Raw genomic sequence first — 72,089 nt, 5'->3', positions numbered from 1 at the left:
CACGTTTCGTCGGTAAGTTGTTTCAGAAACAAGTTTCTTTCTTTTCAGAATCAGAATCAGAATCAGATTTACTGGCCAAGTCTGTTAACACACACAAGGAATTGGGTTCTGGCCATTAGTGACTCTCTAGCAATGGAGGCAACATACAGAAAATGTACATATTATTTACAAACAATACACTATACACAAGCAATATGCAGATTATACTAAAGACAACAATATACATGATATACATACAGTGTGTGTGGTAGTGCAAAACAATAGTAATGTGTATCACATGTATGTGACTACATGAGTATTTGTACAGTACAGTTTGTAGATGTGAAGCAGGCTGTAATAACTGTCTGGAGAAACAGGAGTAGCTCTGGCATAACAGATGATACTAGTCAGCTATTTTTCATAACTTCAGTTGGTCAGTTTGATTTTGTATACATATTTTGTATATAAAACTTTCCCCTCTGAAGACTGAGAAAGAGACTATATAAAACAGCTTACAATAAACAGACCAGAGATTCAATTACCCAGATGACATTTGAATGACATGTCTGACTGCTCACTGAACACTAAGGTTCGTGTGTATTTAGCCCTGTTTAATTGGTCATTTACAGTGAGAGGTCAGACTTGTGGAACCTCAAGGTCAAATCCACCTTCCTCTCCCTTCCCCCTCATTCTCTGCACTCTCTCTCTCTCCTTCTCTCTCACATACACTAATTCACACGGCTAAACAAACTTCATGATTCAGCCTCACACAGGGCTGGACTTTGTGTTTTTAATTTAATTCAAAATGGAGATAAAATACAGTTTGATTTTGACACTAGAGCAGATTATGAGCTCGATGCGTTCTTTTAAAAATGTAACTTATGGATGAAAATGAGTAGTGACACAATCAGGACTTAGTAAATAGCAATAATAGTAATAATAATAATATAATACTAGATTTCTCCATGTACACGGGGAAGATACATGAATGCAATTATTATTGTGTGGCAAATGCACATGACCTTTTTCAGAAAGGTTATCTTGTGAATAAGATTTGCTGGGGACACTACTGTCTGATCATTAGGAGAGATTCACATCTCAGTCTACGAACGTGAGTTCTGTCTGTGATTGGCTGATGAATGTGAAAACATGTTGTAGTGGCAGAAACAAGCCCAGGACTTCACTGTAGTGAAGTTCAAAAGCAGCCAGTCTGAAACTCAGGAGCTTCCAATGGCCCCAGAGACATTAGCATCCTGCATAGGTGCATGTGTGTATGTGTGTGTGTATGTGTGTGTATGTGTGTGTGTGTGTGTGTGTGTGTGTGTGTGTGTATTTGTGTGTGTGTGTGGGTGTGTACGTGTGTATGTGTGTGTGTGAGTGTATGTGTGTGTATGTGTGTATGTGTGTGTGTATGTGTGTATGTGTGTGTGGGTGTGTATGTGTGTGTATGTGTGTGTGTGTGTGTGTGTGTATGTGTGTGTGTATGTGTGTGTATGTGTGTGTGTGTGTGTGTGTGTGTGTATGTGTGTGTGTTCAGCTACTGTAACAGGTGTGTTTGCATATGTCTCTTTGAATGACAATTCTCTTATGAATTTGCCTGTCATTGAACATTATCTGTCATTATTTCTCATAAATCCTGATTATGTCTAACTGGCCTTCGTAACACTGATAAAACATGACCTCATTTCCAAATACTTCCTGACGAAAAGTCAGTCCATTCAGATTTCACTCTGAGTCTGGAACTAAAGAAGAGATGGCACATGGAGGTTTACGTTGTATTCTTCCTTTCTTTATGATATTTTGAAAGAGAGAGTGAGATGGACAGTTCTCCTCCTGTGTTTCTAACTGTTGTTGAATACCAGAGCATCGGCTCAGAGAGCAGAGATCACAATGTCCCACTGTGTGTGTGTGTGAGAGTGTGTGTGTGTGTGTGTGTATGTGTATGAGAGATAGAGTGAGAGAGAAACAGAGAGAGAGAGAGAGAGACAGAGTGAGAGAGAAACAGAGAGAGAGAGAGAGAGAGACAGAGTGAGAGAGAAACAGAGAGAAAGAGAGTGAGAGAGTGAGAGAGCGAGCGAGAGAGAGAGAGAGAGAGAGAGAGAGAGACAGAGAGAGAGAGAGAGACAGAGAGAGAGAGAGACACAGAGAGAGAGAGAGAGAGAGAGAGAGAGACAGAGAGAGAGAGAGAGAGAGAGACACAGAGAGAGAGAGAGAGAGAGAGAGAGAGAGAGAGAGAGCAAATCTTAAGACTGAAAAGTGGAGTATCCTCATTACACTGTCAGTGTTTGAGTCAAAGTGTTTTCATGGTTAAAAACTTAATCTTCTACCTCCACCTGCTCTCAAGGCTTTGGCAAAGGTGGATAGGGGTGTATGGCTTTCATTAAAACCATGTCAGGTTCAGCTAGTTTCAACAGTTTCTTAATATCTCAGCCTGACACTGAAATGGGATACACTGAAATCATGTATCATGACATTTGAAAAGTAGTCAACCAACAGCATATGATGGATAAGTCACCCCTGTTAAGAGGACGGATTGTTTCACTGAACTGAAGTGAAATAATCAGGATGCTTTGTGTGATTTTGTTGTGTGTGTTCTTCAGTTTGTCCAGCAGTCTTGATACATAATGGAAGTAAGGCTGTTCACAAGCATCATTTATTAGAGAGTAATGCTTCATAGAGATACGCATAAAAGAAATAAACATCTAATGATAGACCATTAACACCGCATGACATCATTAAGGGCTTTGGATCAATTTCATATGAATTCCTTGACTCTACGGCTTTTTTTCCCCTTTAATTCCATTTGTGTTTTAGGGCTGGTCAGCATTTTCCAGTGAACCATGGACTTAATACTTGAAAAGAAGACGACCTTAATTGACATCCTGTCTACTGACACAGACTTTGTCCTTCAACACGTGCATGAGAAAAAGCTCATAAGTGATCGTGACTATAAGAAGCTCAAAAGCCTACCTCAAAACACTGATCAGATGTCTACTGAATTACTGGATGAACTGATGAACAATGGGGACGACATCTGTGAGCAATTCACTGATCTGCTGAAAGAGAAGAGCATGTTGGAAGAATATCCAAGGCTAAGAGAAATTTTCCCACTTTTCACATCTTCAGACTCAGTGCCAGGTACGGACATTAACACAAACCTTCTTTTCTCATAGAGTGATATAAACACAACCTTAGATTTGTGATATAAAGATATAAACACAACCTTAGATGGTCCACGCCCTGCGTTTTGGGCTATTTAATGTCTGGGAACCGAAAGGGAATTGAGCCAAGGATCCCACGATCCCCTATGTTCTGCATTAGTTTTTCCAAACCATTTGACCAGTGCAGACTCCTCACTGAGAGCTTTTTTTTAAATTTACCCGTGCAGCCCAAACAAAAGCCATGGTGACTGGCGCATGGCAAATATTCCTTAAGTTAGTGATATTTTTGTAATTAATTATGTAATTAATCTATGAAGTCCCATGACTGGGCATATGCAGCAGGACTATTGTTTTAATTAAATTTAAAAAAAAAAGGCTGTGTTAAGTTTGTTGTAATGTAGAGTTAATGGTCAGTTAAAAGGTTGTACTCAGTGAGAAGTTTTGGCAGAATCAAACTGTCAATCTATTATAAGAACCAACACAATGAATCAGCTTCTCCATAAGGTAATGTGCATGATTTCAATCTGATAAGACAGCGATGTAATGGCTTCTGAAGCAGCATCACAGAGTCAGATTATTCGCTAAAATAACACATCTGTTAAGAATAATGATCCACTGACTGACTGAATATAACTGCTTCTGGCCACACACTGAGCTGCAAACAGTACTGCGTTTTCAGCAAACCATGTGTCCAAAAATCCCCAGAACTTCTTACTGCTCTGGCCTCAGTGTTTATGTGAGGTTCCACTTTACAGAGCGCGCTCAGCGTGAACCCTGTGCATAACTAATTCTCTAGTTTGTTCGTGAACGTGTTAGACTGTAACACATTGAACTGCTTTACTTACTACATATTACTTCAAGAATATTCCATTGCATACACACATTTTAATGTGTATTTACAGAAGATGTTTGACCTGCTGTACATTCACCTGATTGTCTTATTGTTATTCCTCTTTGCTCCACCATCACAATTACAGATCCACGGGAATGCAGAGCCAAAGAAAACCTAAGAGAAAATCTGAAGTTGAAATACGGCACGATACATGAAGGCACCCTTATGAAAAGTGCCTGCAAGCGCCTCAATGACATCTACACAGATGTGTACGTACTGAAAGGTGCCTCAGGAGGCATCTACAGTGAAACTGAGGTGGATGGAAAAACATCAAAGAGAACAGATGAAAAAGACGTTCAAATCAAGATGGGTGACATCTTTAAAGACCCACAAGGTTACATCAGAAGAGTCCTGACACTTGGGATTGCAGGTGTGGGAAAATCCGTCTTAGTGCAGAAGTTCATTCTAGACTGGGCAGATAAGGAGGACTATAAGGATATAGATTTCATCTTCCCCCTTGCATTTCGTGATTTGAACTTAATGAATAAACAAAAATACAGTCTAACCAAACTGCTTCATCAGCGTTTTCAAGGCTTAGCATGTATGAGGACTTTCCATGAGAGGAAAATCATGTTCATCTTTGACGGCCTTGACGAGAGCCAACTCCCACTCAATTTTTCAGAAAACGAAATAGTGACTGACATCACAAAAGAAACCTCAGTGGATGTTCTGATAACCAACCTCATTAGGGGGGAAATGCTCCCTCGTGCTTTCATCTGGATAACCTCCCGACCTGAAGAAGCAGATAAGGTTCCTCTTAAGCACATCCACCAGGTAACAGAAGTGCAAGGGTTCCTGGACATACAAGAGTACTTCAGGAAGAGAATAAGTGATCAGGATCAAGCCAACAGTATCATCGCACATATTAAGAGATCAAGAAGCCTCCACACTCTGTGTCGCATACCTGCCTTCTGTGAGATCACAGCAACTCTGCTCGATGAAAATTACTGCAGGGAATTACCGCAAACTTTAACTGAAATGTACATACATTTCCTTCACCTAAGACTCATGGAAAAGAAACCTCAAAAGGCAGCACCAGATGTAGTGAAACTTGGAAAACTGGCATTTGAGCGGATGATAAAACACGATCTGATTTTCTATGAGAAGGATCTCAAAGACTGCGGCATAGATGTTAAACAAGATATTGGAGTTTTCAGAAAAGAGGACCATGCTTTCAGCTTTCTACATTTGAGCATCCAGGAATGTCTTGCAGCTGTGTATGTGTTTGTCACGTTCATTACCAAGAACAGCAATCCACTTCTAAAAGGTGTTGAAAAGGCACTAAATTTGGTCAAGAGGAAAATATTTGATCTCCACCAGATGGCGATCGATAAGGCCTTGCAGAGTGAAAATGGACACATGGACCTTTTCCTCCGCTTCCTCCTTGGCCTCTCCTTGGAATCCAATCAAAAACACCTGAAGAAACTACTGCCAGTACAAAAAGAGATCAAAACACCAGTCAGACCAGAGGAAACAGTCAACTACATTAAGGAGAAACTCAATAAAAACATGTCATCAGAAAAAAGCATCAATCTTCTCTACTGTCTGAGTGAGCTGAAAGATGACTCACTCTTTACTGAAATCCAGAGTCGTCTAAGCACAGGAAGTCTCTCGGATGAGAAACTCTCATCCGCCCAGTGGTCAGCTCTGGTCTTTGTGTTGCAGATGTCAGAGGAGGCTCAGGAAAAGTTTGAGCTGAGAAAGTACAGAGCCTCAGATGAAGGGCTGAAGAGACTGCTGCCGGTCATGAAAAACACCAGGCGAGCTTTGTAGGTATTCCAGTAGAACAGTGAAGTGTTTTTTACAACAACCTGTCCATCCAAAGATACCAACATAAGGTCTCACAGACACATACAGATGCATTCTCATATTCTGACTTAACTATCTTAATCACCATTATTTATATGTAAACATTTGTTACGCATTCCTGAGTCCCCAAAACGAACGCCCATTTCTGCTAAAACAGCAGTAAATCCCATGAAATGGATACTATTACTTATGACAGCGCAAGGTAACAAAGAATTTTCCCTGCATCAGTTGTTCCATAATACGGTTGTTTACACGCTCTAATTAATACCTATTATGCACTGCACACTTAAGAGCACAATAACAAACAGAAAACAATGCAGCACAATACATGCTGTAGAAACACTGGAATGAGCAGAGCTCTTTCTGACATGCACCACAGCTGTGTGTAAATAATTGCGTGTTGTCCTACAACTGTAATTCCGTTTACCTTGCCCAGTAATAAATAGCTTACTGTGCTGTGTTGATGTTCGGTGTTGTTCTACATAAAGTGTTCTGTTTAGCACTGCCTTTGTAAAGGCCATAGTAGCGACAAACTCCGCTGTTCCCATCTCTTACTGAGTCACGAACACGAATGATGCTATAATACAATAGTTAATAGGTCAGCATTTCATATGATTCAGGAAATTAAAATTGGTTTGTCAATCATATTCAGTTGCTGTGGAAGTTGCTATGAAGCCCAAATTGGTCCTCATAGGGAAAAAAAAACCCTATGAGCTAAAGTGGGGGTATTTGAAACTACTCATGACATTGAATACCCAAAGGGGCAGTACCATATAGTCACTTCAAAAATCATCTATATTAGCCGTGTCGTTTGAGTGATCACAAAAATAACTCTCTGAAGGATTATGACGGTGTGTAACTGTTAACAAACTGTCACTGTAGCATTTACTGGGTTGGATAGCAATTGTTTGAAACTTATCGACTCATTAAAAAATTACTGTGACCAAGCATAACTAACTAACTAAAGTCAGCACATTTATAGCATGTAGGACTTTTGGACATGTTAATTCTTCCCATAACATATCTAAATAAATAAACAAATAAATAACAATCTGAGCTAAGGCCAATCTTTCATTGCTCGAAAAACTCTCACTATTTCTTTGCAGACTCACTGGCTGTGAACTGACTGAACAGTCCTGGGAAACTGTAGCCTCAGTTCTACAAGCAGAAAACTGCCCTCTGATAGAGCTTGACCTGAGTTACAATGACCTTCAGGATTCAGGACTGAAGCTGCTCTTTGCTGAACTGGAGAAGACACACTGTAAACTGGAGATACTGAGGTCAGTACTGTCCAGCACCTGAAAATATAACACTTATAATGGGCTTGATCTAAACTGGCAACTGTTTCACTCAACTGTTCAGCATCTGCGAAAACTTCACAAACAGTAAGAGCATCTCTTGAGATGAGACTGAAGCAGGAACCAAGGGGTTCACAGTGGAAGTAAATATGTTTTATCGGCACCACAACCTTAGAGGGAGTCGTGTTGAAGACAGAAAAGACATGATGATCATGAGCACTTCATTTCTGAGTGTTTCAAACACATCAGTTTTTGGATCCCTCTCTCTCTCTCTCTCTCTCTCTCTCTCTCTCTGTAGCTTATCTGGCTGTTTAGTGACAGAGGAGGGCTGTTCTTCTCTGGCCTCAGCTCTGAGTTCAAACCTCTCACACCTAAGAGAACTGGATCTGAGCTACAATCCTATAGGAGACTCAGGAATGAAGCTGCTCTCTGCTAAACTGGGGGATCCCAGCTGCAAATTAGTAATACTAAAGTAAGTGAAAAATGGTTTCCAAGTATTTTTGTATGTGTATATTTTTGCTAATGTACATACTGCATGTTCACAAAAAAACCCCTGGGCTGAAGTGTTTACCATACCCAGTGCGCTGAACTACTTCACATACTGTGTCAAGGCCATTATGAGAAAGTGTAGTCGTAGCTGGTGATATTACGCTGTGCGTTATAGTATGTTTATATGAGGTATAGGAGGATTTTTTTTTAAAACCATTTTTTGCCATCCTAATTTGGAGGGTTTGTTTGATAAGATGACTGTTTCTTTTCATTCTGTCTCTCTCTCCAGACTTGCTGGTTCTAAACTCACTGAACAGTCCTGTAAAGATGTAGCCTCAGTTCTACAAGCAGAAAACTGCCCTCTGATAGAGATTGACCTGAGTTACAATGACCTTCAGGATTCAGGAGTGAAGCTGCTCTTTGCTGAACCGCATAAGACACACTGTAAACTAGAGATACTGAGGTCAGTGTTAGTCACAAACAGTACCTATACAGTAATAAAAATGTGCTTCATCAAAACTTGTACCTGATCTGCTGTTCTCTTCAGCCACTGTCCAAACTGGACATTTTCACAAACATCAGGAGCATCTCCTCTGTGGAGACTACAATGGGACCAGAACGGGTTTCCAATACCAGAACACTCAATATGTTTTATCGACATGCAGTAATCTGACAGTATTAATTAGGGGAGGAAGACTTTACGACTCTTAACAGATGTGATCGTCAGGACCCTGTCTGCCATGAAATACACGTATATTTCATTTTGTTTTAAAACCTGACAGAGCTCATGCTCTTTGCTGATTGTTTCCTGATGTAAGTTTCACACCTTCTATGTTCATCTTTGAATTGTTATACTGGGGATTTCCTCTCATTCATTCATAATTACCAATATTCTTTAGTCTTTTATTTTAAAATGCCCATTGTAGCTTCCACCATTCACGGTTCTAAGCGTGAAAAAATATTGTTTAGACTAGTTATTTATTAACATTTTATTAACTTGTTTGAAATGATTAATTTAGACTTTCCACTGCACACATACTTATAAAGTAAAATAGTTTCTTTGAGTAGCTCAGTTGAACCAGTGTCTTCTCCCCTCTTCATCTCCCCCTAGTGCCTACTGATGTTACTACACCCCAGTCCCAGGCTCACTGTGCTTTTCCCGTCCTTATCTTCATTTCTGGATTCATTTCTTTATTTTATTTTGGTTCTTTTGGTTTGTTTGAATTGTGCTTTTTAGACCATGAATTGTTTTGGCTGATCCAGGTCTAGGCAGGTGCCCCTTGTAAGTGCCCCAGTAAAAATGTTCACACTGATCACCAGCATGATACACACTAGGAAAGGCATCTATACTGCAGGACTGCAGGTTGTGAAAAACACAGTGGGAAACTAATGCATACTGAGAGATATGTTGTGTTTTTCTTGATGCCATTTTACTGGTTAGAGAAATCATTTTATAGAAAAATCACAAAATATTGTATTTTTGCACCTTATACTCCAGTGTACACTTGGTACTCTAACTGTTGTTCTTTTGGAAACTCCTTATTCTCCAACACAGTGGGTTTCATAGATACCCTTTGACCTTCTACTGGTCACACAAGAGCCTGGTCTCATAGGAAAAAGACCCTTGAGTTAAGGTTAACTGGGATAAAACAATATGGTCATCACTCTGAACTGGGATATGGTGGACAAGACAATGACAGTCAACAATGTGCAATTTAAAACTTAGAATTAAAAACAAATCAATTAATTGTCTGTTCTTCATCTGTAGACTTGCTGGTTGCAAACTCACTGAACAGTCCTGTGAAGCTGTAGCCTCAGTTCTACAGTCAGTAAACTGTCCCCTGAGAGAACTGGACCTGAGTCACAATGATCTTCAGGATTCAGGAGTGAAGTTGCTCTATGTGGGATTGGTGAATCCACACTGTAAACTGGAGATACTGAGGTCAGTATTGGATGAGCAAATAATGTGGAATGTTCTGTTCCAAAAGAAATCTGCAAGTACACCTTTTTATGATGCATAAACCATCTACCATTCTTTTTAAACTTCCACACTGAAGATACTGAGGTCAGAATTAGTTAAATAATGATGTGGAATGCTCTGTTCCAACACACGCTAACCTGACAAAGTTTCCAATTGTGTCATAACCTGAGTACCATCTTATATTAGCTTTTGGACCTCTCTCTCTCTCTCTCTCTCTCTCTCTGTAGACTATCTGGCTGTTTAGTGACAGAGGAAGGCTGTTCTTCTCTGGCCTCAGCCCTGAGTTCAAACCCCTCACACCTGAGAGAGCTGGATCTGAGCTACAATCACCCAGGAGACTCAGGAGTGAAGCTGCTCTCTGCTCATACACAGTGCAAACTTAAGTGAGTAACGAATGATTAGGGTTGAGTGAGTGGACATTTACTACAAATTGAAATGAGATGTAGGATCCATTGTTTGTCATGACATAGTTAATGTTATGATTTATGACTGTAGGAATAGTAACTCTCACATCTGTGTGTGCGTGTGCGTGTGCGTGTGCGTGTACGTGTGAGAGTTATGTGTGGTGAAAAATTCTATTTGTTCTGTGTTTCTGTAGTGTGGACCATGGTGGAGAGTTACGGATCAAACCAGGATTAAGAAGATGTAAGTTTACCCCAGATACACATGCACACACACACACACACACACAGAGTTGGTAGTGGTTGATATGTTGTCTCCTTTGTCTGCACTAATATCTCCTCTCCTCTGCAGATGCCCTCCAGCTTACACTGGATCCTAACACAGCAAACCCAAACCTCGATCCTTCTGCCGACCAAAAGCGAGTGACATGGACAGTTGAGAAGCACCCGCACCCTTACCACCCAGATCGATTTGAGAACGTAGACCAGGTTTTGTGTAGAGAGAGTCTGACTGGACGCTGTTACTGGGAGGCTGAGTGGACTGGGAGGTTGGATATAGCGATGACATATAGAGGAATTAGGAGGAAAGGAGAGAGCGATGACTGTCAGCTTGGACACAATGACAAGTCCTGGAGCCTGGAGTGCTCTGAAGACGTTTACACTGCCAGACATAACGGTCAGGGTACTGACATTACTCCGCTCTCAGATTCACACAGAGTAGGAGTGTATTTGGACTGGTTGGCTGGAACGCTATCCTTCTACAGCGTCTCCTCTGACACACAGGAACTTACACACTTACATACATTCAGTTCCACATTCACTGAACCCCTCTATGCAGGCTTTAGACTTTACGACACAGACTGGGGCTCTCCTGACCCATCAGTGTCTCTCACTTCAATTCTGTGCTGATACACAAACATTCACACAAACAGACAGTCAATATATTATCCTTAAACACATGCTCCTGCTTAATTTACACAGCTGATACAAATATGAAGGCAAACTGAACACACAAAAATACTAACAATTTTTATTCAACTACATAAAATTATGATTCTAACTTGCAGTCTGAAATATCATCACTTCTCAGTATAAGAGACATCATTTTATCTGGTTATGGTTATAGGGTTTATCCATGAGCTTCAGCTACAGTAACCATGAGACGTTTTCCTCATACACATATAGTTCAGATTTCATAATGAAACAGAAACTGAATATATAAGCAAAAAAGCTAGAGTGCTAAAATGAATTAGTGAAACACTGAATGAACGAATCAATCAATCAATCAATCAATCAATCAATCAATCAACCATTATGCCAGTCACATTTGCTACTATAAAGTGAAACTTGGAAAAGAAAGCTAACTTTGTTTTTTTTTTTTTTGTATTTCTTCTTCTGTTTGTCCTGATTATTTTTCTCCAAATGCACAATGCACAATGCACAAGCAGGAGCTGTAAGCATACTTCTGCTCTGCACACAGTGATAAAGTTACGCACAGAATATCCAACAATAAAGTTATGCACAGAATACCCAACAATAAAATTATGCATAGAATATCCAAGAATACAGAATATCCAACAATGAGGTTATACACAGAATATCCAACAATAAGGTTAGACACAGAATATCCAATTAAGAACCTTTAGAAATAAAAATGAATTGGGATCATGTACAAGCTGTTGCTTGTCTATGTTTCACAGACTTTCTATAATCAGTGTGCATGTTCTTCCCATCCTCAAATGACAGATTTTAGGTTTATCACATTGAAGTTTTTGTTTGAAATCAGATCATTGTGGCTGAACAAAACATTTTGCTAATTTTGTACTGTTTATTTGAGAGTAAATTTTATTTTTGTTCCTTATTTTAATGTTTGTAATTTTTTTTTTAATCCTGTGAAATAATACATTGACTTATGAATCAGTCAATGTGTGCTATTAGATCCTATAAAAATTACTCACTGTTGTCACTACTATAAACAACACATGTATAAATTACACGTGTATGATTAAACACACAGTTTAATACACACATACAAACATTTTTGTACATTATGAAATGTGTAATCTGAAACATTTTACCACAATAACCCCAAATCATGACCTTCCAAAGATGGCATCACTGTATAATTTTTGCATAAATAAATTCTCTCCAAATGAGAGGAAATAGGGGCCTGCTAGAGAGAGACAACTTTAACAGGCTTTATCAGCAGCAGAGACTTCAAATGACTCAGACTACATTATTTCTGTTGAGCACTATTTAGTTAAATTATTATTATTATCATTATTATTTAGTTAAATCAATTTATTTTCAGATTAATTGATGATCTTTGAGTTTGAAGGCTTTCATTTGTCCAGATACATTTTCATGATTGCCCTCCAATGTGAATGATTATAATCTAGATTTTAAGTGGCAGGGTGTTGTCTGAGACACAGAAATTCATGATTGTTAAGCACTGCGCAGGTCAGATTCAGTGGCTGAATCTGCAGTGGCTGTCCAAACTGGGTTAGGTCTAAAGGTTAGAGAACCGGGCTTGTGACTGGAGGGCTGCTGGTTTGATTCCCAGAACCAACATCCGTGGCTGTGTGCCCTTGAGCAAGGCACTTAACCCCAATGCTCCCTGGGCACAAGCAATGCTGCCCACTGCCTCTGTGTCTGGTGTGTGTTCACTACTGGTGTGCTGGATGGGTTAAATGCAGAGGACAAGTTCACAGCATGTTTGTGCAATCACAGAAATGTACATTTTACTTTTTTTTTTTTTACATTTAAATAAAGTGGACGACAATAGGTAGCAACTTTAATCTACTAAAACATAGAAACATTAAAAATCAAACTTGGTGTGAAGTTTTATTTTTTATATATTGCATGACCTGTTCTCAGAGCACATGAATTTGTATGTGTGTGTGTGAGCAAAAGTTTTGCAAACATTGTAAATGTTATTTAAAGTTTTGTCTTGTCAGAGGCGAATGTACATCTATGAGGCCATAAACGTTAAAGGTAAATATACATGGCATTCTGCTGGAGTGTTTTACTGAAGACATAGTGAAAGGACGAATAGGAAGAGCTGTTAGTTCAGAGTTCATCCACTTACTCGCTAGAGATGCTTATACATGCTTTTATGTCATCTCGTATCGACTATTGTAATGCACTTTTCTCCTCTCAGGCCCTGTTTACACCTTACATTAAAATCCGATATTGGTGATCCGGTCACAAGTGGACAGCTCAAAAGTACAGGTGTAAACGCATTGAGGTCGCATCAAGATCCAATCACTCAGACCACATTCGGAGGTGGTCTGGACCGCATCTGACCACATTCTTATAACAGTGTAAACGCGAATGCGAATTCGACCAAATTGAACGACCACCTACTCAACTGATGTCCTCTGCTTACGCGGATGAATCACACTTCACAAACAAGATGACGACCTAAAATTCTCTGTCTGTCTGTCTGTTTCTTTCTCTCTCTCTCCCTCTGTAGGTTATCTGGTTGTTTAGTGACAGAGGAAGGCTGTTCTTCTCTGGCTTCAGCTCTGAGTTCAAACCCCTCACACCTGAGAGAGCTGGATCTGAGCTACAATCACCCAGGAGACTCAGGAGTGAAGCTGCTCTCTACACAAATGAATCAACATTGTCGATTTAAGTCAGTACAGTGTGTGTGTGTGTGTGTGTGTGTGTGTGTGTGTGTGTGTGTGTGTGTGTGACTAATCCACTGTCTGTTGTGTGTTTTTTGTAGTGTGGACCACGGAGGAAAATTCAGAATCAAGATCCAATCAATCAGAGATGGTCTGAACCGCATATGACCACATTCTTATAGCAGTTTAAGCACGAGTGTAAACGCAAATGCGAACTCGACCACATTGAACGGCCGCCTACTCAACTAACGTCCTTTGCTTACTCCAATGTACGTCATACGCGCATGTATACCTTCGCTCGCCAATCACATCATATTAACATGCAACAACAGTCAACAACAACGTGCAAAATCGATATGATCAGACCAAATATGATATTCTTCTTCTTTTAATTGCTGACAGACTAGGCAATGGAAGTGCATTGGTGCCTCCCGCCAATTAAAAACAGCAACGTTTAACGTGAAAAAGCTTAATGTGGCTTAATGTTCCAAAACTGCAATCGATGATCACCGTATTTCTCTTGGACATCTCTTGTCAAAAAATCAAAATTGAAATCCTAGGAGTATGGTCGTTATCTCAAGTTAAGCATTTTGCTCTCCATTGATGTCCATTATGAGGAAACAGTTTAACATGCCTTAATGTCACAAAACAGCAACCAATGATCACTAAATTTGTCTGACATCTCACATGTCATAAGCATGTCTCCTATCTGCTATCTAAAAAGCAAAACTGAAGTTAAATGAAAGGGGTAACATGTTGGAAATGATTTACGTGACTATTTGCATATAGAGTGAGGAAGTGAGATCCAATCTCAAGTGGTCATTCGATACACGGATTTCAAAGCCAGGTGTAAACAGACGTACTTGGAGCCATCCACTTGTGACTGGATCACCAAAATTGGATCTTCATGCAAGGTGTAAACAGGGCCTTAGTAGCTAGTATGTTTTGCCTGATCATCTGCAGACAATTCAGAATGCTGCTGCAAGACTGCTCACCAGGTCAAAAAGGTGGGCTCTCATTATCCTAATACTCATATCTGACTCCCTGTAGTATCCAGTTTAAAATTTTTGCTCTTTCTTACAGAGCATTGTATGGTCAGGCTCCTGCACATGTGGCTGATCTACTTCACCCTCACACATCAGCTCGCTCTCTTAGGTCAAATAAGCTAAATTTACTGTCTGTCCCACGCACCCGCCTAAAGACCCATGGCGACAGAGCTTTTGAAGCTGTATCTAAACTGTGGAATGCTCTGCCCAGAGCAAGTAGTAAACCTCTTAATAGAAGAGTTTTGCTAGGAGAATGACGCCAAGGGCTCTTCTATTAGGAGGTTTACTGCTTACTCAGAGTTAAATAACTTTGAGTTTTCACTAAATCCACTTTCTAAAACACTCCCTAGGAGTGTGTATACAGATATTTAATAAACAACAAGGATTCGCTGAGAGGACGGCGTTCGGCTTTGTGCATCTGAGTGTTCAAGAATTCCTTGCTGCAGTCTGTGTGTTTCATTCTCTCTGCAACAATAAAGAGAATCCAATTCAACCAAAGACAGTCTTGAACGATAGGAATTTGTTACCAGAAACCATAACTGACCTCCACAGACATGCTATAGACAAGGCCTTACAGGTTAAGAATGGACACCTGGATCCTTTTCTCCACTTCCTTAGACTTACACTGGAATCCAATCAGAAATTCCTTTGAGATGCACTTCCACAAATAAAAATCAAGGCAGGCAGTGTGGAGGAAACAGTCAAATACATAAAAAAGAAACCCAACAGGAACATTTCAGTAGAGAGGAGCATCAATATTCTGTACTAACTGTGTGAACTGAGGCATGACTCACATATGGATGAAATTCAAGAGTATATAGACTCAGGAAGTCTCTCTGTGGAGACACTGTCACCTGTACAGTGGCCAGCTCTAGTCTTTCTGTTGCAGATGTCAATGGAGATTGAAAAACAGTAAGCAGAACAGCACAGACATTTCCAGGTCAATAACATAAGATTTATTTTATTTTCTCCTATAGGGAAAATCTCTCTTGAGGGTTACTGCAGCCACACAATCACTGAAACATGTCATTTCGTTTTGATTATACAAATGCTTCCTTTCAAAGCTACCAAAATAAGTATACACAGATATATTCAGTAACTCAATAACTCACCTCATAGCACACACATATTCCTGATTTCCTCATTATTTGTTTGATGGGAACAGAAAGGCAACAACAGTGGTAGAGAAACAATCATATTCTTATCATCTAGATAGATATGAGCATGGAGAACATGTTTTGTGTGGAGACAGTCTGACTGTGTGCTGTTACTGGGAGGCTACGTGGATTGGAGACCAAGCTGCAATAGCTGCCGTCAATCATGACAGTCAGGTAATGAGCAGCCCGCATCTTCTCAGCAAGAGTGTCCCTTATCTCACCAGCAATCTGCCCAATCATATCTGCACACCACATGTTGCTGTCGTAGGTAGGATTGATATCGATGCTGTTTTTGTGGTGGAGGGTTATCAATGGCCTGATTTTGGTAAACGGCAACTCTTCCTTGGCAATCAGGTAGGCAATGTTAAATTTTATTTTCAATTGCCGAACAGCTTCCTGAGATGTTAGGGCCACTTGCCTGCCAACAGCCGCTTGTATGGGACATGGGTTGTTGGGCTGTGACCGGTTAATGAACGCATCCCTACAGCGCGAATGCCACAGGGACACATCGTGTTTTACAACTGCATGAGCAAGTTTCCACTGACAAAGAGAGAATAGCCTGCGAGTGACATGGGCACATCCTTGCAAAACTTGCAGAGCATCAGACTGCTAGACTTGTCATATTATAGTCACTCGAAATCCCTCAGCCAGTCAGGGTTAAACTTGTACACCTTTCCCTCACTTACTGTTCTCGTCGTCTTCCTAACACTCTCTTCTTCATTTGCATTTTTGTTCGTTTCTGCTCCTCCATTTGATTTGATGTAATTCCCTGCGTCTTCTCGCATTTTGTTTTTTTTTCTGTGGGCTATTGAATTTGAGAGAAGTAAGCCACTTGAGGTTGCTAGTTGACCATTCGCTAAGCCCCTCCCTCGAATAGCCACTGTCCAAATGCTGATACAGTATGCAGACGAAACCTGCAAGCCCGACAGCAGATATCCTCAAAGTTTAGAGGGGGGTTTCGTATTTTTTGCTTGTCTGAAGCCAAAAGCGCTAGTGGAGACATGTCAGTTATGGATTTAAAAGTCACTTGCACCAGTGCTCGTCAATATTGTTCATGTTTATTCATGTTTATTATTCATGTTTACACGCCGACATTTTTACTTGCATATGTGAGTGAAACGGTTGCACTGTAGAGCCCTTCAGCTCCCTTCATTGGGGGAGCAAAGCAACTGACATGTACAGAAACTCATATAAATACTCTCTCAATGATAATCCAGTCAGTACTTTTACTTGTGAAAGAAGAGCCAAGGTGTAGAATTATCACTTTGCCAGAGGCAGCATTTTTTCTTCCTTTTTTTTTTCTGGTCAGAGACCTGAACCTTATAATAGGAGCATCTAGAGACGCTGAATGTGGCATTGCAGTGGCTGCAGAATGCTGAGACTTAAGAAGAGCAAGTGCACCTTCATGGTAAATGAAGTGGTATTCCTGGGGCACAAAGTGGACTCCACGGATCTGCCAAGCAGGCCAGAGCTTGACCAGGATGTGGAGAACATGGTGAAATGTTGCTTCATATGTCAGGAGCAGAGGCAGAGTCTGGCTGTGCCCCCACTCCATCCCTGGGACTGGCCAGACAGACCTTGGCAAAAGGTTGCATGTAGGTTGCATTATGCTGGGCCTCTCATGGGAAAAATGTTTTTCATCTTTATTGACGCACACTCAAAATGGGTGGGTGTGTATCCAGTAAATTCAGCCACATCAGCCACCACAATTGAGTCCCTACGTATTGGTTTCAGTAACCACGGGTTACCAGAACTTTTAGTTTCGGATAATGGTACCTGTTTCATGAGTGTAGAGTTTGCGGAGTTCCTGAAAAAAAAATGAAATACCTCATGTGACCTCGTCATCCTATCACACCTCCAGCAACATCCTTGCTGAACGGACGGTACAAACCTTTAAGGAATGATAGAAACAATGTCCAGAAGGATCACTTAAAGCAAAAGCAACAAAGGTCTTATTTAGCTAAAGATCAGCTCCTCAGGCCACAGCAGGCCTGTCACCAGAAACTTCGTAGCACCCTGGATTTGGTACATCCAGACCTGAAATGGAGAGTTCAAGGAAAACAAAGGAAACTGAAAGAGAGCTATGATAGGAAGCCAAAGGGGCAGAGATTTGTAGTTGGTGATCTGGTGCTCAGCAGGAACTTCAGTTATGGACCAAAATGGATTCATGGATATATACAGTCGGAGACCAGTGACCTACAGAGTGATGCTGACAGATGGCAGAGTGGTCAGAAGGCACGTGGACCAAATCCATTCACGGACAGAGTCGCCTGAAGAGATCCCAGTCAAAGAGCTGGTGGGATACGCTTCACCAAGTCTGATCACAGCTCTGTCAGTGCCTCCACCAGGGACTGGTAATTCAGAACCTGTGGTACTTCAGGAACAAAGCACTGTGTCGGAGGCACGGCTTCAGAGAGTCGGGAACCGAGGAAACTCAGAAAGAGAGACTGAGAGGCCTGGTGCAGTGCTGAGACACTTAGAGGATTACCAGCATATCTGAAAGACTTTGAGTTGGGCTAAAAAAAAATATATATATATATATACATTTTTTTTTTTTTGTCATGTAATGTTATGTTAGTGGTTAAAGCACCTGTGAGTTGTTTTCTTTAATTTCTTTAAGTAACTATGTGAGAAAATTTTGAATTGGAAGTAGGTCGTATACTTAAGAGAGGGGAGATGTAGTAAAGTTCAGTTGCAGCCAGGTTTTCCTATCCACTAGGGGGCAACAGAGGGTCTGTTAAGGTAGATGATTGAGTAGAGAAAAACGGGAGTGGGAGTGTGTTTTAAGACGATGCAAGTGCATGAGGTAGCTCATGAGAGTGTTCTGTGGAGTACAATAAATATTCGATAAAACAACCTCTGCTTTGACTTACTATGTAGGTTAGTTCAATGTTTCTGTTACAAATGTTTCTCTTCAAACATTTCTGTGTTTTATGAACTATGAATATGACAGAAAGAGAGTGAGAGAGACTTAGATTTTTCACTCGGTATAAAAATTAAAAGCAAAACTGCCAAACTATTGTAAGATTATAGTAACATCTGAACAGACATGGTTTTCAACGTTGTACACCTATTGTCTGTTTGCTTCACGGTATAAAAGGCCGATCACAGTAACAGTTCTCTGAGTTAAGCTTTGCAGGCAGACTTGCTGCCGGATTCCACCACCACCAAATAAAGCTTTTCTCCAAGCGCACTTTTGCTCCGGTTCGTTTACTTGTAAAATCACAAGAAAATCTAACGCTATTAATTAAAAACACAAACACAGACAAATGGAATCCTCTCTCTCTCTCTCTCTCTGTCCATCTGTCTACCATTATTTCTCTCATTCTCTCAGTTACACATGTACACAGTCACTCTCTCTCTTTCCCTCTCTTTCCCTCTCTCTCACACCCACCCACACACCCACACACAAAACATTAAAACATGCAACAAAAGCAAATATTTCTATCAGACAACACAATTTGTGGTCAAATTAATACACAGTGGACAACAAAATACAAAATACAGCTATCAGTATTAACCGGTTCAACAATCTGTGCTGTGTGCCTGTGCCATTTGTTGATACTTTACATATATATAGTATGTGCCAAAAAAGACAAGCAAGCATATCACAGCATGAACTATTCTTTTTCTCCAAAGATGATTTTACCAGAGATAACAAACCCTGCTGCACTCTGCACCTGCACTTTTTACACTTTTTTAAGATGCCCTTTTGAAATACTGTAAAGACAGAGACATTTTCTAAGAAAGTTTTCTTCATTCATTTTATTGTTGAGTGCAGGTCTTTTCGTGCCCATAAACTGTCGTTGACATGTAAGACCTACAGTAAGCAACTAGACTAGACATATTCGGACATTCATTACGGTATAGCTTTTATACTGCATTCTTCATTCACCAAAGAACCAGTGAAGAACTTCAGACAAAATCAGAAATACTCAGAAACAAACATTTCTATTGTAATGCATCAGATTTTTCCATCTCCAATAAGGAAAATGAGAACTACTTCCTGTTTTTCCTTCTGTTTTTTAGCTGTGTGCAGTTGGCTCTGGTGAATGCTGTGGTTCACAGGAGGAATGGTTTGTCACTCTGCTCTACTCGTAGCTGTGGATGGCCGGAGAAAACCTGTGGGATGTGGAGGTGATCATCATGATATATGTGCCACATACTAGTGGAGTTTTTATTTCTTGCTGTATATGTTACAGACAATGCCAATCTCTGTGTCAGGGAACATTAAATTCTTGGGACAGTTAATTGCAATTCTCGTGGCACACCTTCCAACCTTTGCACTCTACAGATGTGGTAATTGTGATTAAAGGAGTGCTCTTTGATCTCTTGTACTGTGGCTGAGACATTTTATGGAGGGACAGGTGTCTAGAGAGGAATGTTTTCCAACAAAACACTGGACTATTGTGAAGTAAAAGTTAGTAAGATCGTACACACCTGCTGTGTGTTTTGACACCTAAACTGGGAACCAGGGGAGTTTTTTAGATTAAAGAGGTCGTGACTGGGGAAAAAACAATATGGACATTCTCAGTGAAGATTTGTAGAGTGTCCTTACAGAGGGTAAAACTGCGATCTTTTCTTTTCCTTCATTCCTGGTTGACCAGAGCAGGTTTCCTCCACATCTGTGTGAGGATACATCAGATACTTTATGGTGAGTGTGGACTTGTATTGTAGCTGAAAATCTTAGCTGAGAACTCATTATAATGAACATTTACAGAAGATCAGACAGAGGATAAACAGAAAGTTCAAAATGAAGGCATTCTCAATAAAAACCTAGACCAGAGAGATAAAAAGCTTACATGTGACTTGAACTAGGTTAATTCTTGTGTCTGTGCATATTCATCTGCCTAAAAGTGGAGTTTCTGCAGTGCTCTGATTTTATCATGACAAAGGCAACACTGAGACTGAAAAACCAAGAGAGTTTTAAAATGGGAACTGCCCCAAACTGTGATAGAAGCAAAAGTGGAAGAAAAAAACAGCTTAAATTCTGAGACAATGTTTGTTTTTTCTCTGTTTATCTGTTTTTTGATAATACCTAATAATTTATTGTTGAGAATATTGCTGTAATGCCAAATGTGGTGATGGTGAAATGGATACAACAGATCAAAATGTGTTCATAGCCAAAGTTATCAAAGGAGCACTTCCATTTTATCCAATACAGAAAGTCAGCTTCTCTAAATGTAGTACAGTGTGTTTGTAGTATGGTGTTTATACTACATGCACAATGATGGAGAAAGAAGAGATTTGTTTCCGCGAACATGTAGAAACATATTCTTAGTCTTTAAGAAATGTTTTGTTCAAACATTGTGTTGCATTTTTGTTGACCATGTGGTTTATCAAACATACAGAAACCAGCACCAGCTTTGAACTGTAGTAGTGGAGTTTTTTTTAGAACTACATAGATAGTGACCATGTCTTCTGAAATATTCCCACAGCCGCATAGCATGCAAGTTCCTGCTTGATTGCTCAAATGACTGAGAGGTTGGAAATATTTTTAGTTTCTTCATTGCTATAGCACCACCTGTTTGAGAACATCCACCAAGAAGGACCTATTAGAGATGATTATAAAATTCGGTGAGGACTGGCCAAAGTGTTCATGACTTAAAGCTATTTACCTGAAAAAGTCCAAGTCCTCAGCACTGAACTGGCAAATATGGTTGAGGACTGGATTTTCAAATTAGGTTTAGCAAAAGAAAAACACAAAAAAAAAACAAAAAACAAAAACAGGCAAAGATCAAATATATAATAAGGGGGGGGGGGGGGGGCACCTACATGTCATATGATGGATGCAGAATTGTTTCCTTTGCACTTGTAAATGAATAATGTTGTATGCTACAGTATTGTGCTTGTAAATGAATAATGTTGTATGCTACAGTCCTATGCTTGTAAATTAATGACATTGTATGATACAGTACCATGCTTGGATGCTATTGTGACATGGTATTCCTTCAAAACATAAGAATTCTTGTTAAATCCATTCAGATAGCTGAACATCTATTAGCCCTGGGTTGGAACACCATGGTTAGTAGAATTTCAAGGAATAACCCTGCAAACCTGGGGCTAGCCCTGCTCCGGAGCAAGGCCAGCAAGCACTTGGCTAAAGTCAGGGTTAGCTCACTTTGGAATGTTCCAGGATTGTGCCAGTGTGAAAGCTTTCTTAGCCTGCGGCTAACAGCTCCCTTAACCTGGGGCTAAGAATGTTATAAGCATGTTTTTAGCCCTGGGATAAGTACAGTGTGAGAGGCCCTTTCATGTTCACACCTCTAGTCAGTGTATGGGTCTGCTCTTTTCTGAAGGACAGCTCCATCAGTCCTCTGTGTCTTGTATAAGCATGTCTTATATAAGTGTGACTGTTATAAACAGAGGACAGGTAGTTAATACAGGTTACAGGGGTTTTTCTGGACTCCTAGATTTGGCACCCAGATTTCTCCTCACTGTTAAACATTAAGTCAACTAACTGGTGAGTCAACTAAATGTAACCGAATTCATTCTGCATGATCCGAAACACTCTTAACATTTTAAAATCCATTTCTCCACACAGTTAAACAGAACACTGAGAAACAGGGCTTACCAGAGTTGTTGAGAGTTCTCATTTAGTTTGCATTTTGATCATTACCAGAGTCCTATATGTCAAGCAATGTGTACAACTCGTAACACAGTTTCTCTCACCCATTACAGCTTCCTGGTCCCCAGAGTTTGAAACAATAAAGTATCCAATAGTTTTCTGGGTTTTCTACCAATGCCCATAGAAATAATTTAGGTGTAAGAGCATTCATGACCAATTAAAATTAAGTCATATGTAATATCATGACAGGACCACTCTCTGTTTATTTTCTCTGTTTTTCTCCATATGTCCAGAGATGTAAGATGGTTAACACTTCTCAAGATAAATGCATTGTAAATGTGGTCCTTGAGTTGAGTGCTATATCATAATAATGACTGATCTCATTCTTCACATGCTCCCCAGTGATTCAAGATGCCAGCTGTTCCACAGATCCTGCTGGTAACTCTGGAAGAGCTGACGAGAGCAGAACTGAAGAGGTTTCAGTGGTACCTGACTACAGAGAATGCACTGGAAGGCTTCTCTCACATCCCAAGGGCTCAGCTGGAGAATGCTGATGTACAGGACACAGTGGATAAGATGGTGGAGAGATACAAACCTAGAGGTGCTGTGGAGATCACACTGCTCATCCTGAGGAAGATGGAGCAGAATAACCTGGCTGAGAAGTTAGGGAGTAAACTCAGGGAAGGTAATACAATTCACATTACAACACAAATGTTTATGTTGGGGGTGTCAAGGTTAAGGAGTTACCCTCTGTGATTACAGTAAAGGTATAATACATTTTTTTGAACAGAGCGGCTATAGATGTAAGTATCATCAGTGGAGATGGAGCACTAGGCTTCAGAACATAACACACAGCAGTATAGTGTTCTCTGAAACATCTGAGATAGTTTCCTCAGTTTGACCAGTGCAGCCCTCAGTAACTGTGTTTTGTCAGAGTGTAATCATATCAAACGGTAACAATGAATCTCTTCATGATACAATGGAAGAAGACACAATGCTGAATAAAAGCTTCATTTGACATGGCTTTCTGGATACATCAAAGAGTATATGCTCCTGTTGATAGGAAGAATTTTATCATTAAGGTACACCAAGTTGAAATGACAGTTTATGTATTAAGCTTTTAGTTGATGATCTTAGCGAACTGAGGTCTCTGAGGTTTTTAACAGAGGGAAAAATTCTCAGTTGGCTGGATAAATGGGGTCAAAATCAGAACTGTCCAATAGGAATGATCATCAGTGGCTCTCAGTTCTGACTTTTGGCACTGACAGGGAATCACACACTGAACAATTCTGCCACAGCAAAAATCATGACCTTATGCTCCACAGTGAGAGTTTTTTCATTTTTATTTTTTTGCTTTCCTCTTTCTCATGTTCCTTCCAGCTGCTCCACTCTCATTGGCTATTGTCAGTGTCAATTCTGACAAGATTATCTCACAGCCTACCACATAGTCTGTGCTCTCTTAGATCTCAGACAATATGTCACAGAAAAACGTTGACATCACAGACTATCTCTTAAAAATATATCTGCTATCACACGAAACCATTTAATCAAATTCGTTGCACTAAATGTAGATCAGTGCAAGTTCATAGTGTGGTTACAAAATATCATGCTAATGGGACAGGATCTCTCATTGTGGTCAAAATTAGTGCAAAGGATGAGAATCCTGCTGGTCATCTGCAGATCCATGACCTGCTCTCAGAGCAATTTACTTGCCTCTTATTTCCCCTGGACTGATCAGTTTGGTTTTAGATCACATGCAGCAGACATGAAACTCCTTACATTGAACTGACTGGTTAAGGGCACATGCCACGTAACTGAATTTACACATGTAGTGACAATTTTTATTTATTCAATGGGACCCAGATGAGAAACTGGAGGAAAACAGCATGTTTCTTGAAATTGAACCTCTTTTTTTGATGTGTTAATGTGATTGTTATGTGTGTCATGTACAGTCAGTGGCTTTGAATTTTCTAAATATACCCACATTTGTAACAAACATATTGTTTTGAAAAATATAGGATTAAAAAAAAGAGCAGTCATCATGAGAATATGATTCATAGGTTCTCTCTTTCTCTCTTCCTCTTTCTGTCTGTCTTTTTTCCTCACTGCGGGAAATCTGAAGAAGGGCCTGTTCAGAACAGTGCAGTCACTCCAGCTGAGTCCACTTCACTTCAGACCAACAGCTCAGCTCAGAATGAAGGTTTGGTTCATTTCACTCAGACAAAAGACAACGCATTTTGACAGCTATGAACTGACTTGTCGTTGCAAAAATCAGTGTTTGTTCAGGATCAATCACATTGGAGATTATTCTGACTTAGTCTTTGAGTCACATATTCAAATACTGATTGAATGAAACCAAGGAGTGAATGAATTTCCCTGCCAGATCTCACCACTACATTCCTCATCAGTGTTAAGTGTTCTATTATATTCTATAGTCTGACTTCAAAGTATTTATCTTGTTTTGAATTTTTTTTCTGATTGTTTGATTTCATGTTAAATATATTTGCATTTTACATATTAACTTAGTGTAATAATTCACTGTTTTGTTCACTTGCTCCTATTACAAGGCACATCAAAGTCCTATAAGCTCCAAGAAGGCTGATAATGATAGTTTAATAGGGGTAATAGGAATATATGCAGTATACTTGACTGTGTCGTAGTAGTTTTGCATAGATTTAGAAAACATCCCACGGTTCAGAGATGTAAATATTCAAAATACTTTACGTATGAAAGAACAGGTTTTATGTTAGAGAAAGAATGCAACAAAGTATTTCAGCAAGCTGAGCATGAGCATGTGTGTGCGCGTGCGGGCGTGTGTGTGTGTGTGTGCATGCGTTTGTGTGCACACACGTGTGTGTGTGTGTGTTTCAATGCATTTTTTTTTTTTGTTCATTTTTAAAACTTTTTTTGTCAGAAAATTAAGTTCCTTGGTTGGTAGCTAATGGGATGGAAGTGTCAAAAAGAACTGCAACTTAGGCACTGCTATCCTGGAAACATAGTCTGCATTTTACTGAATGACCTGCTTTCTCTGCCTCTCTTTCACATCATTAAGTCGAATCTGAGACCATGGCTACATTCTCTGCTCCATCTGACGGTGTCTCAGTCCAGACCAGCATCTCAGCTCAGACTGGAGCTTCAGTTAATGCTCCTGAGCTCATTGGCAACATATTCTATGGTCCAGTAAATATCGGCGTTACCACTCTGGACTCTCAACAAGAAGGTGAATAAATTTAAAGCTGTATATTATGAAAGAATTTTTTCTTAACATAGATATATTCATTTGAATGTTGCTCACTGAACTCCATTGCAGAGTGATAGAAAGTTAAATTTATTTATTATATCTCAGGGTTAAGTAGTTACCTGAAAATGAAACTGAAGTTCTTACCTAATCACCCTCACACTCTTGCATTAACTTTTCTCTGGTTTTAATTCCATATCTCCTTTGAGGAGTTGGTGATACTTGAATATCTTCATATTTCTTTCTATTTCCACATTCACGGTTGTTGCCAACACATCTTGTCCTCAGACACCCTGTCCTAAAAAACAAAATAATTGGTTCTCTTTTTCTCCCTTTACTGGCCTGTTTGTGTTACTTCCTGGTTCCTAAGTTCAGCCTTAATTGCATCATTAGTTCAACCTGTTTTCAGTTGGTTTAACTTTAGTTTAGTTCAGCCTTGTAACGTTTTGTTTCATCTTTAGATTAGGGCCTCACCTTTTTACAGTGTACATTTCCACTAAGGTGTGAATGAAATGTGATGTTCCAGTGTAGCTCCTTTGGTATATTAAGTGATGTCAAGCTGATTGTAATGGAGTTCTCTAGTACCATGGAGGACACTGAGGAGCACAGGCATTTTAGAGCAGAGATATGCACATACACAACACCTCCAAGGGTAAAAGGTTACAGAACATATTAGTCAGTAGTTGAATTCTCCTGAAAAACTGTATAGAGTGGAAGAGTATAGAGTCTTTTTTTTCTTTTAAATTATATGTAAAGTTATATATTTTGCAGAGTTTATCCTGCTAAAATATTTTATATGACCAAAGTAATACTTAATATGTTACCATGGGGTTTTTGCATACTTTCCTCTTTGTAGCCCATTTGTTGTAGCATAAGGAATGTTACTGGTGAACCATACAAAAAAGACAACATGGATCTGCATAGAATGTTATAACTGAATCTGATGTGCAGTAGTCTATGAAAATGTGATGTTACTGATCAGTCTCTTTGTACCTCTGGTCAGCACAACACCTTTCACAGGGGTAGGGGTTACATGCTCTTTTGCCTCTGTTTTTACTGTGTTGAGTGTTATACCAGCTTAAAAAAGACACACTTCAAATACATAGGTTGGCCTAATTTGCCCTTGCTTTTTGATAATTAGAAGTGCAACAGATCTGAGAGGGGAAATAAAACCCTGATCATCTTGATTTCACCAATAAATCAGGATGACCATTTTTTATGGCAAATAGTGCCAGCTTGTTTGAATTACTCAGTCAAAACAATCCTACATATTATTCAGTGCTATTTGCTATTATTTTAATTTACGATAATCAGTCTTGTGTCTGTCTTTCAGGAACAGCTTCTCCAGTAGACAACAATGGTAAACCTTTTTACATACATTGAATGATTCAACTACTTTTAATATACTTATTAACATAAATATTAATTTGTGAAGCCATTGTTCACACTTATGTTTCATACCTTCATGCTAATTAATTCATTTATTTAAAACATACATACATACATACACATGTACATAGTAACACATGTACATATAAATATATGTACATATAAAGTACTTTGGGTTTTTTGGGGGTTTTTTTACCACCTTCACCCAGTTGTTTTTCCACTTTTTCCCCTCTTTCAACATAAAGATGTCCAGGAATGCACTGTCAGAGTTAACTTGAAAGGCAGTCTGAAAAAAAAATACGGCTCCATACATGAAGGAACTTCCATTATAGACGAATGTAAGCTCCTAAATGCCATCTACACCGAGCTCTACATAGTGAAGGGAGGAACAGGAGGAGTTTGTACTGAACATGAGGTGAGACAGGCTGAAGCAGCATCCAAGAGACCCGACGAAGAGGAAATTCCAGTCAAGATCTCTGACATCTTCAAAGATCTACCTGACCAACCAAGTTATGTCAGAAAGGTTCTGACACTTGGGATCGCTGGTGTGGGAAAAACTGTCTCCGTGCAAAAGTTCATTCTGGACTGGGCCGAAGAGAGGGACAATAAGGATTTAGACTACATTTTTCCTCTCCCCTTTCGCAGTCTGAATTTGATAAAACGAAACTACAGTCTAATCAAACTAATTCACCAGTGCTTTCCAGAGACAGCGCAAATGAAGACCTTACCATTAGAGAACAGGAAAGTCATGTTCATCTTTGATGGCCTTGATGAGAGTCGACTTCCTCTAAAATTCAAAGAAAATGAGATATTGACTGACATAATGGAAGAAAACGCTGTGGACATTCTGATCACAAACCTTATTAGGGGGGAAATGCTGCCCTCTGCTCTCATCTGGATAACCTCCAGACCTGCAGCAGCAAACCAGATCCCTCATGACTATATCCACCAGGTAACAGAGGTGAGAGGGTTCACTGATGTACAAAAGGATGAGTACTTCAGGAAGAGAATCAGAGATCCGGATAAAGTAAACAATATCATCACACACATTAAGGAATCAAGGAGCCTTCACATCCTCTGTCACATTCCAGTTTTCTGTTGGATCTCAGCCACTGTGCTCAATAAACATCTAAGTGAAAGTGACCAAGAGGGACTGCCCAAAACTTTAACTGAAATGTATATACGTTTCCTACTATTTCAAGCAAAGCTAATGGAACAGAAATATCCAGGAACATTGCCAGACTTACTGAAACTTGCAAAATTAGCATTTCATCAGCTTGAAAAAGGACAACTAATTTTTTATGAAGAGGATCTCAGAGAGTGTGGCATTGATGTCAGTCAAGCTACAGTGTATTCAGGTGTTTGCACACAAATCTTTAAAGAGGAAGAAAATGTGTTCAGCTTTGTGCATTTGAGCATCCAGGAATGCTTAGCAGCTGTTTACGTGTTTGTCTCATTCCTCAGCAAAAAGAGCAATCCACTTCAGCAAAGAACTCGAGAGAAAGTGAAATGGTTTTTGAAGCACAACATGTTTGATCTCCACAAGAATGCGATAGATAAGGCCTTACAGAGTGAAAATGGACACCTGGACCTTTTCCTCCGCTTCCTCCTTGGCCTCTCACTGGAGTCCAATCAGAGGCACTTGAAGAAATTGCTGCCCAGAACACAGATTAGAACAGAGAGTTTGAAGGAAACTACTGATTACATTAAGAGTAAACTCAATCTGAAAACCTCTTCAGAAAGAAGCATAAATCTATTCCATTGCCTGAATGAACTTAAAGACAACTCACTTGTGACTGAAATTCAAAAGCATCTGAACTCAGGAGCTCTCTCAACAGTGGACCTCTCCTCTGCCCAGTGGTCAGCTCTGGCCTTTGTGTTGCAGATGACTGAGGGGATTCAAGAAAAGTTTGAGCTGCAGAAATATAGAGGATCAGATGAATCTCTAAGGAGGCTGCTACCAGTGGTGAAAAATACAAGAAGAGCTTTGTAAGTTTTTGAATCTAAAAGTGAAGTTTCTGTTGAAATTGACACTTGAATTCAACACTTAAAATCAAGATAATCTATTGGTCAAGACACCTGCCTAATTTGTTGTTTTAGGAATGGGTTGGGTCTTTCATTGAGTGGAGAACAAGTTTAGGCATAATGCTATTTGATATGGTGCAGTCCATCTTACAGTACAGCCAGCTGATAGGGGAGAGCATGAAAATATCCAAGAGCATACTTAACAAACTTCACAAATAGTTCCTCTAGCACATCTGTATTCACTCTGCTTAAGGACATGGACAGTTATTCCTTGTAGACCTTCTATGGTAGACGTGGATAAAATCCTTTGGCACTGTTTTATGGTTACTTGTAACTGCTGGTGACGCACTGGACATTCATCCATTCATTAGCCCTTGCTGTTTGCCGTTGACTACACTGAAATGCACTAGAACATTCCTCCCCACAGAAAGTTGCAAGTCCTGTTTTTGCAATTGCAGTTCAAATAGTCTTTTTTGCTTGGGAAGGTTCCCACCCAGCCGGCATTTCAACGTTTACTCAAGGTTGAGAGTTCATTGCATCAACAATGAATTAAGTGTTGATATTGAAAACAGAATCAACATTGATATTGCGATGTTGTTCTAACGTCTTTCTATAAGGCATTAATCATAGAGATTTCATTTTGTTTTCATGTGAATTAAACGTACTCTGAATTAGATTTACTTGTATATTTAATTACATTGCAGTGTGATACTGCGCAACGATACTCATACTCAGAGAAACAATATAACACAATATAGGTTTCAAGGAATGGAATTTTACTTACAAGGCCGATCTTGATACCTCTAGCTACACTTCACCAAAATGGTGACGTCCCAAATTACTATCTGTAACATAAAAACTTAAACATAGAGACAGATATCCCAAACACACCAGTAAACATCTCCCAACACACATCTTCTTCAAACACGTTGTCTAACAACAAACAAACATTTGCTCTGCCCAATAGACAAAAAGGGGCGGGGCCAACGACCACTCTCTGATGCTACAATATTATAACCTAGTTTGGAATTGGATCAACATGACAATACTGTCTGAATCAGGAATTTACCCTACATGTCGTATGTTTTCAATGCAATTGTTATATGTAATGCAACTTGCTGTGCATAACTTGCAATACTACTATCCCTATACTATAAACACAAAAATAAACAGATCTAAATAAGTCAATAGTAATGCTTGAATGTGATCAAATGAGACTCCCTGGAAAAAGATATTACGGCACTTTCCTGAATAAATATGAGGGAAAGCAGCTGTTACAATTTTCTTTTGCTTGTTGTTGAAGACATTATGTCGATTCAACGTGCAGGACTTTCAAGGCAAAATTTCAACACTGACTTAAGTATTGTGCTAACATTTTTACAACCATTGGCATTAAACGTTGTTTCAACGTTTTTTTTCAACGTTGATATAACAACTGACATTATTGCAACCACATTTCAACGTTGAAGGTCGTTCACGTGCCAGCTGGAAGTGATTCTCACCCAGAGAGCAAACAATCACTGAAATTATGTTTAAATCAACATTCCATTGTGAACGTTAAGTTCATTCAATCAACGTTGAACTCCAATGTTGATTCTTCATCACTTTTGCACCCTCGGTTAAAATTGAAACAACGTTGAAATTGGAATTAAAGATCATTGAGACTTTAACATTAAACCATAGCAAATTATTATTACTACTTTAAAATATTGTGAAAAAAATATATCCTGCTTTATCTATAGCCAGTTATTAAATATATTTATGGCCCTATATTATTAAACATTAGGTTTGATCTATATGTAAATGACAATGGACAACTTTACATCAGTTAAAAAACAAGTTTCTTTAGTTTATTAAAACAAGTTCATTTTAATTTCATTCTTTGTGAATTCCCTTCTGCACTGTCTGCCGTCCAGCCCCACCCACCCGGTCTGGAGTCAGGGTATCTAAAACAGTAAACAGAGAAACAAAAAAATAAAGTGATCGATTTCAGTTACTGTACAAAGCGTGCAGTTACCAAAATAATACAATAGTGTTGATAATATAAGTGTTCGATACTGTTTTATACTGACTTTATAGCACAATATCCGAGCTTCATCAGTAACTTAGTAGAATAATTTCGCTATCATAAAAGCAGAATGCTAGGGTGCTAACTTTGAATGCTAACTTTGGGTTGGGCTGGCTATGAGCTCCCTCGATTACAAGCGAGAACATGTTTCTGCTTATTCTGTTTATATGGATCAATTAAAGAAAGTCACATGACCCCCCCGCCCCCCCCCCCCCCCCCCCCCCCCTCAAAACACAGAGATAGATCTTCCTGCACAAATCAACGAGACTGTACGTTGGAAGGGAGCTAGGTTACTGCTGCAATGGTTAACTTCTCTCTCTCCGTCTTTAGGCTTAACGTGGACAGTGTTGATTAACATAGATATCCTGAGAGCTAAAAGTCTGAGTCAACTTTTGTTGTAGTTGTGCCTCCGTTTTAGAGAGGTTTCACTTCTTCACTGTCACATTTCCAGGTTTGTGGCACATTGAAGATTTTGCTGCAGGCCAATATCAAGAACCAAGTACATGAAGGACAATGAAAAATAATCTGTATTTATAGACATTGATAATATGTTGTGCATGCTACCTAGATGTGCATGTTTGTTGGATCCCTATTTTCTTTTACTGTGGCATTGTACGATTCATTTGTGTACAAGAATTTAGACAACTTTCTGAGCACAGCTTATGATTTAGGGCCCAGGTCTGTGAACCATGATCACCTGTAAGCCACTTGTACATTGCTGGAAGAAGTTTACCCTAGCCTCCTATGTGACTTTAATTAATAAAAAGATACATTCTGTAAATATACAGTGTGCTTATTGATATTTCTCAAACATTGAGGCAATCCTTAGTGTCAATCTTATCAGATGAAGTGAGTTTACATTTCACAGATGAATGCAGCTCTGCCTGGCCATTAGGGGGTGCCACTAGTATAGGCAATTGCATGCTGAGCCCCCGCTTGACCATGAATAGTGTTACAGAGGCATGTGACTAATGGGTGGCTGAATTTCATTAATGATCCACTCACTAATTTGTGACTGGCCTGTATGAGAATCATTAAAACACAGACAATATTCATCTCTTTGTCTTTCCTATTCTACCCTCCACACTTCTGAGCGCTATTAGTCTTTGCCATTTAATATGTTACACACTAATTACTTACCCTTATTACTATACATTTAACGGCTCTATTTTTTTATGATTAATGTTTTATTATATTTTACTGTATCCAAATTGTCCTTGGGTCACATGAACCTTCAAGCAATGATGATGATTTAATATTATTATTATTATTATTATTATTATTATTATTATTATTATTATTATTATTATTGTTGTTGTTGTTGTTGTTTTACCTTTCTGTTTCATTGCTCTCTCTTTAGACTTAACAACTGTGATCTCACTGAACAGTCATGTAAAGCTATAATCTCAGTTCTACAGTCAGCAAACTCCCCCCTGAAAGAGCTGAACCTTGGTGACAATGACCTTCAAGATAGAGGAGTGAAGCTGCTCTCTGTTGGACTTGCGAATCCACACTGTAAACTGGAGATACTGAGGTCAGTAATTTAACATCTAGTGTTTATAATCTGTCACTATTTATAATCTAATAAACTGTGAGTCTTTCAGATTGGGTCATTTTTACGGAGCAAGTCAACCACTGCATTTGGTTACAGTTTTAGTTAAAAAAAAATCTGCAAAATATCATTATTTCCAGTAATACATGAGGACACCTACTCTATTGTATGGAAATTCTTTCATTAGGTGGTCAAGTACTCAGCTTTTTGATTAGTCAGTAACTGAAAATACAGTATTTTTGGAGGTTTTGTCTGAGCTGAAGCTGCAAGTGACTCATTGATACGTGCACCGCACTGTGTGTTTTATATGTGTGTGTCGTGTCCCCTCCACATACCCCTAGACACCATATCACACCTGGGACGTAACACTCATGTTTCATTCTGTGTGATGGAATAAAGTTTAGTTTTAGTTCATTCCCCCCTTCTCTGTCTCCTCTGTAGACTTAACAGATGTAAACTCACTGAACAGTCCTGTGAAACTGTAGCTACAGTTCTGCAGTCAGCAAACTGTCCCCTGAGAGAACTGGACCTCAGTAACAATAAGCTTCGGGATTCAGGAATGATAATTCTCTCTGCTGGACTGAAGAGCCTGCACTGTAAACTGGAGATTCTAAGGTCAGCAGTAATCAAAGGTTAACATACAATATTACACTGTTTGAACTGACTGAACTGATTACAGAACAGTACTGCCATTTGGCCCTGTACATTGTAATGCAACTCCCTGAACCTCAAGAAATATTATCAGCAATTCTGCTGATTGTATTGCTCTAAATGAACAGGCTTTCATGCTTTTTGTGTGAACTAATGACCGGTGGCCATTTATATGTAAAGCCAGAGGGTAGACCTCAGGTTAGTTGAACCCAAATGGTCTTTGGACAGTACTAACAGACAGCTATGAAATGTTAGTCTCAGTTCAAACTTTTCAAACTTTTCTCACATGTGTGTATTTTCTGTTGTGATAGCTGATGTACTTTATGTCTCCAAAGACTTGTAGGCTGTCATCTCACTGAGAAATCCTGTCAAACTGCAGCCTCAATTCTAAAGTTAGCACACTCCCCCCTGAGAGAGCTTGATCTGAGTAATAATGACCTACGGGATTCAGGAATGAACCTGCTCTCAGCTGGACTGCAGGATCCGCTCTGTAAACTGGAGATACTGAGGTCAGTATATGCACATGTAGTATTTATAATCTGTTTTGTCTTAAAAAATGATGTGAGTGTTTCAGCGTGGGTCATTTTAAAGAGCATTTTCACAGGAGCAACCAAACTTTGGCAAAATATCAATATGGCGATTTATGGTGATGCTCCATTGTGTTCAAATTGTTTTATTAGGTGGCCAAGCACTCAGCTGATTTAACCATATTATATTTGCTCAGTAAAGAGATTTTCTGAGTATGTTACTCAACTGTGTCAAAACTAACCACAGCCATGAGGTTATTATAATTTTAGCCCTATGGTGTCAACTGTAATTGAAGCCTTTAAATAATTTCTATATTTCTTATATGAAAAATATAACCTCAGAATAACATTAAAAGATTCACTTCCCCATAGTAGAGTCTGCATATTTTTAAACTATGACTATCAATAACATGACCATGTGAGGCTTGTAAGTGACTGGTTTGCAATCTAGGGGGGTAGGTATAGAGATATGTATATTGTAATGATTAATGCACTAGGCAGCTACATTCTGTGGTGTTGAAATAGATATGTGATATAAAATTCAAAATATTAATCAAGGGAAAAAAAGAAATAACAGGAAGCAAACAAGGCTTCAATACTAGTCAAGAGAAAGACCAGAGTGTCACACAAGGTAGCATATGGTTATGTCATATGGTAAACTACTGAGAGATGAACCTCCATTTAACAATAACAGATAAATGCAATAGTAACTAGATCATCATATGCAGAGTACAACTGGGTGTAATATACTTACTGGAACAAAATTAACTTTTTTCTTTTTCTTTTATTCAAACATAGTTTGTTACACTGACCCTCGATAAGTAAATAAATACAGCAAAGACAAAGACTTTGTATACTGTAAAAACATTCTGTTGATTACAAATCAATAATTCTGTGGATTATAATTTTAAAAATGGCTGAAATATTAGTACCAGAACGTCAGATAAATTACAGCAACTTAACTGAACTTATATTTAAAGGAATACAATATTTATTCTCAAATATAATGTATATTTGCACAATTATATGATGTGCAAACAACAAGAGGCTCAAAGCTCAACAACTAAAGTAAATGAGTGAAGTTTAGCAAGACAAAACATTGATGATGGAAATCATAAAACTTTCATATTTCATAAGAAGAACTGTATTAATCTGGCTTAATGAAGAGTGGCAGAAAATAGGGGAAACAGAGCCAGCACACTGGACAGCAGTCAATGTTACTGTCATCAGTGCCAGAGGAGAACAGTATTTTATCCAGTATCAAACCAACTGCCAACCAACTTTACTGCATTCAAGTCCTGATGGATGGTTATGAGGATTAAGTCAGAGGGTACCGTCCTGTTTTGATTTTGACTGTTGTGGCCTATAAAGTCCTTTGAGACTGTAAACAGTGATATTGGGCTCTAAATAAACTTGAAACTTGAACTGATCCTCTCCAAGATTGACTGGAGGCCTAAAGAATCCCATCAAAGTCAGGAAAATGGAGTAAGGTACAGATGAGCATCCTAGGTACAGCAGCAAAGCTGCAGGTATTCAGGACCAAGACAACATGTTAGGTCCGTTTAAGCCCCTGTGCATGCCTTGGTTTCGGATGTTGTCTCAACTGCAGTGGTCCTCAGGCTGTGCTGACTTGGATTACATTTAAGATCTATCTATCAATCCATCTAATCAGTGATTTTGTCATTTCTGTATGTGTAGGATGGTGGAATAAGAACAAACCTTCATCAAATATTTGGCTACAGAGTAATACCAGCAGTGAAAACATAAAGGTTAAGAAATAAACAATTTAGAATAGGAATAGAAAAATAATAGAATAGGAAAACTAATTGTCAGTGAAACTTAATTGGGATAAAAAAGTACTAATCATAGGTCAGTGAGAAAATCTTACACACCCACATTTTCAGTTTCCAGTCAGGCAGAAAAGGCATGAGGGTCCTGGCATTTATTTGAGCACTCCACTTTCTTCCTCTCTGTAGACTTGCTTACTGTAACCTCACAAAAGAGTCCTGTGAAACTGTAGGCTCAGTTCTACAGTCAGCAAAGTCGCAGCTGACAGCACTTGATATGAGTTACAATTACCTTCAAGATTCTGGAATTGAGCTGCTCTCTGTTGGTCTGAAGACTCCACACTGTAAACTGGAGATACTGAAGTAAGTACTGAACAAAAGCTGAAAATACAGCGTTTGAAATGTGAATTGTGTAAACAGGCTGTGCAATAGTGGTCTGTAATGAAAATGACAAATCTGTTTGTTTGTTTTTTTTATTATTATTACCTTTTTTTTTTAAGAGCACATCAGAATAGATGGTGTCATCTGTCACAGACTGATGAACTCTCCTTTCAGATATTGTGCATTTTGATGGGATCATTATGAAGACATTGTTATAGCTTGATGCATTACAAATACAGTATTCACAAGAGGTGTTATGAAATTATGAGCTTTCTTACAGAATATTTTACACACATAGTTATTACAACTGCTTATGTATGTGTACAAAATGTATGTGTACAATATTTCAATGCATGGGTGCTATTGCAGGGTACTACGGAGGCATGGAATTACTACTGAATATATTTATAATGCATTACTCATGTGGTTTTGACATGAGATGTTATTTGCTTTCCAGTCTTTTGCATGAGCAGGTTTAACTACACCATATCTCTGCTTCTTCACAGAAACAGCTGTTTTCTACAGACAGTTGTGAGGGGTTGGGCTAAGTTCTTAGTTAAATCTGTTCATACCTGAGACACAGCTGGACAACATGTTTTCTGGTTTTCTAGGATGTTACAGGTTATTTTATTTTCATACAGCTCAGTTCATACATTGAAACCCTCTTGTTTGTAATGTGTTCTCTCTGGAAATATAGACTTGCTTGTTGTGACCTGTCTGAGCAGTCCTGTAGCACCGCAGCCTTTGTCAGAAGGCAGTCAGAAGATTCCCCCCTGAGAGAACTGGACCTGAGTATGAATCACATTCATGATTCAGGACTTCAACAACTTTCTGGTTTACTTGAGAAAAGTTCTAAACTGGAGGTACTAAGGTCAGTATTAGCCCATGTTTTATTCAGCCATTCTGTGTATAGTATACAATCCATAAAAATGGAACATTTCCTATGTTATAGTTGATTCGTTATGTACTGAAGTATTCTCTGGAGTCAGTTCATATTTCATTTTGATGATGTGAGTGATAGTTTCAAGAAGCTGACAGTTCAGTAAGAAGAAGGATAGATTGTGTAATGTCCTAATGTTGTTAAAAAAATCAGCCATAACAATGATGAATAAAAATGTTGGAGCAAGATGCTTTCTCTGCTTATATGTCTAAAACGAAACAAAACAAAAACAGTGGCATTCCAGTAGCTTCTACTTGGACCACAAACTATTACAGCAGAAGCAACTGAGCCGCTTGAACCATTAATGATAATGAAGGGGAAAAAAGAAACGAAAAAAAGACACATTGCAAGAAGCAGATTCTGCTGAAATCAGGATATTTTCTTATATCAATGCCCCTAACCCAGCTTTCATCTCTCCACCCCTCCCTCTCTCTGCCTACCCTCTTGCTCTCTTGCTCTCTCCAGACTTGCTGACTGTGATCTCTCAGAGAAGTCATGTAAAATAATGGCTTCTGTCCTTCAGTCAGCAAACTGTCCACTGAGAGAGCTGGACTTGAGTAACAATGATCTTCAGGATTCAGGAGTGAAGATGCTCTGTGCTGGACTGCAGAGTGCACAGTGTAAACTTGAGATACTGAGGTCAGTGGATGATTATAAAATATATAGAATAAATTGTCTCTGTTAATGTTATAACACCTGGATTATCGTAATGTCAGTTTTAATGTCATAAAATTGAAATTTGAATTTGGCTCACTGAGACACTGGTGTGTGTGTGTGTGTGTGTGTGTGTGTGTGTGTGTGTGTGTGTGTGTGTTTTAACTGATGTATTACATCAATGTCCAGTGGTGTCTTTAGCTTATTTAGCTTGTTATCATTCATGCATTATGCATCTTAAAGATAATCCTTATTAGATTGATCCTTACTTTAAACTTGAAACTGCAAATCCTGAACAATGACGGTTCAAGTTTCCTTCTTCAGCTTCAGATCAGCATCATTGGTTAAAAAAGAAATATGTCTGTTATTAAAATTTTCTGTGCCCATTTGTCAATGTATACAATCATTCATAAGAAAAAAAATGCCACTCTTGCAGGAAGGGTTCATCCAAGGCAGCATATATATATCTTGAGTTACATTATGGTCTTTCGTTTTTCAGCTTAATATTCACTTCTACAGACAGAAGTAAAAATGAGTCTGTGAAGAAAAGGGCAGTTGTGTCCAACACAAAATCTAATTTTGATTTAGTCTATTAGGGTTAAAGTGGGAGTTCCCCTAAAGAATGCTGTGCCTTCACCTGCCAGATTTCATAGGCTTTTTTAGCCAGGAGAATCTCTGATGGACGTCTTGCTCTTCAGATTATCTGGCTGTTTGGTCACTGAGGAAGGCTGCTCCTCTCTGGCTTCTGCCCTGGGCTCAAATCCCTCACATCTTAGAGAGCTGGATCTGAGCTACAATCATCCAGAGGACCCCGGACTGAGGCTACTCTCCGCTAGATGGAAGAATCCACACTGTAAACTGGAAACACTCAAGTAAGTAGAACTTAGTTACAAGTGTGCAAAGTGGAATGTGTTTACAAGTTTTTAAAGAAGGAAAAACTTGCATGTCATAAGTTTTGCATTACACCCTCAGCATGTCATAATGGACAGCAGGTGTGTTTAGTTTAGTTGGGTGGAATGTAAGTCTTAGGCTGTTTTGGAGGGATGCTCAACACCATACACAACTGCAATAGAGGTTTGTCAAAAGTTAAGGCCAATTCAGCAATTAAAATACATGAACAGCACGGAAAGTGGAAGTTTGAGAAGTTTGTTCTAACATGTAATGTATACTGTCATTACAAAGTTACATTTGTATATGGTGACAATTTTTCTTTAAAATTTGCAATTTACATTAAGAAACATCATCTTGTTTGTGATAATGTCATCTAGCCCACATTATATTTCATTTCATTCAAAATGGGCCTAATATGCTTCTCTAGATTATGGCAATTTTTTTTGACATATTCCAAATGGTTGTAGATATAAAGCAAACTTGCTGTGTAATGTTTACAAAGCAATTTGCTGACTAAACAACCACCAATCATGACTGCACTAATTGATCAGTTTGTACACAATTGCTGATTGACCTGCATTTTAAATTTATAAGATTTTAGTTTGAAAGAAATTTCACAAAACATTCAAAGCAGCAAAAAAATCATTATTGCAAAAATAACCAGAATCAGTAGATTTATTTGGTGTAAGCCAAGAAATGTAGAGCTGTAAGAGAAAATGTTCATAATTTTGTTGTCCTCTATAGCACCATCATCTGACAAATTAATGTAAATTCCTTTTCTTGATGTCACCAGAAGTAATGCAAGTTTTGTACAAATACAGTGCTCCCTAATCAATTTTAGTGGAGAACAATAATAGTAATAATAATAAAGAGCTAAAAAACAGAGTGTCTGTCACTGTGCTGCCTGGACTGCTACTCATAATACCTCAGATAATACATTTTTAACAGTTGCTAGTATAATGCACAACAGATTAATTTAATAAATTTAAGAGGGGTTAGGTGAACCAAATTTCAAAAGGTCACCAGATATTCGGGAACTTGGTAGTTAATTTCTTAATACTTACCTACTGTATTTCATTTTATTTATTTATTTATTTATTTATTTATTTATTTTACTTACTTTTGTCTAAATCAGAGGATATAAAGTGAATGCTTGCCAGTCTGACATAGATAATGAAAGTTTTACACTATACAATTTACAATTTAGTTATTTGGCAGACGCTTTTTTCCAAAGCGACTTACAATTGGTGCATCAGTCGGATTTCTAATACCTTCAACAGAGATCATAATAAGACTGAGCGTCAAATTGCCCTTTCGCATTGCGCCCCTGGGATACTTTTACAAACAGAAATACAAGACAAAGGTAAAATTTTTTTTTTTTTTTTTTTTTTTTTTTTTTTTCTCTAGGGAAGGGAGGTTAGGCATTGGGGGAAGGGAGGTTAGGCATTGGGGGACAGGTGTGTTCTAAAGAGGTGGGTTTTCAGTTTCCTGCGGAAGATGGTAAGAGACTCCGCAGTCTTGACTGCATGGGGGAGGTCGTTCCACCACCTCGGGGCAATGGCAGAGAAGAGGCGTGGTCGGGAGCATGAGCAGATGAGAGTACTATGAATAGTTTGTTTTCCTAATTTTCAAGGAAAGTTGAGAGATATAGGACCTTACATTTCAACATATGTGTTTAACGTTAAAATGTTGTCAAGATAGTACAGTAGAAACTACATTTATCTGTTCATTGTCATGTTCAAGCCTGCAGAATCCAGCAGCATCCAAGCAGTTTGTAGCACTGGTTTGTATGTACATATGATCTTCATTTACTGTCTGTCCATTTATTTATTCATGTATTCATTTTTGTTATAGTGTGGCCAATGGAGGTGAATTTCGACTACAGCCAGGACTAAAAAAATGTGAGTGTGCATAAACATATAAAAACATACATAAACACAAGATCTGCTGTCTCCTCTAATTGTTTCTTCTTATCTCCAGATGCTTGTGCACTCACACTGGACCCAAACACAGCAAACACACAGCTCTCTCTGTCTGAGGACTACAGAAAGGTGAGATTTGTGGGAAAGAGGCAACCATATCCTGATCATCCAGAGAGATTTGACCCATGTCCTCAGGTTCTGTGTAATGAGAGTCTTTCTGGGCGTTGCTACTGGGAAGCTGAGAGGATTGGGGACTGTGCCATTGGAATGACATACAAAGACATCAAGAGGAAAGGAGAGAGTGATGGTGACATATGTGGGCTTGGATTCAGTGACGGGTCCTGGAGTCTGATATGTTTTAATGTCACCTTTTCTGTCTGGCACAACAATCACAGCATACATATACATCCCTCTGATGATCATCCTCGCAAGTTTGGAGTGTATCTAGACAGTTCAGCTGGTACTCTGTCCTTCTATAGCATTTCCTCTAATACACACAAACTGACACACATATACACATTCAGATCCATATTCAATGAGCCCCTCTATCCAGGATTTAGGGTTTATGACTCAATGTTCCTGTTGACATAACATACCATACAGTGGATTTATTGTGGGACAGTGCAAAGCTCTTCCACTCTTTCTCTACAGATTCACTGCACAACATGGGCGTAAAGACACTGTACAGAGGGTTTGAAGTGGAACTGTAGCTACAGGCTAATTTTCCTTCAGGTACAAGAAGTTGTTTCATAACCCTACAGCAACATCGTTCCACTTTACCTAGTAGGGATGCAGTTTGTTCTCTTAAAACTACTGTATCCACAGGTTCTTCCATATCCCCTCGGCAAGCCCAGCTGATTATGCTTCAAGAATCTGTGTGGTTGCAAAAACAGTTTCAACACAGAACGATACATGCCATCTTTTCCTTTAATGGCCGTGCTCCACGCTGACGAATATTAAAATAAATCAGTCAAGACCATTTATTCACTTACAAAGGGTTTACAAAATCCTTTTAACAGGAAGGGTGTGTGCCTAATAATGTAAAGGTTTCCAATGATCTCTGTGTAATGCTAATTTAATCTTTAAATTGTGTTCAGAATCAACTGTTTTGTTGATATTTCTACAGCAATGATTGCTCAAATTTGTTCAGCTATTCTGTTGTATAAGGGCCAGAGTTACATTAAACCTCTTTGTACACATACTCTTATGGATAAATATCGTAAATAAGGATTCTTGGATTCAGTGTGAAATGCATATTAATTTTGAGTTTAATTTAGTTTAATATGGTGTACAACAGCTTCCACTGAGTGTTAGCGCATATTTGTGCCAGCACCTGCATTTGTTAGTGTTAGAATTTTGGGGATTTGATGAAAGAGGACAGTTGAAACCAAAAGGGTGATTTTATCCAGGTGAAAATAGGAAAATGTAATGTATTCAGAGTTTCAATTATACACTGACACTAGGGGTGGGGTCAACTCTTTCTCCAGGGCTATATAGCATAGGATATATAAATGTTTCAACCCCCTGAACTGTTGTTCTTACCTCTTAATTAGGGGGGTCAGACCCTCTCAATCCCCTCTGTAATTTGAACCCTGTCTGTATTGTTTTTCAGTATATCTGCATTCATTTCTATTTGGGTTAAATATTACTGATTCTTTTTATGTACTATGTAAATGAGTATAGTAAATCAAAACGCATGATTTGTTCTGCCAATTCTAATGTGTAAAGGATCCTGATGTATTTACTAACATTAAAATATGTGGGAGAGAGCCAACGCCTGTGTAGTAATTCTTTCCCACACTTTCAGAGGTGTTAATGTAATAGGAAGCACCTGCCTTCATCCTTATTTTACCTCTCCTGCTTTTCCAAGACTATAGAGCGCATTCTCATACCCCAAATCCCAGTCCATTGGTCTTGTCCCTCAACCTTTATGAACACCTTCTGTCTATATGCTGCGGGAGACCCTGGGGACACCTGATGCAGACGTGTCAGCCATGAGGTCCTGAAATAAACTGACAAAATCCAGTGCAAACCTCCAGTTTGACCCTCTGAATCTGGATATATACCTTATCTTAGACTGGCCTGCGTACTTTGAGTTTTACAAATATCTTGCATGCTGCCAAAACAAAGTAAAGCAACTGCTAGCTTAGCTAACTCTGGTGATGCTAACATCCAACATGACATGCCAGAGACCATCCAACAAGCTGTCAAAGAGGTCATTCAGAGTGAGTAAGCCACGTCGAAGGCAATGATTCTACTAACCATTGCAGTGGTTGAAGTGGCCGTCGATGAATGTAAGCTGCAGCTAACTTTCAATGAAGAGGCTCTGAATACCCCTATGGATTCCCTGCAAATGCAGTGCATTCAGTTTGCCAGTGAGAATGCTAAGCTGCAAGCTAAAATGTAAATCAGGAGAAGACGCTGTAATCTGCACATTCAGGGAATGTAAGAGAGTGTTGAGCAAGGAAAACCTAACACCTTCCAGCTGTTAGACAGGCCAGGGGGTTGGAATGGCCACCTGGACTGGACAATGCTCATCATGTCCCAGCACCCAGGCTTGAAGATGCTGAGCGACCATATCCTTTTCTATGCAAGGGACATCTTTTACAGTTGAAAGCAGAAATACTGAAACTTTTGAATCACAAAGAGAAATTCATCTACAATGGCAAGCAAATCTCAATCTTCTATGACTAAAGCGCTTACCTGGATAAATATACAACAGCCTACAACAACGCAATTACTTCTAGACATATTTATTAAACTACTCAGAGTAACTCAATTTCAATATTGTTAAGCAAAATGAACAACACTAACTATCCTCACTCCCTAACTAACCAAAAAAACAGGAGAAAATGGTTTAAAACAAAAAGGCATCCAACCTCCATGCGGGGCTTCCCATGCTATGTACAAGGCTATTTACAAATCTGTGTACAAAACAAAAAAAAAAGAACATCTAACAGACAAAAAGCCAACAACAAATTATCAACAACAAGCTAGCAACAACAGCCAACAACAAACACCACTGTCTGAGTCAGGAGAAGAAAAAGTCTCTAATGAAGAGGACATGCTTGCTTATATCCCCTGGCCTTGTTTTCTCTCAGCCAATGGGAGTATGGTTTGACAAATAGGCCCTTTCCTGTTTCCATGGAGCTTAAAGACCTGTTGACAGTAAAGATCATTACAATGATCAAGCTTATCAAAATTATGGATAACCACAAACTAAATAAAATGCAAAATACAAGACTTATGCTGTGCTTTCACTTTGGCAGGTCCAATAACAGATACAATTGTGTATCCATGGCAACAGTATCCAATGACATACTGACATGATGGTCCTTTCCATGATTAAGTCTACACTTGCGTGTCATGTGGGTAGTATGGAGTTTCTCTCTCATTTACTCTGTGTAGTGTGGAGTTTCTCTCTCATTTACTCTGTGGACTGTGGGGTTTCTCTCTCATTTACTCTGTGTAGTGTGGAGTTTCTCTCTCATTTACTCTGTGTAGTGTGGAGTTTCTCCCTCATTTACTCTGTGTAGTGTGGAGTTTCTCTCTCATTTACTCTGTGGACTGTGGGGTTTCTCTCTCATTTACTCTGTGTAGTGTGGAGTTTCTCTCTCATTTACTCTGTGTAGTATGGAGTTTCTCTCTCATTTACTCTGTGGACTGTGGGGTTTCTCTCTCATTTACTCTGTGTAGTGTGGAGTTTCTCTCTCATTTACTCTGTGTAGTGTGGAGTTTCTCTCATTTACTCTGTGTAGTGTGGAGTTTTTATGGTAACAATGTGACAGAATGATGAGATTGGTCTGAAATTATTATCTGATTGTGCTAATTAAAATTTGTTTGTTTCTCTCTCTCTCTCTCTCTCTCTCTCTCTCTCTCTCCCTCTCTATCTTTCTTTATTTCTCTCTTCTTTTACTTTCCTCCTCTTTCTCTCCACAGACACACACACATACAGGAATCCCCATATGCCCACACATGCATACACACAAACACACACACACACACACACACACACACACACACACACACACAAACAAACTCACATTGCCTCTTTGTCCAGATGTTTGATTTGGCGTATTCATTTTTTCAGTTTTACATCATCAAAAGCCACAAGAGAAAACAAACACTGGAGTATATCTACCTGTTTGTAACTGTCCCTGTCCCTGTCCCTGTAACTGTAGCTGTCCCTGTAGCTTTAACTGTAGCTGCAGTGGTCATTTTGTCTTTTCTTTCACCCCCGTGTTCTGCAGTCCTCCATCACTATTTTTTGACTGCCATTTTTACATTTTTTTAAAAGTCTGTCTCCCTCCGTAAATACTAATCAACACAAATTTAATGCAATAAAGATCAGATGTATTTGATGTATCAAATCATAATGGATATTATTTTCTATTGCTCTGTGTCTGACAGTGTAAGGTCAACAACAACAATAAGAAAACCCTTCAGGTCAAGGGCGGCTCTTGTAGCTCCTCCATCTGGAGAAATTTGACACATTTTCTGAATCAGTGATGAGAGACAGGGCAGTTACAGTAAAAAAAAAAAAAAACTATCAAAAGAAAAATATATGTAACTAAGCCTGCCAAGTCAAAAACAAGCAAGCCCATTTTTAATACATAGTTTTCAAGTTATGTTGTGTTACGGTAAAAGCAAGCAGCGTATGGGGAACAGATTTAATGTGTTATGCTACCATCTGGTGGACAATGTTTAATAGCATGTTTGTGCGTTTGCATTACATTCATGTTGTATTATATTATATCATATTGCACTACATTTCAAAGAGTTAACAAAACACAAAATACCAGTGCAAATAGAAACATATAAAAACATTTTAAGAACACATCACACTTTAATAATGATAGACTTTTTTGTATGCTTCTTATATACTTTTGAGTCTGTCTGTTTGTGCACCTGTACAATGTTCAGGTTCATACAAATGCATAATGCCAAGGACACATGAACTCACCAGACCGTGGAAATCAAGTGGTAAAGTTATCACAAGATTCCATCCTGATTCTGTGATTCTGTTGATGATTGTGCTAGGCAACCAAACAAAAAATTTTTTTCTCTCTCTCTCTCTTTTTTTTTTTTAGTGCTGGTTCAGAATGGATAGCAGCTGTGGAGGATTTCATTACAAAAGTTTCTGTTTGCTGTTTCTTCAAACACGGGACTATAAGTTGACAACCATCCCATCTTCCGCTGCTCACTCTAAATGAGCTTGACCCTGAGAAACTGAAAAGGTTTTAGTGGTAACTTAGCTATGGCATGGAAGAAGGCACACCAACAATCCCAAAAAGCAAACTGTCAAATGCTAGTGCAGACAACACTGCAGGCAAAAGCTGTACCAAGATAATGGTGCTAAGAACATCTCCGTGATCATTCTTACGGAGCTGAAACAGAATGATCTCATTGGGCAGTTGCAAGGAAAACTCAGAAAGGTAAACAAAGGAAACAAAAACAAGCAAAAAAAAAAAAAAAAATAGTCGGTACTAACACTAGTATTCATTTAATTTTATCCTGTTTAACAATGAAACGATAAAGGCAGACATTATGAGGGCAGAAAGATGAACAGTGTTGACCCTTGAATTCATAAACCCGATTTGTCCTCTCTCTCTCTCTCTCTCTCTCTCTCTCTCTCTCTCTCTCTCTCTCTCTCTCTCTCTCTCTCTCTCTCTCTCTCTCTCTTTCTGTCTCTCTCTCTTTTTCTCTCTCTCTTTCTTTTTCTCTCCCTCTCTCTCTGTCTCTCTCTCCCTCTCTCTGAGGTTATGAGTTCTCTGTTGACTGACAGTCAGGCTCTTCCAGTCCAGACCAGCAGTCCCAGTCCAGGCTGAGGGGTCGGTGTCTTGTCTTTCTCCCTCCATCCGTTCTCCCACAGGCAGTGGCAGCATATTTATCTCCACTGTCCAAAAAGACAGTGCATATAGTGTCAGTAACACAGGCAACTCTCTGTATGGCTATTTCAATATGAATATGTCTTTCAGTGTGTTCCCTGCTGTCACACTCCACTGGTTCGTGGCATCAGTCAGAGAGCTCCATAGGAATCACACATATGGGACTCATTCTATTCCAAACGTTTAAGTCAATGCAGTGAATAAGGCACTCCAAAACAGGCTGAAGAGAATTATAAACAAATCCATCAATCAGTCAATCAATCAATCAGTCAATCAGCTAACCAACCAGTCAGTCAGACAATCAATCAATCAATTGATCAATCAACCAATCAGTCAGTCAGTCTGTCAATCTCTCATGATACACTACAGAAAATGAATTCTAACTATTGTCAACATAATTTAAAGCTACTGGTAACATGAAAACTCAGACTGGACATGGTCCAGATTTTTTTTCCTTTTTTTTTAAGAAAGGGCAAAAGAGGTTGATGGATATGCTCCACTCCCAGATTTGTAAAGAGTTCCTCGTGTCTGTGGACGGCTTTGAGGTTTCTTAGAGAGATTTGTAAAGAGTTCCTAGTGTCTGTGGACGGCTTTGAGGTTTCTCAGAGATTTGTAAAGACTTCCTCGTGTCTGTGGACGGCTTTGAGGTTTCTCAGAGATTTGTAAAGAGTTCCTCGTGTCTGTGGATGGCTTTGACGTTTCTTAGAGAGATTTGTAAAGAGTTCCTAGTGTCTGTGGACGGCTTTGAGGTTTCTCAGAGATTTGTAAAGAGTTCCTCGTGTCTGTGGACGGCTTTGAGGTTTCTCAGAGATATTTGTAAAGAGTTCCTCGTGTCTGTGGACGGCTTTGAGGTTTCTCAGAGAGATCTGTAAAGACTTCCTCATGTCTGTGGATGGCTTTGAGGTTTCTCAGAGAGATTTGTAAAGAGTTCCTCATGTCTGTGGACGGCTTTGAGGTTTCTCAGAGAGATCTGTAAAGAGTTCCTCGTGTCTGTGGACGGCTTTGAGGTTTCTCAGAGAGATCTGTAAAGACTTCCTCATGTCTGTGGATGGCTTTGAGGTTTCTCAGAGAGATTTGTAAAGAGTTCCTCATGTCTGTGGACGGCTTTGAGGTTTCTCAGAGAGATCTGTAAAGACTCCCTCGTGTCTGTGGATGGCTTTGACATTTCTCAGAGAGATTTGTAAAGAGTTCCTCGTGTCTGTGGATGGGTTTGAGGTTTCTCAGAGAAATCTGTAAAGAGATCTCCACCTCCTTGACCTGAAGAACCACCCAGTCAGTCCAGCCCTGTCCATTTGTGTTAAATGGTTTGAACAGCTGTTTTCATGCAATATCCCACAAATCCACAAAGTTTGTGAACCTGTGGATCTCATAAACTGATACGTCATAAGAACGATCACAATTTACCTCATTGATAAAAATGAGTGAATCCAAATCGGCTTTGGATGAGTTTATCTGCTTCCTCTGTGTTATCTTTCACTCTGTCCTGAATGTACTCAGATCAGAAGTGGCCCATCTGGGGTTTAATGGGGTTTAATGTCATATTCACTTTGGATAACATCTGTCATGAGTTGTTGCTAATACGCATGATGTATTACGGTGCCAGAATGTATTTACTGGACTACAGTTGGTAAGGCTTCGTTTTACTGTCCACTAATTACCAGGTATTAGCTACGAAATGAGATGGGAATAAAATACAGTTAGGATAGGAAGTACTGAATAATTTCCCTGTAAGTACACAGAAACCTACAAGGAAACCAGATGCCAACCATTTTAATCCTAACCCAACCCTAACCCAACCCTACCATCTAGTTTCTTAGTTGGCTCCCATGTTCTTCCTAGATAATAACTTAGTACTTACCATACATTTCTAAAGGGTACTTTCCAAATAAATTTATTTTGTTGCCATCTAGAGTCCGAGTAAGTTGCTATGGACTTACCGCGAAATTGTGCAATACTTCCTATCCAGTTTTTTTTTCCTTTCATTTTGGCAATTTCCCAATAACTGTATCTCACTTCCTAGTCAATACCTAGTAATTAGCAGGTTGTAAAATAAAGTGTTACCCTAAAGTTTTATACACTGATTCAGTTTAATCTGCCTTAATTTACAGTTTAACAGAGGTGTGTGTGTGTGTGTGTGTTTGTGTGTGTGTGTGTGTGTGTGTGTGTTGACTTGGGTGAGATGTGTTTTGCATCAATCATTCAGTCCTTTCTGAGCTGAACCAGCAAAGGAAAAGTGAAAGTACATTTTCTGGAAATGTGGACTAGGCCCAGAATCATTCACATTCTGTAATCTGTATTGACCCAGGATCTTGTATGGAGTAACTATCCAGATATGTTTGTGTGTGTCTGTGTGTGCATGTGTGTATGTGTTTCTATGTATGTTTGTATATGTATGTATGCTCATGCAATTTGTGTGTGTGTGTGTGTGTGTGTGTGTGTATCTAAATTGTGATTGTCAGTCAGTTAGAGAATTACACTTTGAACCTGAATTGTAGCTGTGCTCTGATAACAGCTGACAGAAGTTCAGAGAAAAACAAAAAAAGACTGCGATATTTTATGGAAAAGTGATTAAAACTTTAAACATATTTCATATGTTCTGAGGCTGGAGATCATTTTGTAATTCAGTCTGTCCATTGTGGGGAAAAAGAACATGGACTCTCTCCCCCACCTGACAGGAGGTAACACAGTTGTCTTTTTCATTTCATTTGAGTGACATGTCTGACTGCTCACTGAACACTAAGGTTCGTGTGTATTTAGCCCTGTTTAATTGGTCATTTACAGTAAGAGGTCAGACTTGTGGAACTTCAAGGTCAAATCCACCTTCACCCCCCCCCCCCCCCCATTCTCTGCACTCTCTCTCTCCTTCTCTCTCACATACACTAATTCACACGGCTAAACAAAGTTAATGATTCAACCTCACACAAGGCTGGACTTTATGCTGAATATCGAGGTCAGCTGAGGATTGTTCAGAGACGTGGAGGAGATCTGGGTGATTTGATCTTGTATGTGAGTATTCCCAATTTTGAATATGTAGATACACTGCTAAGATTATCATTTTACATGAAGATAACATGTAGTTTGATTTCAACAGTAAACCAGATTATGAAATGCACATATGTAGTTTTTAAAATATAATCTATGAAAGAAAATGAGTCGTGACATAATTAGGACTAAGTAAATAGTTAGTAATTAATAAAAGTTTCCTCCTGAGGTTCTCCTGAACTTTATTCAGTTTCATAAGGCATTGTCTCTGTCATATCCAGTCTTTTCCAATTCACCGAACTCACGTATGTGTTTGTACTCGAGTGACCTGGAAATTCTGCGTTACTCTTGAGCAACAAGTTCAACCGATGTCATGCATGTTTATACGTGTCATTTCAGTGTTGGTTTACGGTAGAAATGTAATCACACAACCACTTCATTCTTTAGTGAGAACACAACCGCTGTAGGCTTCACTGGTATTTAGACAGAACTTGGTTGAACCTGGCAAGCAGGATGACAGTTCTGTAATTCTGAAAGTTGGACATATGTCAGAACACTGTGGTTCACTTAGGCAACAGTGCTATATGGGAAAGACACATTAATGTTGTTTTACAGTATATGGGAAAGACTATAAAATATATGGGAAGGATATGAGATGCATAAATGCTATTTTAATGGTATGTGGAGATGATACACAGAGTAATTGCTATTATTACTGTGGCAAAGATTATCTTGTGGATAAGACTTACTGTCTGATCATTAGGAGAGATTCACATCTCAGTCTATGAATGTGAGTTCTGAGCATTGTATCTATGATCTACTACATGTCTGTGATTGTCTGATGAATGTGAAAAAATTTTTTACTAGCAGAAACAAGCCCCTGACTCTGTAGTGAAGTTGAAAAGCAGCTGGTCTGTGTGTGTGAGTGTGTGTGTGTGTGTGTGTGTGTGTGAGAGATCTTCTTTTTTTAAGCATGGAGAACCTCAGGGTCTTTCTTTAACAATTCATGGGACACATGTATGTGTTTTTACTCGAGTTACCTGGAAATGCTGTGTTACTCTTGTGCAACAAGTTCAACCCGTATAATGCATGTTGCTATGTGTTCATATGTGTTGGTGTCATTTCAGTGTTGGTTTACTGAAGAAAAGTATTCACGCAACCACTTCGTTCTTTAGTTGGAACACTACAGCTGAAGTTCATTCTTTAGTTGGAACACTACAGCTGAAGGTTTGACTGCTATTTAGACAGAGCTTTTTCATTTGTTTGTTCCACTACAACTTCAGAATATAGGGAGGAAGATCAGCCAATATTCTTCATCTTGTCTTCCTTATTCTGATACAGTATCAGGCCCATTGGGAGTCAGACTACATACACTGAAGAAAATAAACTTCATCTCTGGAGAGAGGTGTACGATATCCTCTAAGAAGGTAACAAAACTCTCTCATGTCTGTAGCTTTCATTTTAAAGAACACTACAGATTCTCTTTATAAATGCCAGACATGTTCGGGTGAGATCTTGGGAATTTACACAGAAAGTTTTAATTCTTAACTTGATATCAAGTGCAAAAGAATCTGTTTTATTCATTTGCTTTTGGAAGCTAGGGTTACTGATGAATCAAACCAAAACAAACAAAAAAAGAAACAAAAAAGAACATTTTAATCTTCGTCCCATGTTTTTTGGGTAGACCCTTTTGGAGCCTTAATTTCAACACTGCACTGAATTACTAACAAAATATACAAGGAGTCTACGAGTGAACTAGTGAGAGTTGATGAGTTTAGATTTGTCTAGAAACAACACAAACAAATAATCCAGCCTACAGAGAGAATCATCAGGCTGTAGTATTTGCAAAAATTACAGGACATAGTAGTGATACACAAACCATCAGCTGACATTACCATTACAAAACTGGACAAGTGTGACAGAGACCAATGCTAAAGAAAAAAAAAAACCCTGAAGTTATTCTTTTGTGTTCCTTCCTGGAGAGAAGACTGGCCAATGACTGGCCAACACTTGTTAATGACATCAGAATGACTGACAGAAACAGAAAAGAAGCCAAGTGAAATAATCAGGATGTGTTTTTTTGCTTTATGTGTGTATCAGTTTGTCCAGCAGTCTTGATCCATCATAGTTGCAGGACACTGGCAAACATTCATGTTTTAAAAAATGCTTAATTCAGATAGGTATGAAAATAATATTGATAGGAATTTACTTTAGAAAATACAGAGATTTAATGAAAGTGGTGACATGGATTCTTTAGGAGTATTAACTGGGTTGTGTTTAAGACCAAATTAATCAACTAGAAACATTTCCTAGTGGTGAGTATGTGTTGTTTGATAACAGTATGGGATTATAAGAAATAAAAGTCTAATTATAGACCACTGGCACTGTATGATATTGTTAAGAGCTACGGTACAATTTCATCTGAATTCCTGTAATTTTTTTATACTTGTCTTTTAGGGCTGAAGAACATTTTCCAGTGAACCATGGACTTCATACTCAAAAATAAGACAATCTTAGCTGAGATCCTGTCTGCTGCTACAAGCTTTATTCTCCAACATGTGCAGCAGAAGAAACTCATCTCTGATCATGACTACTATGAACTTAAAGGCCTATCTGAGAACCCTAATAAGATGACTGCTGAATTACTGGATAAACTGAGGGCCAGAGGGCAAGACACCCGTGAGAAATTTACTGACCTGCTGAAAGAGGAGTTCATTTGGGAACAGTACCCAAGGCTAAGAGAGCTTTTCCCTCCTGAGCCAACAGACTCTGTACCAGGTAACACCATTACCATAGACACTGTTGTCTTAACCAGACCAAACACAGTCTGAGATGTTACACACCTTTGAAGTAATCTTGTGATTGGGGCTCTTCAGAATGTACCTGCAAAAGGGAACTGAACCAAAGGTGCTAAAATGCCCTTTGTTCTACACTAGTTTCTTTTCTTCAGTTCACCTGTTCACTCTCAAAGACAATGTCTTAGCAGCATCGTCAGTATCTCGATGAGATGTTTTTAATTTTCCCAATACAGTCTAAACTATCAAAAACTAACTCACACCCATATATTTCAGAGGTATCAGCACTGTTTGTGTTTCTGATTTGCAAATGGTAATTATTCACGGTTAATTAGGGGAACTTAAGTAATTAATCAATCGACTCCAGTGTCAGAGGATATACAGTGGGATTAATGCTCCACAAATTGTTTGAATTAAATACAAATCTATTTTAACTATATTGTAATGTAGAGTTAATGATCAGTAAGACTCAGCCAAAAGTTTCTAGCATCACACATTCAAACCTATAGGAAGCATAAGAGACAACCAGATTGTCCTAAGGAGTACTTGATTTCAGTCTGACAAAAGAGTTAGAAACAGCATCACGTTTCCAAACTCACTGAGCCGCATTACTTGCTAAAATAACAGATGATTTATAGTGTGGCATGAAGCCCCTTACCTGCCCAATCTCCTGGTCAATGTCCACCTTCGCGTTTTTATAATTCTACTACAGCGTGGTCCTGTGGTGGGAGGGAAGAGCCATAGACAGCTAATCCAGCTCACTTGGAGCTCATAATCTGTCTTTGGTGTGAGGACTGGGATAGATTATAGGTTAAATAAAAGACACTTAATAAGGTGCAGTACATAAATCTCCTCTGACTAAAGCTAATCTGTTCACCTCCCTTCCCCATAAATAAATGAGCTGGCTGACAGATGCATCAAGCATTAAGCTCTTCAGTATTTTTTGTCTATCTTCTCGCAAGATCGTAGAAGGAGAGTATTCCCAAAATAAAAAAGAATAGGGAGGTCAAAGACTTTTTACTGGTTATTAGTTAATTTTATTATTATTATTATTATTATTTGTTCAAGAGTAAAACAATGCATCGGACTGATATTGGTATTGGCAGATAACCAAAGCTGCTGTATCGGTATCAGTATCGGAAGTAAAAAAGTGGTATCGGGACATCTCTACTTTGTAATATTAGGGGTTTTGCTAAATATATAGATAGACTGTTGTAGCACATGCAACATATGTATATTGTATTTTTGGTGGGGTGGGGATATACAGTATATTTCATTTGCTGATTTCCATTTTCTTTTATGTGTAAGTTTAACATGAATTTTGAAACTCTGGCATTTCTTTGACATTTCTTTGAAGTTTTGCCTGTGCCTTGTATTTAAATATATTTTTACAATGTGATTAGCTGAATTGCATTTCTCTCTCTTCATTACAAATAATTGTATTTATGTGTGCATGTGTTTGTGTTTGTGTGATTGTGTTTGTGTTTGTGTGCATGTGTTTGTGTTTGTGTGATTGTGTTTGTGTTTGTGTGCATGTGTTTGTGTGAATGTGTTTGTGTTTGTGTGTTTGTGTGATTGTGTTTGTGTTTGTGTGACTGTGTTTGTGTTTGTGTGCATGTGTGCTCTCTTGCCCCTCAACAGCACAAGAAGATCAAACAGACAGTGATTGTCTGTTGCCAGGTAAGTCAGTTGACCGCTGCTTTATTTCAGTAGATCATTGAAATAAATGATCTATTGATCATTGTCGAGCCATTATATTAAATACTAATATTTTATATTAGTTTCTGTGTCACAAATCAGCGAAATGACTGTCAAAACTAAAACCAAGGCCTGCCTTAACTAATGTGATCCCTGATAAAAGAGCCTAGTATGTAGACAGCTGCTTATAAGTAACTGAGTAATAGTATATGTAATGATAATGCATATTTGAGTTATTAACGTACTGACATATGTGACTTTAACCTGTTGATCGGTGAAGTGTAAAAACCTCAGCTGAATATAAGTTATGGATGATACCTTCAGCGTACTGCTGGTTTTTAATCGTTGTGGGAGCATTAACTGACCATTGCTCCTCAGGCAGCACCAGCAGAGGGTGGGCCCAAAAACTGTTACATGCAGACAATTTGCATTTTATCTAATAATGATTTGTGAGCGTCATTCACCAAATGTTCTCTCGTTCTCACTCTGTCTTGCTATCATATTTAGAAAAAAAGCGAAAAACAAGCGGAACAAACAGTGATTTAACGTTGTCAGGTGAGTCACCTGCTCTCTTCCCCTCTGTGTTGATATGTAAGATTTACATAATCCGCCCATGAATACAAAGTACTGTTGGTCTTTCATCCTTAAATTTTTTTTTTTTTACTTTACTTTTAAATGATGAGTGCGTCTAATCACCCCTATTCTCCAGTCAGCTTAAGCAGAGGATCAGTCTCTCTTTTTTTCAATGCTGAGACACAAGCAAGAAATAATTAACAATTAATAATTAATAATTAACAGTATAAAACATGTTCAATCGGTCACTCACAGTAGACCCTAGTCAAAAGTGCTTAGTTTAAGTAAGCCTTTTGGACAGCTGTTGTTTTGGAACAAACAGCTGGCAAGGATAACCGTGTTAATTAATTTGTACCAAATAGTTGTTTGTTGTTGTTTTTACATTTTTAATGTAAATTACAGATTTTATCAAATTGACTAGGTCCTTGAATAAGTATGTGTTGGATCTCATATTTAACAAAACTAAATAAACCATTAAGGTCATTAAAGCAAAGTTTTATCCTTGTTTCCTGATAAAAGAGCCCAGTATATAGACACTCATAAGTAACTGAGTAATAGTATATGTAATGATAATGCATATTTGAGTTATTAACGTACTGACATATGTGACTTTAACCTGTTGATCAGTGAAGTGTAAAAACCTCAGCTGAGTATAAGTTATGGATGATACCTTCAGTGTACTGCTGGTTTTTAATCGTTGTGGGAGCATTAACTGACCATTGCTCCTCAGACAGCACCAGCAGAGGGTGGGCCCAAAAACTGGGACATGCAGACAATTTGCATTTTATCTAATAATGATTTGTGAGTGTCATTCACCAAATGTTCTCTCGTTCTCACTCTGTCTTGCTATCATATTTAGAAAAAAAGCGAAAAACAAGCGGAACAAACAATGATTTTACGTTGTCAGGTGAGTCATCTGCTCTCCTCCCCTCTGTGTTGATATGTAAGATTTACATAATCCGCCCATGAATACAAAGTACTGTTGGTCTTTCATCCTTAATTACTATTTTTTTCTTTTACTTTACTTTTAAATGATGAGTTTATTTAATCCAGCTCACTTTGAGCTCATAATCTGTCTTTGGTGTGAGGATTGGGATAGATTATCGGTTAAATAAAAGACACTTAATAAGGTGCACTACTCTGACTAAAGCTAATCTGTTCACCTCCCTTCCCCATAAATAACTGAGCTGGCTGACAGATGCATCAAGCATTAACCTCTTCAGTATTTTTTGTCTTTCTTCACGAAAGATCGTGCATTTAATCACCCCTATTCTCCAGTCAGCTTAAGCAGAGGACCAGTCTCTTTTTTTCAATGCTGAGACACAAGCAAGAAATAATTAACAGTATAAAACATGTTCAATCGGTCACTCACAGTAGACCCTAGTCAAAAGTGCTTAGTTTAAGTAAGCCATTTGGACAGCTGTTGTTTTGGAACAAACAGCTGGCAAGGATAACCATGTTAACTAATTTGTACCAAATAAATGTCTGTTGTTGTTTTTACATTTTTAATGTAAATTACAGATTTTATCAAATTGACTAGATCCTTGAATCAGTATGTGTTTGATTTCATATTTAACAAAACTAAATAAACCATTAAGGTCATTAAAACAAAATTTTATCCTTGTTTCACATATCAACAGGTCTAACTTGGGCAAAATTAGAGCAGTATATATCACAGCCTGGAAATGGCGAGAAACTCATTGAAAACCTAGAGAAGAAACTTCTGGCCGATACGATGAGTAAACTGGAAGCTGACTTAAAAAGTAAAACGCCAAAGGGAAATTTGAGTTTGAACTTTGAAGCCATATATAAGCTTGAAACAAATAGAGAGCTCACATCATTTCTCAAACCTGGGAACGGAAGGAAATTTCCTAAAATAGTCATTGGAACATTCTTTAACCTTCGCAAAGACCGTGAGGTAAAGACACACATTCCTAAAGAAGCTAGAAGACAGCAAAAGCGCAGTTTGAGACCTAATGAAGACTCTAATTTAAATGGTAATGCATATGTCAGCTCTTACCAGGGTGGTTCTGCAACCCCTAATCAACAGGCGGGAGAAAACAGGCATATATCTAAATCGGTTAAGAAGCAGGAATCATTATGTTCTACGGACAGCATAAAGGAAGAATTTCAAACAGAGCAAACTGTCGATGCCCCAAAGATGAGCAGCCCTCCTTTGGCTGAAAAAGGACAAAGACCTGAAGTAGATGGAGCACATCCACAGGCTAATACTAACTGTGAAACTATGACTGAGAAAGACTGTCCAGAATCTGTCCAGGACTCTGAATGCAGTTCTTACAATGACTCTGTTTTAAACAGCAGTGGATATGGATCCCTCAGTGGATCAACAACTGAGGCCAGTCAAAGCAGTGCCTACAACTCAGTGGATGCAGAAGAGCAAAGTGACCAACCTTCACAGGATCCAAAGGATGTTTCAGAAAAGGCAGTCAGTGAAAGGGAGAGATCAGATCAGGGTGGGAAATTGCAAGAAGCACGCAAGCAAAGGATACAAATAAACAAATGTATTTGTGACTGGGCGAGAGGGGAAAGCACCAGACAAGGGAAGAGCTTACGTGAAATATTAAATTGTATATTAATTTTTGACAGGGTAGAAAATGAAAATCATCCTTGTCTTATAGCTGAGAACTGTTACGTGTTCCAGGATAGCCAAAATGATGAGCGATGCATTCTTGTCCCGATGGACCAGATGCTTAAATCAAAGAAGTCCAAAGCCATGGTGCAATACCAAATGGGTGTATGCAACACTCAGAAGGCCATTGTTCTCTTTCCAGACAATTCTGAACAACTGATCAATAATGTCATCAATAATGATGGCTCCTTTCTTGAAACTGTGAAGTTCTGGGAGAAGTTTGTTCATGAAGTCCTTGCCCCTACTCTTGCAGTATACAAAAAAATTCAGAAGGAACAGCTGATTTCAGAAGGAGGAGCTGATGTCAGAGATGATTCCTCACCATAGATGTGATGATTTGTCCTGTACCCTACTAATAGCCTGTGTGAGAACTGGACTGTGACGATGGAGAGGAGGATTTCTGGGCAGTTATAAAACTGTTGGTTTCTTCTGCTGAAAGTCTGATCTCTTCCCTTTTGCTCTTACTCTTACTCTGATTCGGTCTCTGCAACTCACTACCATTATGGGTTTTTTGTCCCTTATACTATGTTTCTGATAGCACTTGTCTTCTTATATTTGGATTGTAAGCTCTCTTTATTCTTCTATATGATTTTAAAGTCTACTTCATTAAATTTTTAAAATGTGTTATTATTCAGACTCTGGTTGATTTCTTATTAATTTTGTATTATCCCATTTGGAATATGCATCAAGTTTCATAACGTGCATACATGAATCAGCTTAATGATCCTGTTAGTTCAATCATTGACCCCACCTGTTTTCTGTTAGTTTTTCCTCATTTAACTGTGTATAAGTACTCCTTAATTTTCTCTGTTTCTTTGTCTGGTATCGTTTGGAGTTCACCCCCGTGTCATACTGATTTTTCTGCCTGCCTTATTTGCCAAGACCCTCACACTGTAAGAAACTCTTTTGTTACGTTGGCTGCACCTAAAGAATCCACTGACCTGCACTTGCATCCAGCCTTTTTTGCACAGCATGACGCATGAAAAGCCATCAAGACCAATGTAGCTTTGGAAGGACTTCTTTCTGTAACGGAGTTTTGTATATCTGCCTTTCCTTTTCCAGTCCTATCTTCTACAGGGCAAATAAAGAGGAAACATCACAATCAGATGTGCTTAGTAGCTGGCTAACCAAACAGGGTATTGCAATTGTTTTTCAACTGAACAGGCAGTGTGCCCCATCCCCCCACCCCACTCCCAGAAGCCAACTCAGACAGCTCTAAGGGCCTGTGATCGTTATGACATTGGCTGAGATTCTAGTAGTTGCCGTGTCAGTCGCTGACAAGATCTAGAGCAAAGCCAGGAGAGTGCCTATTACCCGTTTGTCACTTTAATACTTGGACAGCAATTAGCAATTGCAGCTTCGAGCTTGAGCCTTCTATCTATACCACCCTTCTCCACTGACTACCGCCATCATGAACTACCTTACTATCTTTGGGTTGTCAGGGTGGGAGGTGCAAACTGGAGCTGGTGCAGCAAGAACTGGGCTCCTGTCGCTGAGGTCAGTACTTCGCAAAACAGGTTTCAGTCTTAGAGGAGCCATCTCATGTGCACGTTCTCATATGACAGAGCTAATTACCATGCATCCTCTAAGATAGTCCAGCCTGACCTGTGTTTCAAAAGCTGAAGATCAATGAGTAATTAGTATACCTTGTACTTGCGCAAACAGTAGCTCATATTCTAAAATGTTAACAGCACACAACAAACTATTATTGAGAGAGTATACCCCAAAAGAGACGGCATAGTTGTGAATGCGTTTTCTGTTCTTCCTTGAAAAAGCTTGACTTCGTGCCATTTAATCGTGGCAGTAGGGGTTTTGCTATCTTGAAGCTCTAAAGGTTGGTTAGCCTTAGACACCACTGGTGCTCAAGGGGCGAGGGTTAGGGTTCTCCTCCACCACAAGGTTCTGTTTTAGGCCCACTGCTTTTTTCTTCATATATGCTGCCTCTAGGTAATACTATTCGTAAACACGGTATTAGCTCCCACTGCTATGCTGATGAAACACAGTTGTATGTCTCAATGAAACCAGACGAGGGACACCAGCTTAACAAAATTGAGGAATGTGCAAAGGATATTAGGCACTGGATGCTTACTAACTTCCTCTCACTTAACTCTGAAAAGACAGAAGTACTTGTACTAGGATCACGTGCAGCTAAGAATAAGCTTTCCGATCACATAGTAACTTTGGATGGCCTTTCTCTTTCATCATGTGCAGCAGTAAAAGACCTTGGTGTAATTATTGACTCCAGTCTTTCATTTGAAGCTCATGTAGATAACATTACAAGGATAGCCTTCTTTCATCTTAGAAATATTAACAGGATAAGAAATGCATTGTCATTTCAAGAGGCTGAAAACTTGGTTCATGCTTTCATTACCTCTAGGTTAGACTACTGTAATGCCTTACTGTCTGGATGTTCTAATAGGTGTATAAATAAGCTGCAGTTCAGAGTGCAGCAGCCAGAGTTCTTACTAGAACCAAAAAATATGACCAAATCACTCCTATCTTATCCACCCTGCACTGGCTCCCAGTCAAATCTTGTATTGGTTATAAAATGTTACTATTAACCTAGAGAGTACTAAATGGTCTTGCGCCACAGTACCTGCGCGAACTCCTGGTCTTTTATGATCCACCACGCCTACTTAGTTCAAAAGGTACAGGCTATTTGTTGGTACCTCGAGTTCTGATGGCTACAGCAGGGGGCAGATCCTTCTCTTACAGAGCCCCACAGTTATGAAACAGCCTCCCAATTAATGTTCGAGACTCAGACACAGTCTCTATGTTTAAGTCAAGGCTGAAAACTTATCTGTTTAGCCAAGCCTTTTGCTAACAGCTGCTTACGAGGTAAAGGAGCAGATCTGGAGGGTTCTTGGGCATAGAATGTTTGGTGAACTGGGATGTTTGGATGCTGTTGCCCCCCCACTCTAACACTCAGGTTTGTTGACGGTGGAGTGGGTGGCCGCCTTGTGTCTCAGAGTGCCCTCATGTCTCTCTCTCTCTCTCTCTCTCTCTCTCTCTGTTGAGCCACACATGCTACTCCTGAGATACCAGTGATCCTGACTCCTCCTGCCCTCCGGACTGATCCATCCTGGTGTTCTCGTCTTTCATCCCCCTGTCAGCCTCCTGTCAGCATCGCCATCCCCTTTGTTCATGCTCTAATTTACTTGCAATTGTAACTGCCCGTTGGGTCGGCACCTATTGCACACCTGTCTGGCCAAGAAGGGGTCTCCTCTCTCTGTGGTCCTTCTCAAGATTTCTCCCATTTTCCCATTTTTTTCTTGCCCGCCATGAGGATTCAGATTAAGTCAGGTGGTGCCGTCCTGTTTTGATTTTGACTATTGTGGCCTGTAAAACCCTTTGAGACTGTAAACAGTGATATTGGGCTCTAAATAAACTTGAAACTTGAAGCTGTAGCCTTAGTTCTACAATCAGTGAACTGTCCCCTGAGAGAACTGGACCTGAGTAACAATGATCATCAGGATTCAGGAGTGAACCTGATCTCTTCTGCACTTGAGAATTCACACTGTAAACTGGAGACACTAGCGTAAGAATCAGTCAACAGCCAAAAAATATGCTTTTTCTGTTATTTTGTCCTTGCTTTTCCATCTGTGAATCAGCGCTCTTATAAATGAGTTAAATAGAGTACTAGGCCATGTTTCATTGTTTAAATGAACAGCATTGTACGGCATGAATGGCTTGTTTTCATTTTTTCCTTTCGTTATTTACATGGCAGCAATCACCTCTTATTCCATACAAACTTGTTGATGTAGCTCAGCTAACAGGTATATTAGCTCCAAAATGTATGACAGTCAGGTGAGAGTGGGAAAACACAATTGCACTGCCGTAGACTCCTGGTACACTTAACGTATTTAAATTTACCTCTGTTGCTTAACCAAATTTTACACTATTTTTTAAACAAAGCTGATACACAACTGATACAGCCAGAGAGTGGAAGAAACTTTTTTCTGGATTTTTTCTTGTGTTTCTTGTTACCTCAGCTTGGTTCTGGTGCCTCTGTATCGTGTTTTTTTACCTCTGCCTGTTTTTTTGGATTGTGTTTTTGCCTAGTGTTTTTTGGAACTTCTGCCTGGTTTTTCTGATTCTCTGTGCCTGATTTTCTCTGCCTGTTTTTGACTACCGCTTTTGTCTCTGCCCACCAGTAGCGTCATTGTTATTTTGTCTTTTGGATTTTTTGGAAAGAAGGACTTCATTAAACATCTGTTAAATTTCGTTCTGTCCTCTGAGTCTGCTTTTGGGTCCTCACTCTACCAGGCCTCACCGGCCCTAACATTTTCTTTTCCTTCACAAACCTGCTGTACCTGAGTTTCTGTACCTTTCAGTGCATGAAAGAATTATTCATCTTTCCAGTGCTCCTTCATTCTTACTCTATCTCCCCACACCTCTTCCTCTCTCTCTCTCTCTCTCTTTAGGTTGTCTGGATGTGTAGTGACAGAGGAAGGCTGTTCCCCTCTGTCTTCATCTCTCAGTTCAAACCCCTCACACCTGACAGAGCTGGATCTGAGATACAATCACCCAGGAGACTCAAGATTGAAGTGTCTCTCTACACAGATGGAACAGGAGACTCAAGAGTGAAGTGCAGATGCGGGTGATGGGATGGGATGGGATGGGATGGGATGGGATGGGATGGGTCCCGACAATACACAAAAGATTTCATCACCTTCTACCAAAACATCTTTCAGAGCACATTTTGTAAAGTTACACTGTATCTCCCTTCATTGTTTTGACAGGTGTTTATCTGGATGGATATTTTGTCTCTGGCATCAGTATGGATGTCCCTGAGGAGATGGAGTAGTGTTACGCTGACTCTAAAATCAAAAACTGGCTATTTGTCATGAGTATTGATCAGCTCCAAACAGACAGACAGCAACCATCAGAATCAAGTTGTCTGTCTTGAGAGAGAGATACAGTATCTCCAAGAATGACACTTGAACTTCTTGGAGTTCACCACTTCTTGGAGTTCAGAGGTCCATATTAGATGAGTCAGGACTCGTGACTTCTCCAACCCTGTTTGGTCAGGCTGACAGCAGCTTGTCCCTGACCAGGAAAGAGGAAGTGAAAAGGGCTGACAGTGCATTCAGACTGCTGTCTACTCTTCCTCTGAGTTTTAATAGGGACTTGGTTCTCACCATGTGCACTGGTTGGGACTACCATTCTTCGACAATGTCATGCAGCAGCGGCATCTTCCATACAGTGCCATGAAACGTCTGTTTTTCTGTGTGTGTGTGTGTGTGTGTGTGTGTGTGTGTGTGTGACTGTGAGGGCTGCTGCATGTAAACATTGTGTATGTGTGTGTCCTCAATTAGGTACAGAGTCGAAAGTTTCATCCGTTCAAATACTCTTTGTGTGTTGTAAACATTCCCCAAAATTGCACTGTAGGTTTAGACAACCTAATTCAAGCTATGCAAGTGTTACCGACTCTGCATTGTGTTTGACACTGGACTCGAACCGGCAACCCTCGGGATTGGAGGCGGGCGTGCTAGCAAGGAGGCTAAAACCCAAGGGCGCTAATAATAGTCTCTAAGGTATCGGGGGAGTGAGGTATACTCACTGCGCAGCACTCTACTTGCTGGCTACTGTTACACAAGCACTTCACAGTAAATGCACCATCAGAAAGTTTTTAAAACCACCTTAAATACAGGATTCAAAGAGCTGTATCCAATTGTGAGTCTGGATGAGCAGCTTGATTTCTGAGCTCAAGCTGAAATGTGAAAAACATTTTATGTCTTTTTGGGACATAGTCGTCTTAAGAAACTCTCCAGCAAGCAACCTGAAAACTGCACCAATGAGGAAGTTTGGTTAGAGTCACTTCTCTGTGGTTAGCAGACAACTCGATCTTCTGTTTTCCCACAATCCTCTCCTTTCTCATAACTCTAAACTCCTGGTTTAGAGTCATGATTTAGGATTTGTGACTTTCGGTGTGTGTGTGTCAGAAACCGTTGTGTTGATAGTGTTTGACAAAAAGGTGTAATTGAAGGTGACAGATGAGGGAATAGACAATGAAAGGTTGGTGTGTTCTCTGGGCCTGTCATGACATGTGTTGAACAGTCCTGATGGTTATAAATTAGTCTGACAGGGAATTGACATTGTCAGTCATTTGCGTTGTGCGTGTGACTGAGTCGAACCTAAAAAAGCTGCCATATAAACAGTGAGACTGTTTAAGGAAAACTGTCCATCTCTCTTCCTTTCAAAATACCCTAAATAAAGGAGGAAATTCTCTCCAAATACAACTGAAATGGGCCTTTGGCCCATTTGTGTCTGTGTGCGTGTGTGTGTGTGTGTGTGTGTGTGTGTGTGTTGACTTGGGTGAGATGTGTTTTGTATCAATCATTCAGTCCTTTCTGAGCTGAACCAGCAAATGAAAAGTGAAAGTACATTTTCTGGAAATGTGGAATAGGCCCAGAGTCATTTACATTCTGTAATTTGTATGGATCCAGGATCTTGTATTGAGTCACTACACAGATATGTGTGTGTGTTTGTGTGTGTGTGTGTGTGTGTGTGTGTGTGTGTGTGTGTGTATCCAAGTTGTGTTGTCAGGCAGTTAGACAGTTACTCTTTGAACCTGAGTTGTAGTTGTGCTCTGATAACAGCTGACAGAAGTTTAGAGAAAAACAAATAAAGACTGGGATATTTTATGGAAAAGTGATTAAAACTTTAAACATATTTCATATGTTCTGAGGCTGGAGATCATTTTGTAATTCAATTTGTCCATTGTGGGGAAAAAGAACATGGACTCTCTCCCCCACCTGACAGGAGATAACATATTTGTCTTTTTCATTTCATTTGAGTGACATGTCTGACTGCTCACTGAACACTAAGGTTCATGTGTATTTAGCCCTGTTTAATTGCTCATTTACAGTAAGAGGTCAGACTTCTGTATATGGCCCTGTTTAATTGCTCATTTACAGTAAGAGGTCAGACTTGTGTATATGGCCCTGTTTAATTGGCCATTTACAGTAAGAGGTCAGACTTGTGTATATGGCCCTGTTTAACTGGCCATTTACAGTAAGAGGTCAGACTTGTGTATATGGCCCTGTTTAACTGGCCATTTACAGTAAGAGGTCAGGCTTGTGGAACTTCAAGGTCAAATCCACCTTCCCCTCCCTTCCCCCTCATTCTCTGCACTCTCTCTCTCCTTCTCTCTCACATACATTAATTCACACGGCTAAACAAAGTTCATGATTCAACCTCACACAGGGCTGGACTTTATGCTGAATATTGGGGTCAACTGAGGATTGTTCAGAGACTTGGAGGAGATCTGGGTGATTTGATCTTGTGAGTATTCCCAATTTTGAATCTATAGATACACTGCTAAGATTATAATTTGAAATGAAGATACCATGTAGTTTGATTTCAACAGTAAAACAGATTATGAAATACATATGTATTTTTTAAAATGTAATCTATGAAAGAAAATGAATCGTGGCCTCATTAGGACTAAGTAAATAGTTAGTAAATAATAAAGATTTCCTCCTGAGGTTCTCCTGAACTTTACTCAGTGTCATAAGGCATTCTCTCTGTCATATCCAGTCTTTCCTGATTCACCGGACTCACGTATGTGTTTGTACTCGAGTCACCTGGAAATGCTGAGTTACTCTTGTGCAACAAGTTCAACCGATATTATGCATGTTCATATGTGTTATTTCAGTGTTGGTTTACGGTAGAAAAGTAATCACACAACCACTTCATTCTTTAGTCGGAACAGCACAACTGAAGGCTTCGCTAGTATTTAGAGCTTGTTTGAACTTGACAAGCAAGATGACAGTTCTGTAATCCTGATAGTAGGACATATGTCAGATGGTTCACTTAAGCTACACTGCTATATGGGACAGATACATTAATGTTGTTTTACAATGTATGAGAAAGACTATACACTATATGGAGAGATGCATAAATGCTATTTTTTATGGTATGTGGAGACGCTACACAAAGTAATTGCTATTATTATTGTGTGGCAAATGCACATGACCTTTTTCAGAAAGATTATCTTGTGAATAAGACTTACTGGGGACACTACTGTCTGATCATTAGGAGAGATTCACATCTCAGTCTATGAATATGAGTTCTGAGAATTGTATCTTTGACCACCTGATGAATGTGAAAAGATTTTACAAGCAGAAACAAGCCCCTGACTCTGTAGTGAAGTTGAAAAGCAGCCAGTGTGTGTGTGTGTGTGTGTGTGTGTGAGAGAGAGAGAGAGAGAGAGAGAGAGAGAGAGAAAGTGTGTGTTTATGTGTATGTGCGTGTGTGTACGTGTGTGTTTGCGCGCGTATATGTGTGGGCGTGAGTGTGTGTGTGTTGACTTGGGTGAGTTGTGTTTTGCATCAATCATTCAGTCCTTTCTGAGCTGAACCAGCAAATGAAAAGTGAAAGTAAATTTTCTGAAAATGTGGAATCGGCCCAGAATCATTTACATTCTGTAATTTGTATGGATCCAGGATCTTGTATTGAGTAATTACATAGATATGTGGGTGTGGGTGTGGGTGTGGGTGTGGGTGTGGGTGTGCGTGCACATGCGTGTCTGTGAGTGTGTGTGTGTGTGTGTGTGTGTGTGTGTGTGTATCTAAGGTGTGTTTGTCAGTCAGTTAGACAGTTACTCTTTGAACCTGAGTTGTAGCTGTGCTCTGATAATGACTGACAGAAGTTTAGAGAAAAACAAATAAAGACTGGGATATTTTATAGAAAAGTGATTAAAACTTTAAACATATTTCATATGTTCTGAGGCTGGAGATCGTTTTGTAATTCAGTCTGTCCATTGTGGGGAAAAAGAACATGGACTCTCTCCCCCACCTGACAGGAGATAACACAGGTGTCTTTTTCATTTCATTTGAATGACATGCCTGACTGCTAACTGAACACTAAGGTTCATGTGTATTTAGCCCTGTTTAATTGGTCATTTACAGTAAGAGGTCAGACTTGTGGAACTTCAAGGTCAAATCCACCTTCCCCTCCCTTCCCCCTCATTCTCTGCACTCTCTCTCTCTCCTTCTCTCTCACATACACTAATTCACACTGCTAAACAAACTTCATGATTCAACCTCACACAGGGCTGGACTTTATGCTGAATATTGGGGTCAACTGAGGATTGTTCAGAGACATGGAGGAGATCTGGGTGATTTGATCTTGTATGTGAGTATTCCCAATTTTGAATATATAGATAATCTTAGCAGTGTATCATTTTAAATGAAGATAACATGTAGTTTGTAGTTTCCTGAGGTTGTCCTGAGCTGTGCTTGGTGTCATAAGGCATTCTCTCTGTCATACCCAGTCTTTCCCAATTCACTGGACTCATGTATGTGTTTGAACTCCACTCACCTGCAAAATGCTGTGCTCTTCATGTACAACCAGTTTAACCAGTATCATGCATGTTGCTATGTGTTGGTTAACTGAAGAAAAGTATTCACGCAACCACTTCATTCTTTAGTGAGAACACCACAGCTGAAGTTCATTCTTTAGTCAGAACACCACAGCTGAAGTTCATTCTTTAGTCAGAACACCACAGCTGAAGTTCATTCTTTAGTCAGAACACCACAGCTGAAGGTTTGACTGCTATTTAGACAGAGCTTTTTTCATTTGTTTGTTTCACTACAACTTCAGCCCCTGACTCTGCACTCTGTAGTGAAGTTGAAAAGCAGCCAGTCTGTGTGCGTGTGTGTGTGTGTTTGTGTGCATATATATATATGTGTATGTGTGTGTGTGTGCGTGTGGGTGTGTGTTCAGGTATCTGCACATCTGTGTGTTTGCGTATATCTCTTTGAATGACAATTCTCTTATGAATTTTCCCTGTCATTGAACATGCTTTTTATTTCTCATAAATCCTGATTATGTCTGACTGGCCTTCGTAACACTGATAAAACATGACCTCATTTGCAAATACTTACTGATGAAAAGTCAGTCCATTTAGATTTCACTCTGAGTCTGGAGCTGAAGAAGAGATGGCACATGGAGGTCTTTTCTTTGGGAATTTTTGAAAGGAAGAGAGGTGGACAGTTTTCCTCCTGCATTTCTTATTGTTACCTCAGAGAGCACAGTGTCCCACTGTGTGGGCAACCTTCATTCAAATGTCTTCTTTTTTTAAGTATGGAAGGTTTTAACAGAACCTCAGGGTCTTTCTTTAACAATTCATGGGACACATGTATGTGTTTGAACTCCACTCACCTGCAAAATGCTGTGCTCTTTATGTACAACCAGTTTAATCAGTATCATGCATGTTGCTATGTGTTGGTGTCATTTCAGTGTTGGTTTACTGAAGAAAAGTAATCACACAACCACTTCGTTCTTTAGTTGGAACACTACAGCTGAAGTTCATTCTTTAGTTGGAACACTACAGCTGAAGGTTTGACTGCTATTTAGACAGAGCTTTTTCATTTGTTTGTTCCACTACAACTTCAGAATATAGGGAGGAAGATCAGCCAATATTCTTCATCTTTTCTTCCTTGTTCTGATACAGTTGCAGGTCCATTGGGAGTCAGAGTGCATACACTGAAGAAAACAAACTTCATCTCTGGAGAAAGGTGTACGATATCCTCTAAGAAGGTAACAAAACTCTCTCAGATCTGTAGCTTTCATTTTAAAGAACACTACAGATTCTCTTTATAAACGCCAGACATGTTTGGGTGAGATCTTGGGAATTTACACAAAGTTTTCATTCTTAACTTTATATTAAGTGCAAAAGAATTTGTTTTATTCATTTGTTTTGGAAACTATGGTCACTGGTGAATCAAACCAAAACAAACAAAAAAAAGAATGAAAAAAAGAGCATATTAATCTTCGTCCCATGTTTTGTGCGTAGACTCTTTTGGAGCCTTAATTTCCACACTGCACTGAATTACTAACAAAATTTACAAGGAGTGTACTAGTGAACTAGTGAGAGTTAATGAGTTTAGATTTGTCGAGATACAACAGAAAAAAAATAATCTAGCCTACAGAAAGAATCATCAGGCTGTAGCATTTGCATAAATTACAGGACATAGTAGTGATACACAAACCATCAGTTGACATTACCATTACAAAACTGGACCAGTGGGAATTTATTCTTTTGTGTTCCCTCCTGATGAGAAGACTGGCCAATGACTGGCCAGCACTTGTTAATGACATCAGAATGACAGAAACAGAAACAGAAAAGACAAGTGAAATAATCAGGATGTGTTGTTTTTCTTTATGTGTGTATCAGTTTGTCTAGCAGTCTTGATCCATCATAGCAACAGGACACTGACAAATAGTCATGTTTTAAAAAATGCTAAATTCAGATAGGTATGAAAATAATATTGATAGGAATTTACTTTAGAAAATACAGAGATTTAATGAAAGTGGTGACATGGATTCTTTAGGAGTATTAACTGGGTTGTGTTTAAGACCAAATTAATCAACTAGAAACATTTCCTAGTGGTGAGTATGTGTTGTTTGATAACAGTATGGGATTATAAGAAATAAAAGTCTAATTATAGACCATTGGCACTGTATGATATTGTTAAGAGCTACGGTACAATTTCATCTGAATTCCTGTAATTTTTTTTATACTTGTCTTTTAGGGCTGAAGAACATTTTCCAGTGAACCATGGACTTCATACTTGACAATAAGACAGTCTTAACTGAGATCCTCTCTGCTGATACAGACTTTATTCTCCAACATGTGCAGCAGGAGAAACTCATCTCTGATCGTAACTACAACGAACTTAAAAGCCTATCTGAGCACCCTAATAAGATGACTGCTGAATTACTGGATAAACTGAGGGCCAAGGGGGAAGACACCCGTGAGAAATTTACTGACCTGCTGAAAGAGGAGGTCATTTTGGAACAATATCCAAGGCTAAGAGAGTTTTTCCCTCCTCAGTCAACAGGCTCTGTACAAGGTAACATTATTACAATAGACACTGTTGTCTTAGCAGCATTGTCAGTATCTCGATGAAATGTTTTTAATTTTCCCAATACAGTCTACACTGTCAAAATCTAATTCACACTCAGTTATTTCAGAGGTATCAACACTGTCTGTGGTTCTGATTTGCAAATGGTAATTATTCGCGGTTAATTAGGGGAACTTAAGTAATTAATCAATCGACTCCAGTGTCAGAGGATATACAGTGGGATTAGTGCTCCACAAATTGTTTGAATTAAATACAAATTTATTTTAACTATACTGTAATGTAGAGTTAATGATCAGTTAGACTCAGCCAAAAGTTTCTAGCATCAAACATTCAAACCTATAGGAACCATAAGAGACAACCAGATTGTCCTAAGGAGTACTTGATTTCAGTCTGACAAAAGAGTTAGAAACAGCATCACGTTTCCAAACTCACTGAGCCGCATTACTTGCTAAAATAACAGATGTTTTATAGTGTGGCATGAAGCCCCTTACCTGCCCAATCTCCTGGTCAATGTCCACCTTTGTGTTTTTATAATTCTACTTGAGCAAGGTTCTGAGGTGGGAGGGAAGAGCCCATAGACAGCTAATCCAGCTCACTTGGAGCTCATAATCTGTCTTTGGTGTGAAGATAGGGATAGATTATAGGTTAAATAAAAAACACGTAATAAGGTGCAGTACATAAATCTCCTCTGACTAAAGCTATGCTGTTCACCTCCCTTCCCCATAAACAACTGAGCTGGCTGACAGATGCCTCAAGCATTGACCTCTTCAGTATTTTTTGTCTTTCTTCTCGCAAGATCGTAGAGGGAGAGTATTCCTAAAAAAAAAAAAGAAGAAGAATAGGGAAGTCAAAGTCTTTTTACTGGTTATTAGTAAATTTTATTATTATTGTTATTATTATTATTATTATTATTATTGTTATTATTATTATTATTTGTTCAAGAGTAAAACAATGTATCGGACTGATATTGGTATTGGCAGATAACCAAAGCTGCTGTATCGGTATCAGTATCGGAGGTGAAAAAGTGGTATTGGGACATCTCTATTTTGTAATATTAGAAGTTTGACTAAATATATTGATAGACTGTTGTAGCACATGTAACATATGTATATTGTATTTTTTGGTGGGGTGGGGATATACAGTACATTTCATATGCTGATTTCCATTTTCTTTTATGTGTAAGTTTAACATGAATTTTGAAACTCTGGCATTTCTTTGACATTTCTTTGAAGTTTTGCCTGTGCCTTGTATTTAAATATATTTTTACAATGTGATTAGCTGAATTGCATTTCTCTCTCTTCATTCCAAATAATTGTATTTATGTGTGCATGTGTTTGTGTTTGTGTGATTGTGTTTGTGTTTGTGTGCATGTGTGCTCTCTTGCCCCTCAACAGCACAAGAAGATCAAACAGACAGTGATTGTCTGTTGCCAGGTAAGTCAGTTGACCGCTGCTTTATTTCAATAGATCATTGAAATAAATGATCTATTGATCATTGTTGAGCCATTATATTATATATTAAAAATTTATATTAGTTTCTGTGTCACAAACCGGTGAAATGACTGTCAAAAGTAAAACCAAGGCCTGTCTTAACTAATGTGATCCCTGATAAAAGAGCCTAGTATGTAGAAAGCTGCTTATAAGTAACTGAGTAATAGTATATGTAATGATAATGCATATTTGAGTTATATGTACTGACATATGTGACTTTAACCTGTTGATCGGTGAAGTGTAAAAACCTCAGCTGAATATAAGTTATGGATGATACCTTCAGCGTACTGCTGGTTTTTAATCGTTGTGGGAGCATTAACTGACCATTGCTCCTCAGGCAGCACCAGCAGAGGGTGGGCCCAAAAACTGGGATGTGTAGACAATTTGCATTTTATCTAATAATGATTTGTGAGTGTCATTCACCAAATGTTCTCTCGTTCTCACTCTGTCTTGCTATCATATTTAGAAAAGAAGCGAAAAACAAGTGGAACAAACAATGATTTTACGATGTCAGGTGAGTCACCTGCTCTCCTCCCCTCTGTGTTGATATGTACATTTTACATAATCCGCACATGAATACAAAGTACTGCTGGTCTTTCATCCTTAATTATTTTTTTTTTTACTTTACTTTTAAATGATGAGTGCATTTAATCATCCCTATTCTTCAGTCAGCTTAAGTAGAGGACCAGTCTCTTTTTTTCAATGCTGAGACACAAGCAAGAAATAATTAATAGTATAAAGCATGTTCAATCGGTCACTCACAGTAGACCCTAGTCATACCGAAAAGTGCTTAGTTTAAGCCATTTGGACAGTTGTTGTTTTGGAACAAACAGCTGGCAAGGATAACCATGTTAACTAATTTGTACCAAATAGTTGTTTGTTGTTGTTGGTTTTACATTTTTAAGATAAATTACAGATTTTATCAAATTGACTAGGTCCTTGAATCAGTATGTGTTTGATTTCATATTTAACAAAACCAAATAAACCATTAAGGTCATTAAAACAAAATTTTATCCTTGTTTCACATATCAACAGGTCTAACTTGGGCAAAATTAGAGCAGTATATATCACAGCCCGGAAACGGCCAGAAACTCATTGAAAACCTAGAGGAGAAACTTCTGCCCAATGAGATGAGTACATTGGAAGCTGACTTAAAAAGTAAAATGCCAAAGGGAAATTTGAGTTTGAACTTTGAAGCCATATATAAGCTTGAAACAAATGGAGAGCTCCTAGAATTTCTCAAACCTGGGAACAGAAGGAAATTACCTAAAAAAATCATTGGAACATTCTTTAACCTTCGCAAAGACCGTGAAGTGGGGGAAGAGACGCACGTTCCAAAGGATGTTTCAGAAAAGGCAGTCAGTGAAAGGAAGAGATCAGATCAGGGTGGGAAATTGCAAGAAGCATGCAAGCAAAGGATACAAATAAACAAATGTATTTGTGACTGGGCAAGAGGGGAAAGCACCAGACAAGGGAAGAGCTTACGTGAAATATTAAATTGCATATTAATTTTTGACAGGGCAGAAAATGAACAACATCCTCGTCTTATAGCTGAGAACTGTTACGTGTTCCAGGATAGCCAAAATGATGAGCCATTAATTCTTGTCCCAAATGCCCAGATGCTTAAATCAAAGAATGAGTTAGATAAGAAGTCCAAAGCTATGGTGCAATACCAAATGGGTGTATGCAACACTCAGAAGGC

The 72,089-nt window shown here is 39.0% G+C and overlaps 3 protein-coding genes across 3 annotated transcripts in view; all 3 read left to right on the top strand.

Moving 5' to 3' along the window:
- Positions 1-10,919, top strand: part of LOC115817112 (NACHT, LRR and PYD domains-containing protein 12-like) — a 28,586-nt gene extending 17,667 nt beyond the window's left edge. The window contains exons 6-9 of the mRNA XM_030780357.1: positions 9,397-9,570; positions 9,837-9,992; positions 10,208-10,254; positions 10,363-10,919. Of these exons, the coding sequence (XP_030636217.1) occupies positions 9,397-9,570; positions 9,837-9,992; positions 10,208-10,254; positions 10,363-10,919 (934 nt within the window). The remainder of the gene's footprint in view (positions 1-9,396; positions 9,571-9,836; positions 9,993-10,207; positions 10,255-10,362) is intronic.
- An 11,902-nt stretch (positions 10,920-22,821) lies between these two features.
- On the top strand, positions 22,822-41,026 carry LOC115817111 (NACHT, LRR and PYD domains-containing protein 12-like). The gene is made up of 9 exons (XM_030780356.1): positions 22,822-23,095; positions 27,283-29,026; positions 32,491-32,664; positions 33,124-33,297; positions 35,837-36,010; positions 37,434-37,607; positions 38,321-38,494; positions 40,368-40,414; positions 40,494-41,026. Exons 1-9 carry the CDS (start codon positions 22,822-22,824, stop codon positions 41,024-41,026), a joined length of 3,468 nt encoding a protein of 1,155 aa, XP_030636216.1.
- Positions 41,027-51,788: 10,762 nt separating this feature from the next.
- Positions 51,789-70,766, top strand: LOC115817110 (uncharacterized). Its single transcript, XM_030780355.1, has 7 exons — positions 51,789-52,083; positions 53,742-53,780; positions 54,306-54,353; positions 56,012-56,289; positions 68,672-68,818; positions 70,292-70,330; positions 70,725-70,766. The coding sequence occupies exons 1-7, from the start codon at positions 51,789-51,791 to the stop codon at positions 70,764-70,766; spliced, it is 888 nt and encodes a 295-aa protein (XP_030636215.1).
- The last annotated feature ends 1,323 nt before the right edge of the window (positions 70,767-72,089 follow it).

Source organism: Chanos chanos, chromosome 7 (genome assembly GCF_902362185.1).
Source record: "Chanos chanos chromosome 7, fChaCha1.1, whole genome shotgun sequence".
NCBI lineage: Eukaryota > Metazoa > Chordata > Actinopteri > Gonorynchiformes > Chanidae > Chanos > Chanos chanos.
The sequence above is the reverse complement of the archived record's forward strand: the minus strand, read 5'-3'. Positions and strand labels throughout refer to the sequence as shown.

Excerpts from the sequence above, each read along its gene's own strand:
- LOC115817110 (XM_030780355.1), top strand. The coding sequence starts at position 51,789 with ATGGACTTCATACTCAAAAATAAGACAATCTTAGCTGAGATCCTGTCT. Across the intron at positions 52,084-53,741 it reads GCCAACAGACTCTGTACCAG|CACAAGAAGATCAAACAGAC; the intron begins GTAACACCATTA and ends GCCCCTCAACAG. Across the intron at positions 68,819-70,291 it reads CTGACCTGCTGAAAGAGGAG|CACAAGAAGATCAAACAGAC; the intron begins GTCATTTTGGAA and ends GCCCCTCAACAG.
- LOC115817111 (XM_030780356.1), top strand. The coding sequence starts at position 22,822 with ATGCCAGCTGTTCCACAGATCCTGCTGGTAACTCTGGAAGAGCTGACG. Across the intron at positions 33,298-35,836 it reads TGTAAACTGGAGATTCTAAG|ACTTGCTTACTGTAACCTCA; the intron begins GTCAGCAGTAAT and ends TCCTCTCTGTAG. Across the intron at positions 36,011-37,433 it reads TGTAAACTGGAGATACTGAA|ACTTGCTGACTGTGATCTCT; the intron begins GTAAGTACTGAA and ends TGCTCTCTCCAG.